This window comes from Helianthus annuus, chromosome 12 (genome assembly GCF_002127325.2).
Source record: "Helianthus annuus cultivar XRQ/B chromosome 12, HanXRQr2.0-SUNRISE, whole genome shotgun sequence".
NCBI lineage: Eukaryota > Viridiplantae > Streptophyta > Magnoliopsida > Asterales > Asteraceae > Helianthus > Helianthus annuus.
The window spans coordinates 115,858,149-115,930,237 of NC_035444.2; the positions used below are offsets into that span (position 1 = coordinate 115,858,149).

Genomic DNA, 72,089 nt, shown 5'->3' on the forward strand with positions numbered 1-72,089 from the left:
GGTATTGGATTCGAGAAAAGGATGAATAAACAGGTGGTAAAGCCGAAAGAGAGAATTGATGATGTTTTTGTTTGTGGTCCGAGTACTGAGATCGAAAAGGATTATATTTTTAGTCAAAAGGCCGTGGAAGACTTCAATGCAGCGCAAAAGCTGAAAGCAGAAACTGTGAGTAGCACATTTGTCGAATATGACAAACGTGTTTGCTATCGCTGCAATGAAGTCGGCCACATGGCAAAACAGTGTAAAAAGGTGTTTGAGAAACCTGATGTGATAAAACCTGTTGTTAAAAAGATTGTTGAGAAACCAAAAGTTGAAAAACCTAAGTTTGAAAACAACAAGTTCACAAAACAAAATTTTCAAAAACCTCGATCAAAATCACCGGTCGTTGCAAAAGACAAGCAAGTTTTTGTGTCACCAATCAGAATTCTCAAACGTGGTGAAAGATTGAAGTCGGAGGACATGCCAAAATCGACTTTCGAAATTGGCGAATCCTCTAAGTCTCCTAAGACTTCGACATTTTACTTTAGAGAGAAAACTGGTGATAAACAAACATGGATCGCAAAAACTAAATCATCAAATGAGATTAAAAAGATGGAAAAAGAATTGGAATTTGAGACAAAAGGTGTGAAAGATGATGTGAGTAAATGTGAATTTGAACTCGGTAAACGCCTGTCAGAATTTCCGAAGCTCCAAAACAACACGAAACATGATAAAAAGGAGTTTGAATCAAAAGTCACATTTAGTTTTCCGATAACAACCAAACAGTGTGATGTGATTTTTGGTACTGTGTCTGAGGTTAAAAGATCATGGGCTTCTTTGTTTATCTGATGTGTTTGTGAATTGATTGCAGGAGTTGCCCAAGTCCGTGCTTTCTCGATGGATTATGGATAGTGGAGCTTCGCGGCATATGACAGGATCATTGGCTTTGCTATATGATGTGAAAGCAATCAATGGAAGCTATGTGGGCTTTGCAGGCAATCAAGGTGGTAGAATAGTTGGTCAAGGAATGCTCACCAATGGCATTATTTCGTTTGATAAAGTCAATTATATAGTTGAGCTGACCAACAACTTGTTGAGTATATCGCAAATCTGTGATAAAGATTTTAGTGTTCACTTTACTAAAACTGAATGTTTGGTCTTAAAACCGGGGTTTAAAGTCCCTGACGAGTTGGTTTTGTTGCGCGCACCTAGGGTCAATGATCTTTATATCTTAGACATGAGCGCTGCAACACCAACAACTCCTCAAAAACAGTGTTTTGTGACAAAAGCTAAAGCTACAGAAAAAGAGTCAGTTATGTGGCACAGAAAGATGGGTCATATACATATTCGTAAAATGAACTTTCTTGTGCATAACGATTTGGTTGAAGGAGTTAATGTTAAAAACTTTCATTTACCTGATGATTGTGTTGCCTGTAAGAAAGGAAAACAGGTACGAAAATCTCATCCAATAAAGATGCTCAACTCCATCCGATTACCTCTCGAGAGATTGCATATGGATCTCTTTGGGCCGGTCAACGTAAAAAGCATCAGTGGAGATTCTTACTGTCTGGTGGTCACGGATGATTACACAAGGTTTTCATGGGTAATTTGCTTGGAGAAGAAGGATGAGACGTTCGAGGCGTTAATGGTTTTGTTCAAGAAGATGGAGAAAGTGTACAAGTTGCCGATCAGAAGAATTAGAAGTGATAACGGAACTGAGTTCAAAAACAACAAAATGTACGAGTTCTGCAATGAAAAAGGGATTCTTCACGAGTTTAGTGCGCCATATACTCCACAACAGAACGGCGTGGCTGAAAGAAAGAATAGAACCCTGATCGAGACTGCACGTACGATGTTGGCTGACTCAAAGCTTCCAATCTTTTTCTGGAGTGAAGCAGTATCCGCAGCTTGCTATACGTTGAATAGAGTTTTGACAGTGAAGAAGTACAAAAAGACATGTTTCGAGTTGTTGCATCGCTACAAGCCAAATCTTGAGTTCTTGGAACCTTTTGGCTCTCCGTGTACGTTCATCGATGTTGATGGAAAATTCGGAGCGAAAGCGAACGAAGGATTTTTCGTAGGATACGCCAGCCCGTTAAAGAGGGTATTTGTACCATGTCTGGGGAAGGTAATTCAGGTTCTTCATGTGGATTGTCAAAAGCATACACCGTCACAACAACTTCCCGGACAAAGATTCCTTTTTGACTATGATAAACTCTGGGAATCGTTTCATCTACCGTCCGAGCCGAGTGAGGAGGAAATTGCTCTCATGTACCTGTATCAACAGAGTCAGTCACAAGAGCCAGAGTCTAGCCCGCTAGAAGTTCTTACGCCCACTGTGGGTACTCACGATGATGAAGCAGGACCGAGTGGAACCGTTCACATCCCGCCAGAGGAACCAGAGGAACCAGCTCCGTCATTTGAGGTTTCTGACGACTCAGAGGAGGAACCCGCTCCTACCTATGACGAGGAACCAAATGAGACTGCAGAGGAGACTGTTGATCAAATCGTTGATCCTGATATTTCAAATCTGGAATCGGAAGTTGTGGTGCCAGATACTGTGATGCCGAGGACACTGTCTTACCATCCATCAGAACAGATTATTGGCGACTTACAAAGCGGTGTTAAGACGAGACACCAGATTGATCGTGCATTTACTTGTTTTTACTCTGATATAGCTAATATGCAAAAAGAAGTTTCTTATAAATGTTTTATTTCGCAGATCGAGCCCAGGACTTACAAAGAAGCATTGACCGAAGACAGCTGGGTGAATGCTATGCAGGAAGAACTGCTACAATTTGAAAAATTGGGCGTCTGGAGATTAGTAGATCTGCCGAAGAACCAAAAGCTGATAAAAACAAAGTGGGTATTCAAGTGTAAACGTGATGATCGTGGCGTAGTGGTGAGAAACAAAGCACGGTTAGTGGTTCAGGGTTTCAGCCAACAGGAAGGGATAGACTATGAAGAGGTTTATGCACCAGTTGCGAGAATCGAAGCAATCCGCATCTTCCTAGCCTTTGCTTCATGGAAAGGTTTCAAAGTTTATCAACTCGACGTCAAATCGGCATTTCTGTATGGAAAGATTCGTGAAGAAGTTTATGTGGGGCAACCACCGGGGTTTGCAGATCCACAAAACAAAGACAAGGTGTATCTGCTGGATAAAGCACTATATGGTCTTCACCAGGCCCCGAGAGCCTGGTATGAGACACTATCCACCTACTTGCTGGACAACGGGTTCACAAGAGGAACAGTAGATAGCACCTTGTTCACAAAAGAAGTAGCTGGCCACTTGCTGATTGTGCAGATCTATGTCGACGACATCATTTTTGGTTCAACAAATGACAAGCTGTGCAAAGAGTTTGAAGTTGTGATGAAGAAGAAATTTGAGATGAGTTCGATGGGGGAGATGAAATTCTTCCTTGGGTTACAAGTTGAACAACTACCCGACGGAATTTTCATTCATCAATCGAAATATGTCAAGGACGTGCTGGAAAAGTTTGACATGACAGATTGCAGTCCTGCGTCAACCCCCTTGGCACAGAATCACGGTATATGTCCAGATGAGCAAGGTGTAAAGCTGGATGAAACATTATACAGATCAATCATCGGCTCGTTGATGTATCTTACAGCTTCCAGGCCCGACATCATGTACCCGACATGTTTGTGTGCACGATACCAGTCGAACCCGAAACAATCACACTTGACAATCGTCAAGAGAATTCTACGGTATTTGAAGGGTTGCCCAAGCATCGGCTTGTGGTACCCTCGCTCGGGTGATTTTACATTGTCTGGTTTTGCTGATTCCGATTTTGGTAGTTGTAAACAGAACGCCAAGTCCACCACTGCTGGGTGCCAGTTCTTCGGAACTCGGCTTGTTACCTGGCAGTGCAAGAAGCAAACCGCAGTCGCGCTTTCTACTTGCGAGGCAGAGTATGTCTCAGCCTCAAGCTGTTGTTCTCAGATTCTCTGGATTCAACAGCAAATGCGCGATTTCGGTCTGCAATTCTTGGATACTCCAATATTTGTGGACAATGAAGCGGCCATCAATGTCACGAAAAATCCGGTTCACCACTCAAAAACGAAACACATAGAAATCCAACACCATTTTATTAGAGACTGTTATGAAAAGAAACTAATTCGGATTGAACATGTGAGCACCGATGATCAGAAGGCTGATTTTTACACAAAACCTTTTGATAAAAAGAGATTTTATTATCTTTTAAAGATTAATGGGTTAAAAAATCTGCAATCTGGGAGGGTTATAGAGTGTGAAGCCGAGCTGGGCGGCGATCTGACTTGAACTGTATCATGTTGTCAATTTTTTTTTGTACAGTTGTAGTTTCTGCTTTTCTTTGTAAAACAAAAACACAAAAATATGTTTTAGTTTTAGGGGGAGATATTCGCAGAAAAATACAAAAACATGATAAAATCATAAAAATCCAAAAACATTAAAAAATGAAAAAGAGCTGTGTTGTATAGGGAAATGATAGTACATCAGCTAGACAGGCACAGTACACTAAAGATATGTAATGAAAAATGCAATTAAGCAATCTCGCTAAAGATGTGCCGGTAGGTTCTTACAAAATTAGTAGATCAGTTTGGGATATAAACTAAATTTAACTTGCGTTTTCGTGGGGAACACCTCCAGGATATATAGGTAACCCCTGAAATCCTGTTTGAAAGGTCCCATATTCTGAGATACTAGGTCTTTATATTCGGTGATATCTGGGGTATTATCCCGGGACTTCTGCTGTATGGAAATACTGACCTAGTCCCCGGATAATACTTTATGCAAAAAGCTTTGAAACATAAGCTTCACCCTCAGCATGCTGATGAAACAATAAAATTGATAGTCGCTGCTGTTGAAATGCAAAAGATCCTCTAAAGGGGACCCACTGAAAAGTCGAGCCGTCATCTCTCTGCTGAACGGAAGTTCTGACCTGAGCTCTCACGGTTTCGCATTTACCCCTAACAGATATCAGTTGTGGTATATTCACCTGTAAGACTGAATACTGGGATCCGGATACGGGAGTATATACTGAGGTGGGAACACTCGTTGACATTTAAGTCTCTAAAACACTATTAACGTATCCCGAACAGTTTGAAAATTCTGTGAGAATTTAAAATGGATCAATATACCGACAATTAACGCGAATTGTTTAAATGTTTAAAATGAAATAAGCTTAACGGTGCTTGTGTTCTGTCAGAAGCTGATATGATCCCTTAACACGCTCGAAAAAATAGTGTGTGTATATATTTTTGTTTGTACAGCTTTAAACCCAAAAAGATTTTCTTTTCTAGTTTAGTTTCGACAACTGATACTGGGGATTGGAAGATGAAAGCCTGTGTGCTGAACATGTCGGTATTTGATGAGGTTTGGGTAAGCTGTGATTGCAACAAGATCTGGTATGATGTTTGTGAGAAAGTTTGTGAAAAAGTGTTTGAAAAGTTAAAAGTTCATTAATTTGAACTACTTGTTGAAACAAACCGAAAAAGTACTTCATAAATCTGATCATCCAAGGTCATTAATTTGGACTTGGACGATCAATCAGTTGTTCCAAGGTCATTAACTTGGACTTGGTCAACTGGGTGCCAGCATGTGAAAACGAACAAGTTGAAAAATGATTAAAAATTGAATTTTTTTAAAAATGAAGAGTGGGTCGCTTTTATGACAACTGTTGACCGCTCTTATGGAAAGCTAAACGTGAACGTGAACGAGAAAATCGCAGGATGGAAAAGAAAAGAGGAAAGTTTTTGATGAAACAACAGGAAGAAGAGAAGGCTGAGAAGCAAAAGCGTGAGAAGATCAGAGTTGCTCTGAGCAGGAAGCCTAAAGGGCGTGAAGAAAGTTACAAAGCAGCTACCTGAAGACCAATATTCTAGACAAAGACTGCGGCTTAATCCAAGGGGGAGTTTGTTGGTGCATAATGTCTAAAGCCTGCGTCTTTGTAAAGTTAGATTAACGTATATGGTCTCGATAGGTTGTTTTTGTAATAGAACAGGGGTTTTTATGTAATTATGTGATGTTTATAGGTTTGGACCGCTTATGTGACATCTGTCCACATAAGCGACCCAGGCTGGATCGCTTATGTGGTCATGTCACATAAGCGGTTCCAGTTCACCTATAAATACCCTGTTTGTCTAGTCATTTGGAACGGTTCTTGAATTGTATGTCGAAGTGCTGACTCTCTGTCAATCGTTTCTGAATGAAGTAAAAGTATTAAAAGTGAAGACCTGTCTGTTTTCTACTCATTTCTGTACCGTACATCTTAGTATCATGCTTGAATGTGTTTCCGCCACATTTTTAGCAGGCTCTAGCTTAGATTGACTCCTCAGTGAGATCATACTCGATCCTACAAATCTGAAGAGAAGTCCAACTCAAGTTAACGTTGCCATTCCTACCGACGAAATTCATGTTGATGACACGCTCCACTTCGTTGAAGAACCTGTCGAGGTCACAGATTGGAAAGTGAACAAGACCCGCCGGAGATGTCAAGCTCGTCAAAGTTCGTTGGAATGCTAGACATGGTCCTGAATTCACCTGGGAGCGTGAGGACCGAATGAAAGAGAAATACCCCCACTTATTTCCTGAGAACCCTGCTTCTACAAGCAGAATTTAAAATTTCGGGACGAAATTTATTTAACGGGGGGAGAATGTGACAACCCTCACAAAACCAGGTATCCGTACGACTTATTTAACTATTAATTGATGCATAATTACTGTGCTTAACTGAGATTTCTGATAAACTGCTACTTGATTGTTGATACTTGTACATATCTGCATCATACTTTGATTTCTGTCACTACATTATCTACTTACTGAACTTTAGTGACAAACATGATGCACAAAAGCACAGTAGCATTTGAACGGATAACCTATTGAACATGCTGATATAGCCAGCATCAGGCAAACACTGCCTCTAAAGGCCTGAATGAGCCAGAAATATTTTACTACACCCATAGTGTGTGTAGGGATACAAGGGTTGTTAAACTGCGTCTCTAGGAATAAGATACAGAGATTGGATGTGCCTAAAACGTACTCTAAGCACAAAACACAGCACTTTTATCAACATACTAGCTTCTAGCTAACTAATAAAGTGCCAAAACATAAGGAAATATTCCTGACACTTTGCAGAATAAATTGTGTCACTAAAAATATTATTTACGACGCTTAAAGGATTACTTAAGCACTTTAACGGATTACTATCCAACCAAACAACCGGACTATACCCGGAACATAAAAATATTGCTAAAAATATTATTAGCCTTTTTCTGAGCCAGTTAGGGTCCCTGATTACCCTAACACCCGCTTTATAACGCGTCACGCAGCTAACGGGGTTAATCCCTAAAGTTAACCAACTTAACGTAACTGAACACTAACTGAACATTTGAAAACCAACCGGATACCCCCCCCATCCTAGAATCGACCAAACCAAGGGGACACAAGGGTACACCTTTTTGATTATTTAATTGCATATGTTTAATATCTAGAGGACATGGTGACCGTTGGACGAAGATTATACTTTTGCCTATATAAACCCTCCACCTCTCATTAGAAACTTCACACACTCAACTCACCAACACACACTCTCTCCCTCTCTCTTTGGTTCTCGGCCGAGAGCACCTCACATCCATCCATCCGTTTCGGTTTCCATCTTGCAAGTTCCAAGTATATACAAGTGTCGAGGATCACGTATAAGGAGCCTTGAAGCAAGCGGAAGTTGAAGGACCTCGTTTCTTTGCTTTTATCCACGCCATTTTCGACTAGATTCTTCCCTAACCCCGAGCTAGAGGTATAATGTTTAAAACTCACTCTCGATCGTATCTAAAGTGGTTAATATGATTTTTAACGGTTAAAAGTCGGAATCATGCGTTTTGAATCTATAAAGTCTACTAAAACTCGAATATTGTTGGTTAAAAGCTCATAACATGTGTAAATGTTGTAGTATTCGAATATGTTGATTTTTGAGGCCCGATCTACGATGTGGTGGCTCTTATCATCGTTTAACCCGACTTTGTTAAGATCATAGATCTTGACATAAGCTTGTTTCTATCGGTACGAGGGTTAAAAGGTGAAACTCCACCACACGAGAAACATGAACTTGTGTAAAAGTATTTTGACTTGTAAAATAGTATTTAAAACGAGCCGATCTACGTATGTACAAGTGGTATATTCGTAGAACCAAGTGTCGAGAAAATCATGTTTTATAAAAGTTGGGTGATATGTTAACAAATATGATTTTTACAAACTACAAGTGTATAAACACTTGTGAAACGAAAGATCCGACAAAGTAACAATTTTTATAAAAGATGTCGGGAAGTTGTAAAGGATGATTTGTTCTAAAAACGGGGTTTTTACAAGGCTAAACTATTTTATACATAGATCCACCAAATATAAGGTGATCTACACTATGATTTTCGGGAAAACTACAAGTTCATGTAATAATGCGATTTTACATTCTAGTCTACAAGCTTGATGTGTTGAAACTAGTTTGAAGTATCGGAAATTGATTGGTTGATTTAAAGAAGTGTTGGAATGATTTTGTAAAAGAAAATGATACGCTTGAAAGCGTGGCCACCTCCAGTTACAGGGGAAACTCTGGCGAAATTTTTCTAAAATCTAACACTTAGAATTATTTACAAGTGTTAGACTATTTTTGATATATTTTCAAATATATTTTGTCATGACTTTATTAAATAATCGGAGGTGGGATTTTTCACAAAACTAAACGTGGTAAATATTTGTTCGATAAATATATTTTTCACCACACTGTTTATGATTATTTTGTGAAAATATATAAATATTATTTTTAGAGTAAAAATAATATTTACAAACTTTGTCGAACCCAAAATAATACCAACGCCTACACGACAAACATATAAGTTACAACGGTAATTACTATTACCACTAAATCGCCAAAAGGTAACTTACGCTTTATACGGAAATATTCATAAATGCGTATTTTGTCAACATATTATTTTTGGAAAGTATTATGCGAAGAGAAAATATATTATTTTTGAGAAAAATAATTATATTTTGGAATGAGAAGTAAAATATATTAAGTGAGACTTAATATTATAAACGCGCATGTATTAATTCCCCCATCCTTGGGAAGGAGATTTACTACCAAATATATACAAGGAACGGTTGTCTAACTGTTTCCCGAAAATTAAACTATAAAGCTAAAGCACGACCATCCGTCTAATAGAATTAGCACATGTAGGTCGTTGCACAGCTTTCGGACATTTGGAGTGCTTGATTTAGCGACGCACTGACTGTGAGTTCATGTCCCCCTTTTCTCTTAACTGTTTTCAGTTTTCTAACTGCGGGGGTGAAATACATGTTACAATGATTATGATTACTTATTACATGGTATGGTTAGCGTAAGGAGGGTTACTTTTAGATCATGTGAATGGGTAGGCGGAAACTTGAGGTCATTAATCCTCAGGGTAGGACCGAGGGGCAGGAGCGGTAGATCTATTTGGGTGTAGCGAGCCCAGTCCCAGGTCCAGCATAACGGACCTTGGGATGACTTTGTTCTTGACGCATAAATTTGCTAGGTTTGAGCCTTCCTACTTGCATTTCACACATATCAATGGCCTTGCAAACCATTGGTGATCTCTTTTTCCTTATTTGCTACATACCAGGTTTTTGATAAAGATAAAGGTTTATTTACTCACTATCGCATGAACTCGCTCAACATTATTGTTGATTTTTCAACTTACATGTATTTCAGGGAATTAAAGATCTGGCACGGTATGGCATGTTTTCCGCTGCATAAGTCACCAGGGTCATCCAGGGTTCGGGGAATGTGACTCTTTCCTGGACAAGTCACAGTCCTTGAACCATGTTTATGTTGTGTTTGGGTTTGTAATGCTTAGACAAGTTTATGGTTGTTGGGTGTTAACCCGCTAAGACAATGTTTCGATATTTTATTTTTAATGGATGATCTTGCATATTTTTAATTCATATAGCTTGTTATGATTAAGCTATGGTATTAAGAAGTCACACCAAAATAACCACGCTTCCGCAAAGCCAGGGTGTGACATTTTCCGCACCTGAAACGAAGTAAAACTCCTCTGAATGACTCATTTGGGTCAGTCGCATGATCCTACAATTGGTATCAGAGCCAGTTGGAGGAGTTCTGCAGTTTACAGCCGAATTTCATTGATATTTCTAGCTTCTACACCTTCTTTCATCATTTTAGGAAGTTTTATCGGTCAAAACCAGTTCAAAATTTCACAGACTGTTTAAAATTGGACATAGACTGTCACACCCCGACCACGTAGAACATACAAAACGTGGCGGAAATGTCGGGGAGTGTTGTAACAGAATCAATTGTTTCAAATCCATGGCAATTGAAGTTTCGTGTTATTAATCAATCATAAATGTTTACTTTGTTTAAACAAGAACCAAAGAGTACATAACATAAATTAACTAGTTCTTGTCTCTTTTTAAGGCACTAAGGCACAAGTCCACCTAAGTATGTCTTGATAAGTCCTATGCATCATCTCCTGAAAACACATGTGAAAATATGTACGTCAGCATAAAAATGCCTGTGAGATACATTGGTTTTGTGAAAACGGAATTCATGAATTATGTTTTGAGAAAATGTTTAGTCATGAACCTTGTATTTTTCTTTGTCTTGTAAATCATTTGAAAAACGATAAGATCAGATGATATGTATAAATAAGAGAACACTGTATGGTTAAACGGATAACCATGTAAAATGTGTTTGTATAAGATAAGTCGTTTGTAAAACAATGTCTCGTGAAAAGTGTGTTATTTGTATAAAATGTCATATGTCTCAAATTTAAATGATTCAAATAACGCTACAATATGTAATACCATACAAACACTTATATATAGGATGTACCAGTGGCGTATCCACCATGCTTGTATCATATTACAGACGCCTCGTTACTTAATCACTTACTCAAACCAAACCATCAAGCTGAAATGTTTAACAATTGTGGAAATGTTTATGTATAGTCAAATGTCTATTGTCAAATGTAAATCATGTCAACGGATACAACTGGTTTACACGGTTCAATGGTTACAAACGGTTCATATAATCGAAGGGTTAAGACGGTTCACATAGTCAAATGGTTACAACGGTTCAAAATGTAGCATAATGTGTTCATATGCTGGATGAGCATATGCAACAGAAATGCAATGTAAAACCATGTACTAAGTACGCACACAATGGGCATACAATAGCATGTAATGTAAAGCAATGTACTAAGTACGCACACAATGGGCATATATAGCATGTAATGTAAAGCAATGCACTAAGTACGCACACAATGGGCATACATAGCATGTAATGTATTGTAAAGTGATGTGCTAAGTATGCATACAATGGGCATACATAGCATAAACACAATGAAATCATGTACTATATATGTACTATCGAACATAGCAAGTATATGATGTGAAAACCGGAAAGCATGAAAGTAACAAGTAGGCACATGCGTTTCACCCCAAAACAGTTTGGAAAACAGTAAAAGAGGGGTTCAATGTACTCACCTGAGATTGCTTTGAATTCCTTGTATAATAATCAAATAATGCTAGAGATCACGGGATATCAAACGGCACCTAATAGGTAGCTATATTAATATACCGGACCAAAATCGGAAGGATCGGATAGTATGCGGGTTCGTAAACCAAACGAGTATGGAGACTCGTGAAATATGGTTTAACAAAGCCTACATACTAAAATGAAACCTAACCTAAGTGCTTACGATCCATTACGACCCGTTTAGGTAGCTTATGCTACCTTAACGCGTCGTTCGCGTAGAACGCGTTTGGAACGCCTAACATCGTGACCACAAGGTATAACCTCGGAAGGTTATAGCTATGGCCACCTAATGTGTTTGGTCGGATCCTAATGATCGACCAAATGGGTCGGGTTCGAAAGTATAAGCGATTGTTTAGATCGCTTACCTTACGACCCTATATAAGCACTATACTAAAAGTGACGAGCTAAGCATGTTAGAACATGCTTAACTATGTTTAGAAAACAGGTTTGGCATCAAAACAAACGGCTTTGATGCCCACGAGTAGTTTGGTTACAAAATATGCAAGAATGCACATTTTGGCCGAAACTACGACTTGTCACTGAGCCTAGATAACGTGGTAATCAGTAGGTATAGTCGCCATGGACTATAACCATCGTGATCACGCTCACGTTATGAAGTTCCATGAACTTCGTGTTGACCATAGGCTGGTCAATGCAGAAAGTCAACAAAACGTTGACTTTCGGACTCGAAAAGTGAATAAAAGAACGAAAGAATACTTACGGAGGGTACCCGAATGCTAATCTAGATCAAAATGGCACGATCTTAAGCGTACACTTGTCACAAATTTGTTAGGATCGTTTCTTGAATATCGTGCCACGATCTTAAGCGTACACTTGTCACAAAGTTGTGGTGGCTCAAAATGACCCTTAGCTCCTGATATGGTGAAAGGGCATTGCCCTTTGGTGTGTTTGAAAGGCCAATTTGCAAGAAAGACAAAAATTTTTGTTACTGAAGGGGCCATGCGGCCCGCATCAGGATATGCACAAACTCAGGCGGGCCGCCTGGGCCTGTCTGATCTGCACATACTTTCAGAAATGGCAGTTTTGGTCCCTGTTGCGTATTTAAGCCATTTCCGACACTTCTAAGGCCCGTAAAGCCAACTTTAAGGCCCTAAAATGATGCCTAAACATTGTGGACATGAAATATGCTCAAAAATATGTCGGATGTTGGTTCGTTTGGCCGTACGATCGCGATGTTCGGTTAATTACGACGGAATGCGCATAAGTGCGAAAGACGATCCAAATGACGTGACGAACGGATTTTTCTCATGCCAAACACTAAGGCATAATATAAGGATGCTTACATAAATTTTTGGATGTCCGGATGTATTCAGAACGTAAGTTATGCGCGAAAGTGCAAACTTATGCACTTTTTGACACTTTTAGTCCCTGAATGATCCAAAAGTTTGTTTTAGCATACCAAACCCTTCAAAGCCTATTTCTAAGCTATGTAAAGGATATTTATGGTATGTTTAACTTATGGACATGTTCCGGAATGTTCGTTATAGTTCAAATTGGCATACTTTCGAAGTTTGTCAAGTTTAGTCCCTGTAAGCGAATTAACTTGTTTTTGCCATACCAAAGCCTTCAAAACTTATTTCTAAGTTATGTAAAGGTTATTTAAGGTAGTTAAGTATATGTTGATGTCCCGGAGTATTTGTCGCATTAAACTGAGTACGTTTACACACCAGTTTGCGTATAATTCTCCAGAAAGCGATGTAAAGTTTGAAATTGAACCAGAATTGATATGTGCAATAGATACACATATTTATACAAGATCCCAAGTATGAAATACGATATTTCATCGGCTTGGTATTTGGTTGATGGTCGCGGTGACATAGGTGTCACATAGACAAACCCTGGAAAGTTTCATTGCTAAAATCGGACTAAAAATGGACCAAAATGGACCCCGAGTTGATTTCGCTCGAACTGACCATTCCTGATTTTGCTCAAGTTATAGGTCTGATTTCGCTTCTAGCTGTAGATACCTGTCTGATTTCGCTCCAAATTATCTCCTGATTTCGCTCCAAGGCCATCTAAAATCTAATTTCGCTCCTAAACATAGTGATGATTTCGCTCCTGTGTTACAAAGTTCTGATGTCGCTCCAACTCTACTGGTGATTTCTCTCCAGAAGACAAAACAAGTGATGCCGCTCCAAACTTGTTTGTTATTTCGCTCCAAATTCAGTATTGGGTGATTTCGCTCAAAGTTGTGAATTTTGCTATTCCGCTCCAAAGTAACTGTTTTGTAAAACGTGATACGTCATCATGAGTGAAGAGTTCTACAACGCATTCGCTACATCTCCGACTACTCCGGCTTCCATTTCTCAAGTCATGAATTTGGAAAATGAGACAGGAACTACACAAAAGCCCCTGAAACTGACGAGTATTGAAGAATACTATGGGTGGAAAGACAGATTCGAAAACTGGGTTCAGGCAAACCATCTTAGATCTTGGGAATGTATTCTAAAGAAATATGTGTTGCCTCGAACAGATTTGCAAGTTATCAAAGAGCTATCAGAGTTTACAGATCAAGAACGGAATATGTACAAAGCCGAGAAGATGTTGATCAGTCTGCTTCAACAAGCCATTAAAGAAGACATTTTCATATTGCTTCAGCACGACAAAACTTCAAAATCGATTTGGGATGCACTTAAAGTCAACTTTGAAGGTAGTGAGAATATGATTAAGAGCAAGAAGGCGTTGCTCAAGAAAGAGTTTGATTTGTTTAGTAGTTTACCGGGTGAAGACACATAGAAGCTGACTGAACGATACTGCCACTTAGTGCGATCCATGTCAATGCTGAGTATTACAAAAGAACGTGAAGAGTGGGTAGACAAGTTAGCCGATGCGTTACCGCAGAAAGAGTGGGGAACCTACTTGATGATTCTGAAAAATACTGGGGTGTATGATGGATTAACAATTTCTCAGTTTATCGAGAAGATCGAGGGTCAGGATTTGGAACAGCAGAAGATCGCTAGGATGAACAGCCCAAGTGGTCAACAAGATGTAAAACTGTATTACAAAGGTAGTGTCCTGGTTCCAGAAGCTGAGAGAAGTCCAAAAATACAAACTTCATTTAGTGCTGGAGATTCAACGGAAAAAGTTGATCAGACTTCAAACAAAAGCAGTGGATTCTCTTCATTTCCTAGTGTCAATCCGAAAGAGTCAACTACAAGTTTCCATTCTCAAAGCACAAAGACAGGAAATGGTTATGTGATCCAGTGCAACATCACTTTGAATCTTCCAGAGGGTCAAAGTTTTTCTGAAGATACTGCTAAAGACCACATGGCTTTACTTGGTTCTGTGCTTCTCTTGTATGAAGGTCTAGTTGCAGGTCGGATCGGGAATCCTATGCTCACAAAGGAGGATTACGATCAGATAGACGCCGAAGAGATGGAATTAATGGATATCAAATGGTGTCTAGCTAGTGTTCTCAGAAGAGCTGAAAAATTCAAGCTTATTACTGGGAGAAATGACTTTCTTGATGCACATGTTTCTACATTAGGTTTTGATAAATCTAAAGTTACTTGTTTTCGATGCAGGGAGAAAGGTCATTTCAAGAGGGAGTGCAAGAACAGGGAAGCTAGTGAAGCTTAGAATCCGTTCGGAAAAGGCGACTACTACCGGAAAGCCATTTATCAGCAAGTGGGTCAGCAACAACAACAAGAACCACAAGTGGCTCATGGTAGAAGAATCGAGGATTCAAAGAGAGCATGTTTGGTAGATTTTAACTGGAACGACTACATATCACCAGAAAGCAAAGTCTGTTTAGTCAATCAGGATGATGAAAGACTACCTGAAGGCTTTAGCTGGGATATGTTTGTTGATGAAAAAGGAGAATTCAAAGCGTTCATTGCTAAGATTGTTAGAGAACCAGTTATGTTTGCCACATGGATGAAGTCTATTGGTGAGACTGTGAAGAATGTGGAGAAAGAGTCTGTTGCATCTGATGAAAGCTCAGAAAGTGCTGATGAAAGCTCACAGAGTTCAGATGAGAGTGTACAAAGTGATGCTAATTCAGAAAAAGAAGTTGTCTTTGATAAAACTCCGTCTGATTCTGGTTTATCGGATGATAATTCTGAAAAATCTGTAGAATTTGAACAGTCACCAACCGAAGACAGTAGTGATGATGAGGAAGAAAAACATATTAACATTGCCAAATCTCATCTTTCTCCTGAAAGTTTTCATTTCTATTTTGCAGATCGATTGGAGAAACTGAAGGAGAAACGAGCTGCAAAAGAGCAACTAGAAATGAAGACTGAAAATGTTGTTCAAAATGAGAAAGTTGAAAGTGTTGCTGAGGAGATTGAAAAGTCAGAGCAGGTTAATGAAGCAGAAAAGGTGACTGAAACAGAGAAAGTGATCGAAGCTGAAAAGATTATAGAAGTGGAAAAGATCATTGAAGTTGAAAAGATTGTTGAAGTCGTCAAGCCTTGCACAAAGTGTTTGGAATCTTGCAAGGAATGTGCAGCAAAAGACGAGATGATAGCTGAATATGAGAAGAAGAAATAGCAGTTGTTGTTCAATCTCAACTATGTAAAAGAATCTTATGATGTCTTGAACAAAACAGTAACTGGTCTTCAAAAGACAAATTCTGAGAGAGAACAAGCACTAACGATGATGAATGCTGTGATGATGACTAAGCAAAAAAGCTATCAATTTCTACATCGAAGAAAGTGCAAAATGGAAGCAAGAGTTGGAAACTGAAAAGATTGAAAATGAGAGAATCAGAAGATTATTGCAGAGTTATTCTAGTTCTGATTACCTTATTGATCGAATTTATCCAACTGTTGCAGGTATGGAAGCTTTTCAAGACGAGAAGTCAAAGAAGAAGGATACTGGTAAGAAACCGACTGTTAGCTATAACAAGTGTCCGCCTCCGATCTGGGAAGGGTATTCTCCTAGAAAACCAAACGAGGAGCAACTTGAAAAAGCAACCAATATAAAGCTAAAAACCGATACAACTGATGAATTACCAGAAAACATTGACGTCACGTTCACCTCGTCTGACACTGACATGAGTCTGAGTTAATCAAAAAGGTGGTTGATCAGGTGTTAGATACTGATGAGGAGTCTGAGTCAAAGTCTGAATCTGGAGGGTCAAATTCATCAGTCAATGGTCCAAAGTCGTCGGTCAAAAAGGCTTATAGTAAAGAATTTTTGATATCCAAATCAAATTTGAATGATGAAACATTCTAAGTAGTTTATACTTTGAATGATTCTGACAAATTATATTACAACAAAGAGTTTCCTATAATGAGTGTTAAAACGGAATTGATTAACAAGACTTTCAAACTAATAGAAATTAATATTCCAGAATTGAAAGTTTTGAAAAATATTGAAAAACATAAAAAATACACTTCAAGAGTGCAACAACGTTTAAACAAGAAAAAGGGTTACAATTCTGGTTCTGGTTTTCAAAAGAAACCAAACCAAAATCGTAGCTACAAAAAGAAAGTTCTTGGTTTTATTCCACCAGAAAATTCAAAAAATGACAAAATTTCTAAAACAAAAACAGAATTTGTTTCAGGTGGAAGTGCTGAGGATGAACAGAAGAAATCATTCTGGAAACAATCAAACCAGGAGTTTCTTGCTGAGAAGAAAACAAATGGAACTGGAGTGTTTCATCCAAGAGAGACTCGCACCTGTTCCAAATGCAATGAAGCTGGTCACATTGCATGGAACTGCCCGAAAAATGCCAAGACAAAAGAGGGAGTTTCTGAAAAATTGAAAGAAAAAGTTGTTGATGTTAAACCACCAACCGAAAACTTTAAAATTTTTGAAAACTCAACTCATAAAGTTGGTGAGTGTTCAAAGAAAAATGTTTACAAAAAGAAAGCAAAAGACAACCAAGTGTGGATTGCGAAGAAAGTTGATGAGAAAGTTGGTGATGAATCTGGTTCCACAAAGCCAGAGGAGCCACAAGGTGAGGTAAAAGATTCAGTGAATGATGATAAATTTCCATCACTGAAATTGGAAGAAATTAAAGAGAAAGTTGGTAAGATTGAGATCTCGGATCATTTTTACTCCGAGAAAAATGAGTTTGATGTCGAGAAAACATTCAATGGGAATTCTTTTACGCAACTAAAAGGGCAACATTTAACCCAACTGAACAAGAGCTGAAAGAGCTAAAAACACCCAAGGTTGGTCAGACTTGGGTGGAAATTCTTTTCCTTTAAACATCTGACTATGCCGGAGATCCCAAGTTTGTAATCATGGATCAGGAATCGGCATCATTAGTGTAAAATGTTTTTGTGAAAGATTTGAATGAGTTTAAACTTTTATAGGTTGAATGACTACGCCGGAGTTGGTAAGTGTGAAGCAGGAATCGGCATGTTGTTCTTACAATTGGTAAATGATCTAGTGTAGATGTTCTATTCCTACACTGGACAATGGTGATGGTATTTATACAATTGGTACAGAGGGTGCATACTTGCATATGGTAAATTAGGGACATTAATTTGTACTTGATCTACTACAAGTGATTGATGAACAAACTTATTTTCCGGAAAAATCATTTTTGATTAAAACAAACTTAAGTGTTTTGAAATCTTAATCAGAAAATAGGTTGTTGAAAGGGGGAGTTCTGATTGTTTATGCCTAAGTGGATGGCGAATTGATGTGATTCGATATCGGTTGTCAACTTATTGTAAAGTTTTATTTTACAATTGCGTCAAGACTCTAGTTGTGTTTTCAATTTTTCTTTAATGTGTTTGCATTTTAGGGGGAGTAGAAAATTTCAGAAAATCCAAAAACATTAGAAAATTTGAAAAAGCCAAAAACATTATAAAATGTAAAATGAGTTTTGTTGAGAAAAGAGGAAATGTTAGTACATCAGTAGACTGTCACAACATGCTAAAGAAATGGAAAGTTAAAATGTGATAAACAATCTCACTGTGGATATGCCAGTAGGTTTTTGCACATTTAGTAGATTGTGACGAGATATAAACCTAAAAATTCAAACTTGCTTATTTTGTGGGTAACAACTTCTTGGATATATAGGTAACCCCTGAAATCTTGTTTGAAAGGTCCCTTATTCTGAGATACTAGGTCTTTATGCTCAGTGATATCTGGGGTATTATCCCGGGACTTCTGCTGTATGGAAATACTGACCTAGTCCCCGGATAATACTTTCTGCAAATGCTTTGAAATATAAGCTCGCCCTCAGCAAATTGATGAAACAATAAAATTGATAGTCATTGCTGTTGTAACAAAAGATCCTCTAAAGGGGACACACCAAAAGTCGAAGCCGTCATCTCTTTGCGTATACGGAAGTATCGACCTGAGCTCTCACGGCCCTCGCATCTAACCCCTTACAGATATCATCTGTGGTATACTCACCTGTAAGACTGAATATTGGGATCTGGATACGTGAGTATATTCAAGTAGTGGGACACGCAAATAAGTTTAAGTTATTAAGACATTAATATCGTATCTCGAAACAGTTGCACTTTGTGTGAAAATTTAAGTGGACAAATATACTGACAATCTAGGTGAATTGTTTAGAACTTAAAATGTAATCAAGATTAACGGTGTTAGTGACTCGTCTCATAAACTGATATGATCCTCTTACACAAGCTCACAAAAATATTGTTTGTAAATATTTCATTTCTGCATTATTTTTATTTTTATTTTTACAATTGGTATTTTTATTTTCTTTGCATTTCAAAAATCCAAAAAGATTTTGGGCGTGTTTTAGTATAAACTTTTGAAAAATTCAAAAGGATTTTCGACAACTGATATTGAAAAGCTAATTTTCAAAATTCTGAGTGCTAAACATGATGAGCAAAATTTGAGGGGCAGTGTGTACTATGAAATTAAATATTTTTCAAAATATAATCTTTCAATTGGTTCATCAAAAATCTTTGTTTGATCTGAGGAAGAGTCAGTGATGGTGCATGTCTCTATACTTAAAATGTTTAGATATGGAAATTTACTTTGAGGTAGAGTTTATGCGGGTTAATATGAGCTGGGTTATTAATCCTGAGCAGAACTAGAGCCAAGTTTCGTTCTTGGAACAACCTTCTGAAGAGCCAGGTTATTCAATTCTGAGAAGCTTTTGAGAGCAAGATTCAGATACCTGAGGACTCTGTGGATAGAGGATGTACCAGGTTTCGATTCTGTGGACAAAGCTTAAGTCAGGATAACATTCAAGTACCTGTGAAAGCCAGACAACGATCCTAAAGCAGATGATGCTGAAGAACTAAAGAAATGCTAGCATATTGCAAAGGGGAGTTTGTAGAAGATATAAAAGAGAAGAGAGAGTGAAGCCCAGAGGCTGATCAAGACTGAAGTTTGAGAGGACTCGACACAGTCAGACTCGTCAACATCTCGAGGGGGAGTCTGTTGGTGCATACATCTGTCGACTTCGTCTTGTATCGAGTCTTAGATTTCATTGTATAGATTAGGGCACGTTTTACGAGAAAATAGGAAGTCTTAGTGTTCTAGAAGTCTGATTTCGCACATAGAAGTAATTTCGCTCCTAATGCCTTTTGGTTGATTTCGAGCGAAATCACATGTGGCTGATTTCGCTCCAAATGGTTTGATAGGTTTCGGGCGAAATCACGACACTATATATAGGACACTTTAGAGCGAAATCAGGATCGAGAGTCTTGTAATCCATACCGAAGTGCTGCCGGTGTGAGAATTGATTGTAATCAACATCAGATCAATACAATCAGTGATTTAAGTGAAGATTTAGCTGTTTCTACCTTTGTTTCTTGTTTCCCGCACCTGAAACGAAGTAAAACTCCTCTGAACGACTCATTTGGGTCAGTCGCACTCGAGTCTTAGATTTCATTGTATAGATTAGGGCACGTTTTACGAGAAAATAGGAAGTCTTAGAGTTCTAGAAGTCTGATTTCGCTCATAGAAGTAATTTCGCTCCTAATGCCTTTTGTTTGATTTCGAGCGAAATCACATGTGGCTGATTTCGCTCCAAATGGTTTGATAGGTTTCAGGCGAAATCGCGACACTATATATAGGACACTTTAGAGTGAAATCAGGATTGAGAGTCTTGTAATCCATACCGAAGTGCTGCCGGTGTGAGAATTGATTGTAATCAATGTCAGATCAATACAATCAGTGACTTAAGTGAAGATTTAGCTGTTTCTACCTTTGTTTCTTGTTTTCCGCACCTGAAACGAAGTAAAACTCCTCTGAACGACTCATTTGGGTCAGTCGCACAATCCTACAGAAATCATGGCTTATATCATCCTAAAGATGATCATATTATAAACATCCATTAGTGATGAAGTGCCTACGGGCTAAACTGGTTGTCCGATAAGACAACAACAGTGGTGGTCTTTGACCCCCTGTCTAAAGATATTGGACTACGTCCAAGCATAATAGTCTGTATGATCAATGCGATCTTGACTAATATCATCTGATATGATGATCATATTATTATTTAACATCCTTAAGTGGTGTTTCGCCTACGGGCTATATACTATATTGTCCATTGGTGACATTGACAAATGTGACCGTTATGGTTCATCGTTAAAGGGGGTAGGCAATGCCCAAGCCTTAGAGTCTATAAGATCGATAAGATCGTGACTAATATCCTCAAATACGATAAATATATATACATATAAATATAAGCATCCATTAGTGATGTCCATTGATAAGCCTATGTGGCAAAATAAGTCGCCTTTCAAAGCAACGAAAATTGTAGTCTTTGACTCTCTGTCAAGAAAGGTAACAAACTATGTTCAAATCTTAATGCCTCGATCCTATAAGATCATGACTTATAGATTCAAAATTGTCCTCGTGACAAGGCCTTTTTATGCCATTTCAATATCCTTAATAGCTTATAGCTGGATTAATTATAATGAAAAGTATAGAATATACCTGATTATTAAAATAACCAAATATGGTCTATTAATGCCATGGTTAATGAATCATCGAAGATGATGATTCCAAAATAGACTCCTAAGCAAAATTATTGGTGATTGTTTTATAGAAAACAAGCTTCAGCATGTCTAAATTAGATGAAGTCAACAGTCATCCCAATATGAGGAATGACAATACAAGGATGAATGTAACGGCTGTAGAATTACAAAAGATGATAGATAAGGCTGTCAATCAAGCCATTAACAGGCAACTCAAGGATTCAAGTGGTGCTCATAGTGGGACCCAATATGTGCCTCACTCAAGCCATTGACAGGTAACTCAAGGATTCAAGAATGCGACTTGTTACAACTGTAATGTCACACCCTGGCTTTTGCGGAAGCATGGGTTTATTTGGTGTGACTTCTTAATACCATAGCACAATCATATCAATGCTATATGAAATTTAAAACACATGACAGTCATCCATTCATAAAGTTTTAAAAGTTACCACAACATCATTGTTTTTAAAAGTCCACACATAAAACAAAATACAACCACGACATAATTAAAACATGTTCATACGACTCGACAAAAGACTTAAATAAAAACATGGTTTAAGGCTTGTAACCCGTCCAGGCAAGGGTCACACCTCCTAAACCTGGATGACATCACTATTTCCTACGCAGCTTGACACGATTGCATACTTCGCCAGATCCACTAATTTCCTGAAATACATGTAGTTTGAAAAATCAACAAAAGTTGAGCGACTTCATGTAAAAGTGAGTATGAATAAACCTTTCATGTATGATTAAAAGTCCCTGGTATGCAGCAATAAGGAAAAAGAGATCATCAATGGGTTGCAAAGCCACTGATATGTGTGAGAAAGTGCAGGAAAACTCAAACCTAGCAAATTTGTTACCGGGCTTCGGCGGTAAGACACAATCACCTCTATGGGCCGCCCCGGCCTCACGAGTGTGGGCTCGCTACACCCAAATAGATCTATCACTCTTGTGTCCCTCGGTCCTAACAACGAGGATTAATGGCCTTAAGTGTTGTACCCACCCCTCACATGATCTAGTAGTAAACCCTCCCTACGCTAATCATACCATGTAAGTAAACGTTTGTAATAATCATCGCATGTATTTCACCCCCGAAGTATAAAACTGAAAAACAGTAAAGAGAAGAGGGGGACATGAACTCACAAAAGTGCGTATCTTGTAACGTCAATCTCAAACTCGATCTGCTGCGTGACGACCTACATGTACTAATGTCTATTAGACGAACGGGCCGTGCCTTGGCTTAAGGTTTAGTGTTTTGAGTTGTGTTACTTTGATATTATACTTGTTAAAATAATAATAATTATTTTAACTTAACTTTTGTATTTAGGAAAAATAGTTAGGCAACTACTTCGTATCCACACTTCTTAGGTATTTTATATGTGTATTTCCTTCCCAAGGATGGGGGTATTTATACATGTACACTTTATAATTTCGAAAAATATATTTTAAGTCTCACTTAGAAAAATATATTTAAATCACTTGTCTAAAACATCTTAATTCTAAAATATATATATTTTTCCCAAAAATATTATATCCTTCTTCATAAATTTTCCAAAATAATACTTTATTAAAAATTTACGTATGAGAGTATTTTTCTGAAATATACATAAGTGACGTTTTAGCGCTTCGTAATATAACAATACTTGCGTAACTTAAATATTTATTTTGTGAGAGTTTTAGTATTATTTTGGAGTCGTAATTTTATGGCATATTATAGTTATATTATTTTATCCTAAAAATAATATAACTAGTTCACAAAATAATCAAATAATCACACAAGCGTTTTAGTATAAAATATATATTCTAAATATATATTTATCAAAATTTTATTTACGAAAATCAACCTCCGGCACTTGGTATTTTGTAATAAAAATCATGGCGAAGTTTATTTTGAAATCAAGGTTAAAAATATATTTGTAAACACTTGTTAGAAAAATATTTCTAAGTGTTGAAATTTTAGAAAAATTTCGCCAGAGTTTCCTTTGTAAATGGAGGCGTCCATGCTTACTAGCATATCATTTTCTTTTGTAAAATCATTCAAACAATCATCATACAATTTCTAATTACCAATCTTGACAAAAATAAGCATAAACCATAAACTTATGAACTTGAAAAATTTGTAAAAACATGTAGTAACTTACTAGCATACTTAGTAAGTCTTGTTACCTTTAAAAGTGTGATTAGTTCCTTTAAAACTTTATTTTTAAAGAGTTTGAACATTTACAACTTCTAGTCATAATTTCTAAAAATATTTCTTTGTGAAATTTTCTTATTACACAAGTGTTTCTACACTTGTTTATTCACTAAAAATGTGTTAAGCTTGTGTAAGATCCAAGTTTTTACAAAACTCATACTTCTCACTTGGTTCTTTCGAAAAACCACTCATGGATCTTTAGATCGACAAGGTTATAACTCGTTTTGATCTTTATTTTTCAAGAAAACATTTATCCATTCAAGTTCATAGTTTATGTGTGGATGATTCCATCATCCACATCTCTCTAACTTTCACATCTTGCTAGTTCATGTTCTTAAACATGATCTAGCAAGTCCATGTGATGAACCATATCATTTCAACTATCATACAACAAACAACAAGCATAACAACACAAGAATAACATGATTTCTTCTTCATTTTAACACTACTTCATCACTTTGTTAGTTTATGTTTCAAGACTTGATTATGTTCTTAGTGTTTCTTGATATTTCACCATTCTTTTCACTATTATCCATCAAAAATATGAAGAAGATGAAGATCTAAGACACTTACTACTAGCACAAGGCTAGGGGAGTTCAAGAGTGTAAATGTGGTGAATAAAAGAGAATGAGAGCGGTCCTTGAGCTTCCGAACACACCAAGGTTGTTTGTATGATCTCTAGCACCTTTGGATGTATGTAGAATGCATGAAAGGAAACTTGAAGGTGGTGGTATGGTGGTGGTTGTTGGCGGCCGAACACAAGGAAGAGGAGAAGAGAGAGAGCTTGTTTGTGTTGTGTGTTTGTGAATGTATGCATAACCCTTGTGCACTTATATAAACCAAGTTCATTATTTAACCACTGAGTATTATGTCTCTAAGTGTCCAACATGATCTATTATAAAAATCAAAGAAATCAAAGGGTGGGTCACCCCTTTGTGACCGTCGCCCAGGGGGGGGGGGTATGGGGTTAGTTTTCAAATGTATAGTTACTAACTAGTTAGAGAAACAAGTGTTTAGTTAATGGTTATGGTGTGTTTTATAATATATAGTGTGTTAGGGTGTTTGGGGACCCTAACTAGCTCAGAAAAATAAAAACAATGTGTTTGGCAATATTTTTATGCTCCGGGTAGAGTCCGGTTGTTCGGTTGGGTGTTGTTCCGTTAAAGTGCTAAATTAATCCGTAAGGTGTCTTTTATGTTACTTTTAGTGACACATTTAATTCCCAACACTTTGGAAAGTATCTAGGACTAGTTTGCCAAGTTTTTGCACTTTACTAGCATTATTAAATGCTGAATTTTGGTTATTTAGTGCAGAATTCTGCATTTAAAGTATGTTTTAGGCACTTCCCGGCACTATAACTATCCCCTAGTGACGCAGTTTTATGGTCCTCACCTCCCTACACTCCCTACTAGTGTAGTATTCTATCTCAGGCTCACACTGGCCTCAAAAACATTGTCTGTCTAGGTGCTGGCATTGTCAGCATGCCTCTGGGTTATCCGCTCACTGTGCTAACTATGCTTTATGCATCAAGTTTGTCACTAATGTTTGTGTGTGACAGTATAAAATGTGATGCATGTGTATGTATATAACAGAAAACGGGAAGCAGTTTAATCACAGTTGTAATCAAGCACAGTCATTAAGCACAAATTAAATATTAATTAATTGTACGGATACATGGAATTATGAGGGTTGTCACATGTAACGAGGAAGGGCACATCAAAACCAACTGCCCAAAACTTATAAAGAAGCCTGGAGAGGCCAAGAAATCAAACGCGTGAGTCTTCCAGATGAACGCCCAGGAGGCAGTACAGAATGATAACATCATAACAGGTACCTTTCCTCATCAAAGATGTTATGCGGGAATTTGTTTGATTATGGCACAGATAAGTCTATTGTGGAAAATAAATGTTGTAAACTATTGTATCCACCTGTTAGGGCTCTAAACATATAACGCAAGGTAGAATTGGCCGATGATACTTTAGAGACCGCTTCAACAATCTTAGATGGATGCTTTATATCCATTAGGAATCACTCTTCTCAATTATCCTTATGGCGAGCTTTAAAGCCGTCCAAAATCATCAATATAATAAAGACAGATGTGACCTTTGATCCCCTGTCAAAAAGGTGATGGACTAGGTCCAAACCTTAAATGCCATTGATGGTCTTTTTATGGCCTAGGCTAAGTATAATCGATATATATGTAAATAACATTCATTAAGATTGTCCGTACTATATTAGCCTGTATGGTTTATTGATAACATGATTAGTATATGTTAGATCATCAGGATGATGAATAGCGGTTGCAGGATTGCAGCTAAGTAATTGTTTCATTTAGTGTTAGGAACCAAGTTTCGAGTATGACAAACTCGGATAAGACAACCGTCAATCGCACCATTGATGATGCGACGCATGCTAATGATGCTACAATTGTGAACCTCAAAATTAACAAAGGTGTTCTCCAAGCTATGATAGACGCAGCTGTTGGAAAAGCTGTGAGAAAGGCCGTGAAAAAGTTCAAGAAGCCCAATGCTACTTGCTCCACATCCCATTTAAGACTACACTCCTTTACTCACGAGAAGGATCTTGTTCATACCTCGGATACAAAGGATGAACTAAAAAGGAAAAGGGAGAAAGATAACTCCCATGCTTCTAAGAAAAAGAGCAAGCCTGAGCTTAAGAAGAACAAACAAAAGTCTGACAAGAAACCTGTATGTAAGACCTGCAAGAAGCGCCATTACGGGAGATGCAGATTTGAATCTAAACCTCTACCTTGTGGGATTTGCAAATCAAGTGAACATAAAACATTGGATTGCAAGGACATAAAGGATGCAGTCTGCTACGACTGTAACGAGAAAGGCCACATCAAGACTACGTGCCCTAGATATGCCAAAGGAGGTGTGGTTAAGGATAGAAAGCCTGAGAATGAAAGCGCTTAAAATGCCTGAAGTAGTTCACATCAATAATGACACCAGGTACATTCCTTATCATTTATCATTGATATAAATGCTAAGAGTTTTATTTTGGTTCGGGTACCAATAAATCCTTCATAAATTATAAGTATAGCAAACTTTTAAAATCTTCCATAAAAACCCTAGATATTAAGCGTAAGGTAAAACTTACAGATGAAAATCATAGGAACCGTTTCTTCTGTTCCTCTCAGAAATCTTCAGTCGTGAAATTCTAGAGAACCCTCCCTCAGGGTGAAGTACGTCAGCATATGTAGTTGATATCTCTTTGATCTCTATCGATTGCGAATACTAGACAGTATGACAAAAGCGCCATATGAGGATTGGTGTATCTTAATATGTTCCATAGATTGCTTCCATGCCTGATCAGTATGGAGGTTTAATGCATGGAACCACAAAGATATTCCAATGGTCATATTGTACTAAAGTCAGCTAATGGTATTCAAGGAAGATATCCAGAATGGAATTGTCCAAGTAAATATCTCTGATTAAGGAATCCGTGGACTCGTAACATAAATGTGTCACTTGTCTGACACAGGCAATGATAGATGCACTAGAGCCTGAGATTTAAAAAGTCTCTGTAACCTCCTTATGTCTTGATTATCTTCTCCAAAGACTACCATGTTTACCTCCTGAGAGGCAAGTAGAGTTAAGATTTATAACCCGCTTAGGGCTGCATTATTGTGAAATCTCCAGGACGGCTAGTACCATAATTGGAAGAATCGAAACCCTGATTAAGTGAGTTTTAAGATAGAGGTTCATAAAGCCTAATTCAGTATTCCGGGAGTTCGATATTGTTAATTAAGAAAGACGGTTCATTTTGCTTATGCATTGAATATCGCAACCCTATTTAGGCAACAATTAAGAACCGCTGTAAGCTGCCCAGGATCGTCGATTTGTTCGACTAACTGTAAGGAATAGCTATTCCTTAAGATTGGTTTTAAGCTGTAGCTGGAAAAACCATCTCACCTTAAATAAGCTTCACTGTAATAGTTAATATGTAAGTATCAAGGCTGCTCCTTTGGAGACCTTGTTTAGATGGAATGTCAAATGTTCGTCTGATGGACGGGACTTTGGTAAGTCCAATTATCAGGATCTGAAATTTCCTTGGAACACACGATTAAGATCATTTGAATTCATAATCATCTGTAAGTTGCCAGTAATCGGCGGAAAAAGAAAATCAAGGATTGATGAAAGTCGCAACCCTCTTAAGTCCTTAATAAGAAATAAGGTTCAATTGAAGGTATCGCCCTAAGAAGGGTGTGCCGAATTTTAATTTTATCAGGGTAAGTTAAGCTCTGGATACATAGAATCATTCGAGCAAATCTAATATATCAAGATCAAGTAGCTTAATAGCTAAAATTTACTTAAGGACCTTGTTGGAACTCGCAATGTGTCCCACACTTGCGATTTAAAGATATGGCTAGACAATATGTCTATAGCAAAGTCACATGGTGATGTGAGGATTAATAAAAACTTATGTTCATTAAGAAACCAGTATCGATTGAGGATTGATAAGATTAGAAATTCAAAAAGAAGACGTGTACCTATTATAAGGGTCAACTTGGTTGCCTTGGAAGCCCAAATATGTTGTGGAAGATTAAGTCCATTATAAGACAAAAAGTACTTCCATCTTTTATCAAATCCCGAGGTCGAGATTTCTTTTAAGGGGGTGAGGATGTAACACCTCGTAAAAACACGTCCAATGATGTATTGACACGTGTAACAAACCCTGATAAAGTCAAACGTTGAATTTAAGGGACTATTTTTTTCGAAAAATCGAAAAGCTTGATTATAGAAGGACTGGAAGTGTTAGCATACTCAAAATAAGTTTCTAAATAACCTCTTACAGTTCATATTCACAATTGAGCCGCTCATTGATTAAGAGTAGCCGTTTGCGTAATTAATTGAAGGTTTGCACAATGAAGGGTTAAAAGCACCAACATGTTAATTCTTACATCTGAGTGACCTTTTAACAAAACAGGAGCTTCATGATAATTGATTATACTCTCGGCAATGCCTAATATTGGCCATTAAGGGCTTCTATGCCTATAAGTGAAGTTACGCGCAACTTTGCAAGTTAGAGGGACTAAAAGTGTCAGTATGTTTAATTATACCTCTGAATGACCTTTTAACGAACCCGAAGCATTATGATGTTTTATAATACTCTCAAGAATGCCTAATATGGTTTAGATAAGGCTTCAATGCTATTTAACGATGATATACTCAAGTTTCCGCATTAGAGGGACTATTTGCGTCAAACTGCAAAAGTATACCAATTCGTATGATATCGAATCTTCCGGAATATGATCATAAGTAAATCATGCCCTAAATATCCTTTATATGGCTTAGAAATAGGCTTCGAGGTGTTTGGTGCACAAAAATAAACTTATTTGATCAACAGGGACTAAAAGCGTCAAAAAAATGCATAAGTTTGCATTTTCGCACATATCTTACGTTCTGAATATATCCGGACATCCAAAAATTTATGTAATCATTAAAATATTTTATTTTAGTGATTGACTTGATAAAATTCCATTCATCACATAATTTGGTTCGTTTTTCGCGTCCGTTAGTGTTTCGTCATAATTAGCCAAACAACGCAACCGTACGGCCAAACGAATCGACATCCGGCATGTTTTTGAGCATGTTTCATGTTCCCTATGTTTAGGCATCATTGTAGAGCCTTAAAAATGGTTTAACGGGCCTTAAATATGTCAGAAATGACATTTAGATAGTGCGGGGGTCAAATATGTCAACAATTGAAAGTTCCTGTGAGCTGGACTAGTCCTTACAGACCGTATACAATGGACCTTACGGTCTGTATGCTCTTGCCAGTTCCAGAAAACTAAAAACCAGCTTTGGTATTGCTTCCTTGTCTCACATAATTGATTCTAGGGGCTTTGATGGTTTGGAAAAATGGTTTTACACCTGTAATGATCTTGTTAAACCATTCCAACACTTGTTGATCATCCATGGATCCCTCAAACACTATAAATAGGGGTGGAATTTCATTTGAAATTCACACCATTTCCTAGAGAACTTGCTCTCAATCTCAAATCTGAGGATCCTGGTCATTGGGAACCTCCTTTTGAGTTATCTTCTGCCCGTGGACATTTTGTAAGTGTCCTTCCTTGCTTAGTTATTTTTGTTTGGCTCTTAAAGCCGAAAAGTCAAACGTTTCATTAAACGTTTTGACTATTAGTTAGACCTTGTATGGTCAAGCCATGGTTCGCAACGAACATGGCCACGTGATCGTAATTAGGTAGGTGTTAAACCCTCATAAGGGCACCTCCTAATTACCATGTTTGCTTAGTTAATTGTCGGGTCAAAGTAATTAAAATAAAAAGTCAACGAGTCGGTTTTTAAATAAAATTCATAACTAATGATGTAAAGGCAATAAAATCAGTTTTGTCACTTTAATAACTTGGTAAATATTAATTGAACATGTCTAGGCATGTTCAACCCGACAATTCTAAGTTTAGGCTCGGTTCGGAACCGAAAGTCGCAAAAGTTGACTTTTACTTTGACTTTCAGTTCTGACCCGAATTAGCTTAGTATAGTTATGCCTTAGGGTTCCTTTGTGACCACATTATATGTTAGTATAACCCCCTAAAGTTATACTACATGATCCCTTGGAATTTAAGTTCATATGCATGTTTCCGTTATATGCCTAAAAGTTGACCATTATGCCCATTTGATATTAAAACGAGATTTTTGAAAATGTAAGAGGACAAAAACATTTATTACTAAATTATAAACATGTCCATAAAATTTCACATCAGTTTGTGGTCTAAAATGGGAGTTATGCGCAATAGCGTAAATTGAAAGCTTTTTATTAATAAAACGACATTTTTGGCATAAAGCCTATTTAAACCCAAATTTTGTCATCGAACCTTTTACCTACTGATGTAATATAATATTTAGAGATTTTTAGAATTTTTTATAAAATTTTAAACTGATCATAACATAGAGTTATCGCATAGACTCGGTAATTGACGATAATGTCATTTTCGCTAATAAAATGAGTTTTACACATCCTTTACATACCAAACCTTTTTCTACTGATTTTATATATTAAATAAGATATTTTAAACAGTAAAGGCTGATCAAAATCTCAGATTTCATTAATTAACCCGAATATCGTCAAATACCGACTTTTATGCGATTTAGGCGCATAGTATCGTTTAAAACCATATTAGGCACCTAAAGCTTGATACCTACTGATGTTATGTGTGATATCTTACTGATATAACTTATTAAAATAAATATTTTTACTGATCATCTTAGACCAGAACCTCAGATTTTCATTTAACCTCTTTTATAATCTTTAAAATGACCAAAATGCCCTTTCGGGGCTTAATTTGATTTTAAATTCGTTTTGGGTATAATAGAAGATATCTTACTGATATCACAACATACTTAAGGCATATTAACTTGTGAAACATGTTCATGACTCATTTGGTTACCCGTGATGCATTTTTCGCGTTCGGTACGGTTTATGTAACTAGTTTGCATAAATTAACAGAAACGGGTTAAACCTTATCATTTTCACTTCAAAATCTAGAATGTGTTTAGTTTACCTCTATTATACAAGTCTTGGTACTTGTCGGGTCTAAATCACATTCTAATCCGGTTTGCGCTTAATCTTGCGTTTTTAACCGTAAACCTTTCCATAGAACTAACCGGTCTAAGTTACAACTTAAACAAGACCCGTTAGGAATCTAATAGGTTAATAAAACTTTCGTTCCAGATGGAGAGCTCCAGTAGAGGTACTTGTGCTTGCCGATTAGAATATACGGCTGAGTATAAATTGTATTTTAAGCTCAGGTAAATACTTTTGACATATTTTCTGTTATACGGGCTTCTTATACGGTATTATAAAAATACCTCTTTGTCCGGTGTAGAAACCTTTTAATCGGAGATGATTAAATTGCATAATCCCATTTTAATCAGTATTGCTTGATAACAAATAACATTGGGGGTTAATGACCTGTAGGATCGATATTCGACCTAAATGAGTCGGTCTGAGTCAAATCTAGGTCACTAGAGAGGCGAAAACAATCTAGTAACTGTGAATCGGTGTTAGAATGTGAGTAAAAGCAGAGAAATACATTTTAAACTGGTTTTCCATTGATTTTAGACGTTAATACATGCAGAGAATTTGACAGCACTTCGTGAGAGATTTCACCGAATCGTATCAAATAGAAAATACAACATCCCTATTTAGAGGGAATCCATTTCGCATGAGATGATAAGTCCATTTCGCATGAAATGGCAAAGTCCATTTCGTGCGACTTGGCCTCACAAACTCCATTTCGTACGAAATGGTTTACAACACTAATAAACTTAACTTTTTACACTTTAACCCCTATTACAAGCTACTGACACGGCCTAGACTGATGACGTAGGCGATAGACATTGTGTACCAACAAACTCCCCCCTTGGATATTGTCGTAGTCTTCAGTCAGCCTGTCTTCAGCACATTCTTCACAGAGACATGAACTTTTCTTCTCTTTGCTTTGGTTTCTTCAATAACAACTTCCTGAGCTTTTCATTCTCTTTAACAACTTTTTTTTTCTCTTCAGCCATCCTTTGCACAACTGTATATCTTGCAATCTTGTCTTTTTCTTCACGTGCCTTTCTTTCTTTTTCAGCTTTCAGAGCCTCTTCTTTCTCAATCTTTTTCCACTTAGACGACCATGCATTTTCAGAATTGATTCCTTTCTGAAAACATATTGTTGCCACCTTCTGAAACTGTAAAGCCTAATCTTTGTCTTCAGCTTTGTAACCAATCTTGTTTACGAACAAACACTCGATATCTTTTGCTGAGCAATTGACTATCCACATAGGATCATACAAGTGAATGTATCTGATTTCATTCTCTACTTTGTATGTGATCACAGCTTCCGTTGACATGCACCTGTATACCCAACATAAGAACCCTTTGTGAAAATCCTGCTCCATCTTCGGCAACGGGATATTTTTTTTATCACTCTGGGCTTCTTAATTTGCAAGATTGTTTCTTCAATGCTTGTGATTGGATCCACCCTTTTGACTTTCTTAGGTTGATGTGGCTTCCAGTGTTTAAAGTCTTTAAACGCTTCGTAAATTCCAGAATATCTTTGAATACATCCATCTTTGGTAACTTTTCATCGTATACACAACAAGTGTTGTGTGACGGATTAAACTGCACATTCAAAACTTGAAACATAAACACAATCAACAATTTAACCACTTTTGAACAATTTTCAAAACAAACATGCTTTACACGAAATGGCTTTCAAGCGAATTGGCCATTTCAAGCGATCTGGAGTTCAAACGAAATGACCTTTACCAAACGAGATGAGTTTCATACGAATTGGTCAATTTCAAACGATTTGACTCTCAAACGAAATGGCTATTTTAAGCGAAATGACCATTTCGCATGATTTGGTAACATTCAAAAGTGTGTCATTTCGGACGAAATGAATTGTCATTTCGTTTGAAATCAAATTCATGAACAGTAATTTTTACAGATTTCAAAACTTGATTTTACGATGAAATTGAAACCCTAGACTTTTTCTTTATCAGATTCTGAGTTCATGGATGTGATTTTCATTCAATATGATCCACAAAATCATCCTAGATCTAAGTTCGGAGATCTGTTCATTGGAGTTCAAGCGATTCAAGAATTCAGGTTCAAATTGAAACCCTAAATATGATCTACAACACATTCTGAACACACTGAAGTAATTTTGATTCGATTTAGTTCATTATACAACCCTAAATCTAGATTCAAAGGCCCTGTTCTTCCAAAAACATGCGATTTCAACAGATCTAGTTTTAAATTAACATGAATCTATACCTTTCCCATGTTCTAAGTTGTGTAAACCAACTTAAACAATGATTATGAACAACAAAATCAACAGACTTTGGCTTGAACTCGATCATATCAGTGAATCGTCTCAGATCGTTTCAAAGTGTATGTGTTTGGTGCGGAATGAAGAAATTGGGGTTTTCAAGCGATATGGAACTCTTTATATAGACATGTCCATTTCGTAAGAAATGGACAAAGAGGCAGTGTGTCCATTCCACACGAATTGGGCATTTGAAACGATTTGGCCATTTCATGCGAAATGGTCATTAAAATTTTTCAAATTTTTATCTTTTTGATTATTTTTCACTTTTTACCATCACACCCAGTTAACCAAGTCCAAGTTAATGACCCTGGTCAACTGTTTAGCCTGCCAAGTCCAAGTTAATGACCTTGGCTGACCAATTTATGAACTTGCTGATTTTTTTAAACAGATTTAAGTTCAAATTAATGAACTTTTAAACTTTTCAAGCAATTACCAACACCTTTTCACAAACTTTTGCTTATCCAACCCACATGATCCAACTTGTTTAGCACTTTGAGACTTTGATCATCAGATCCCCAACGTCCGTTGTCGAAAATAAGATGAAAAATCAAATCTTTTTGGATTTTATATCATTTTGCTAAACAAACAGTAAATCTTTTTGCATTTTGATAAACAATAAACTGTACACACATATTTTTGATGAGCGTGTTAGGGGATCATATCAGCTGCTGACAAGATACAAGTACCGTTAAGCTTTGATTTCATACTAAGCATTAAACAATTCACAATGATTGCCGATATACTGATCCCTTTTTTTTTAATTCTCACACAAATTTCAATTTGTTTAGGATACAATTTAGTGTCTTAAAGGCTTAACTTATACACGTGTACCACCTCAGAATATACTCATGTATCCAGACCAATATATTCAGTCTTACAGGTGAGTGCACACTAATGATATCTGTATTGGGTGAATGCGAGGCCATGAGAGCTCAGACTAGAACTTCCGTTCAATCAGAGAGATAATGGCTCGACTTTTGGTGGGTCCCCTTTGGGGATCTTCTTTTCAACAGCACATGATTAGCATTTTTCAATGTTTCATCATTTTTTATGCTGAGGGGAGGCTTTATGAATAAAGCAGTGCAGAGTATTATACGAGGACTAGGCTATTGCTTCCGCAAAATCAGAAGTCCTGGTATAATACCCCAGATATCATCACGTACAAAGACCTAGTATGTCAGAAATAGAGTCTTTCAAACAGGATTTCAGGGGTTACCTATATATCCGAGAGATGTTCCCCATGTAATAAGCAAGAAATGATTTAGATTTATATCCCAAACAAACTTACTAAATGTGTAAAAACCTATCGGCATATCATCAGCGAGACTGCTTAAAACACTTAAACTATACATTTCTTTAGCGTACTGTACCTGTCTAGCTGATGTACTATCATTTCCCCTTTTTACACAAACTCTTTTTCAGTTTTTCAATGTTTTTGAATTTTGAAATTTTATCATGTTTTTGTATTTTCTGTAAACTTTCTCCCCCTAAAATCAAAAACATATTTTTGTGTTTTGGTTTTATCAAAAGTAGAAAATAAACTGTACAGAAACTTGACAACAAGACGCAGATCACTTCTGATCGCCGTCCTCCTTGGCTTCACACTCTATAACCCTCCCAGAAAACAAAATTTTCAACCCGTTCAATTTTAAAAGATAGTTAAATCTTGTTCTATCAAAGGGTTTTGTATAAAAATCAGCTCTCTGATCATCGGTGTGTATATGTTCAATTTGAATCAATTTTTTCTCAAAACAATCGCGAATAAAATGATGTTGAATTTCAATATGTTCCGTTTTAGAGTGATGCACCAGATTTTTAGTTATGTTTATAGCTGCCTCATTGTCCACATAGATTGGCGTGTCCAAGAACATCAAACCAAAGTCCCTCATCTGCTGCAGGATCCAGAGGATCTGAGAGCAACAACTGGAAGCCGAAACATATTCAGCTTCACAGGTTGAGAGAGCGACTGTGGTTTGTTTCTTGCACTTCCAGGTGACTAGTCGAATTCCAAAGAACTGACAGCCAGCAGTTGTGGACTTTGCATTTTTCTTACAGCTCCCGAAATCAGAATCAACATAACTAGTAAGAGAAAAGTCACCAGATTTAGGATACCACAAGCCGGTGCTTGGGCAGCCTTTAAGATACCGTAAAATTCTCTTCACAATCGTTAGGTGTGACTGTCTCGGGCTTGACTGATATCGGGTGCATAGGCAAGTTGGATACATGATGTCCGGTCTTGAAGCAGTCAGATACATTAATGATCCAATGATCGACCGATAGTGCGTCTCATCCACCTTTTCACCGCTTTCATCCGGACTTATCCCATGATTTTGAGCGAGGGGGTTGATGTTGGAGTTGATTCAAACATGTTGAACTTTTCCAGCACATCATTCACGTATTTCGTCTGGTGTATGAAGATTCCTTCGGGCATTTGCTCAACATGAAGCCCTAGGATGAACTTTATCTCCCCCATTGAACTCATTTCAAAATTTTTCTTCATAACCTTCTCGAACTCTTTTCATAATTCGTCATTTGTCGATCCAAAGATTATGTCATCAACGTAAATCTGCACGATGAGTAGATGTCCTGCAACCTCTTTTGAAAACAAATTGCTATCGACAGTCCCTCTGATGAGCCCGTTGGCCAGCAGATGTTGGAAAGCGTTTCGTACCAGGCTCTCAGGGCCTGGTGTAGTCCGTAAAGCGCTTTGTCGAGTAGATAGACCTTGATTTTGTGCACTGAATCGGTAAACCCCGGTGGTTGTCCGACGTACACTTCTTCTTTGATCTTTCCATTAAGGAATGCAGATTTAACATCCAATTGGTAGACCTTGAATCCTTTCCAAGACGCGAATGCTAGGAAGATTCTAATTGCCTCGAGTCGAGCAACGGGCGCATACACTTCTGTAAAGTCGATGCCTTCTTGCTGACTAAAACCTTGGACTACCATACGTGCTTTGTTTCTCACAACAACCCCTCTATCATCCCGCTTACACTTGAAGACCCACTTGGTCTTGATCAGCTTTTGATTTTCCGGTAGATCAACCAATCTCCAAACTCCAAGCTTCTCAAACTGTAGTAGCTCCTCCTGCATTGCATTTACCCAACTTTCCTCGATCAATGCTTCTTTGTATGTTCTCGGCTCAACCTGCGAGATAAAACATTTCAATGAGAAGTCTACTTGTAAAGGAGCGATAGATGAATAAAAACATGTAAGAGCTTTGTTGATTTGATCACGCGTTTTCACGCCACTGTGAAGGTCACCAATGATTTGTTCTGAAGGATGATAAGACAAAGTTCTCGGCATGACTGTGTCTGGCACGCTCACTTCCAATTGCAAATTGGTTATATCATGATCACCCGTGTGATCAACGGCTTCTGAAGTCTCAATATTTGGTTCCTCGTCAAAAATCGGATCGGCTTCCAATTCTGAGTCGTCAGGATGATCAAATATTGGAGCTGGTTCTTCTTGGGTTTCCTGTGCAGTTCCACTTGGACCTGCCTCGTGATCATTTGCACCCGCGGTGGGCTGAGAAACTACCAACAGTCTTAGCACTTGTTCTTGTGACATAGATTGCTGATGTTGGTATAATAATACTAGTTCCTCCTCACTAGGTTCAGTCGGCAATTGGAATGACTCCCAGAGTTTTTCGTAATTAAAAAGCAATTTGTTTCCGGAAAGTTGACTCGGAGTTGTATGCCGTTGACAATCAACATGTTGAACTTGTATAATCTTCCTCAAGAATGGAACAAATATTCTCTTCAGTGGACTCGCATAACCTATAAAAAAAACCTTCGTTAACTTTTGCACCAAATTTACCATCTGGATCAATAAATGTGCACGGTGATCCAAAAGGTTCTAAGAATTTCGGATTTGGTTTATAGCGATGAAGTAATTCGAAGCAGGTTTTCTTGTACTTCTTTACTGTAAGAACACGATTTAGCGTATAGCATGCTGCAGCAACTGCTTCACTCCAAAAGAATATCGGCAATTTGGAATCGGCTAGCATGGTTCGAGCTGTTTCGATCAGTTTGCGATTCTTTCGTTCTGCGACACCATTTTGTTGTGGAGTATACGTGTGACAACTCGTAATTCGAACCTACTTTGTATAACGTTACGTGCTTATGTGAACCTTGTTGATTAAATGAATGTTATGTTTGATTTGCGTTTGTATGTATGTATGCAATCGGCACAAATACACCACTCACACCCGACCGCACAAGCCTAATGGGGCTACACTCTTATAACCAAAACCGAATGGGCAACCCAGGTTGGGTTCGGCCCATCCCCCTTTGATCAATTAACAATTAGAGTGTTTATAACCATCACACATTGTTACCAATACACTTCACACACACAAGTTTACAAACCCTAGTGCTCTCTTTCCCTCTCTTGAAGCCGACGGCGAACATCCCCTTTCGGATCAAAAATCGTTGTTGATCGGATCATTCCCTTCACACTCTTTTAATCGGTTAGTGTTTAGATTATTCGGTTACCTGTTTGATGATGTTTTGATGTGTGTTTACAATTTTCTATGTTGATCTAGAATTAATGTAAACATGATTTGTTTGTGTTGATTGTTCGTGTTATAATCGGCTCATATATGTATATTAGATTATGTGCATATAAATCAGAATTGTATGATAAGGATCTAGGACCGAATGCATGGTTGATATGGTGAATCGGTTAGGGTTACATGCTAGTCTTTGAGTTCAATATTCGAACGATTAGATTGTATGTTCATATGATACTGATTCATTGTTCTGGAATTGATATGAACGTGTTTGAATGATTGAATAATGGTGATTTGATCTGATTATGAAACTGCCAAATCTGTTTGCTAATGTTACGGAGATAATGAGCATCAAACAAGGAAATCTGTTACGACACGGGTTGCGAGTCGAGAACCCACTGTCTCGACTCGAGACCGCAACACCCGCACACAAACAGCACAACTCGAGACCATCATTGTGAGTCCTGTTGCGACTCGAGACCTGACTCGAGACCACCTAGTCTCGAGTAACATATGCACAAGTCGAGACCTTCCTGATTTCGACTCGAGAACACCAAGACCTATACTCGAGACCACCTAGTCCCGACTCGAGATCTCTAGTCTCGGCTCGAGACCATGAACACGTGCACACTGTTTTGGACCTTGCACACTGTTACGAGCCTAACCATTTGGGCCGCATACTTGGACCTTATTTACGTGACTGTTATTAATCTGCCATGATTATACGTGTATGCTATGGTCACTACTTGTGTACAATACGTGTAGAATATACGTGCACTACTTGAATATGAACCTGACTTGTATGGTAACCATGGTAGGACGTGGTTGACCACCCTATAGCTTGATTGACTTTTCTGTGTATCTGCCGAGCAAAACCAAGGTGAGTTCACACAGCCAAGGCATGGGGTTCCCAGGGTGGGAATGGGTTTGGATTATTTACTTGCACTTACCTAGCTTATGAAACCTAGTTATATGGTCCTCGTGTGAGGAAGGGTTATTGATAAGATACGACTAGACTAGTGATACTTATAGAACTGATCTTCGCACACACGCCGGGGTTGGCTGCGATAATATGACTAATCTTCGCACACATGCCTAGGAAGGCTGCGAACTATACACTAAACTTCGCACACATGTCGGGTGGCTGCGATACAAATATACCTAGTCTAGAATACTTGGGGAATTTTCCCTAATCTTCGCATACATGCCTAGAGGGCCGCGATACGAACAATTACGATACATGACTTAATGAAACGAACACAAGGCTTACTATATTATTACGATTACTGAACTATTAACTGTAAACTCGCTCAACTAGTTGTTGACTCTCTGCTGCATGCCTTGCAGGACCTTAGGTACATACGGAGCTTGCACAGGGAGGAGCAGGTCGTTGTGGGACATGGATTGTGGATGCCATGTTAAACGTTTTATAACACTTGAACTTATTACATACATTGGGTTTTCATATTATGCTTCCGCTACTTAAACTACGTTTGGTTTGAACATCAATTGTATTGAGTTGGATTTTTATGAACTACTTTAATTATTATATGCTATGTTCAATATGATTGGTGGCTTGATCCTGGTCATGTCACGCCTCCAAGCGGTGGTACTCCGCGGGTGGATTTTGGGGGTGTGACAGATTGGTATCAGAGCCATTGGTTATAGAGAACTTAGTTTTAATATGGGAAAAACGTTTTTATTAAAACCAGACTATAACCAGAACAGTGCTCTCAACGATCCACAACGACGCTTCGCTCCACGTGCAAGACTCAACATCTTAGGTAATATGGTTTATGTTATATTGCCTACTTGCTAGATTACATAGAACTTTGCTCGTAGTATGCTTAGATACACATGACACTATTGCTTGAGAACACTTGTGTGCTTACTCTTTTCTGTCATCGCACTTTTCGCGAACCTCTCTCACTAAGTTACCTTTACTATGAAGATCATGTCTGGACGCGTTAACATGACTGAAGCCCAGTTGACGGCTCTCATTAACGAACAAGTTACTGCGGCACTTGCAGCCGCCCAAGCAGGAGGTATACCCTGCAGTTGTAACTCACACTAGGATCTTTAGATCCTACACTTTTAGACAAACTCTTATGTTTAACTTTGTCCTATTCGCACACAATAGGTCAACACGCACTGCAACCAGTTTGCACTTTCAAGAACTTCATGGACTGTCGTCCAAGTACGTTTAGTGGCACGGAAGGAGCAGTGGGACTACTCCACTGGTTTGAGAAGCTCGAGTCGGTGTTCGAAATGTGTGAATGCCCTGAGGCTCGCAGGGTCAAGTACGCCACTGGCACGTTGGAAGGGATTGCGCTAACCTGGTGAAATGCGCAAGTTCAGATTCTAGGGCTGGCAGCTGCTAACGCCACCCCTTGGAACGATTTCAAGGAACTCATCAAACGAGAATACTGCACGCGCGATGACATCCACAAGTTGGAAGTAGAGCTGTATCATTAGAAAATGACGGGGTCAGAGATCGAAGCTTATACGAAACGGTCGAACGAACTGGCCATCTTGTGTCCAACCATGGTGGACCCTCCAATCAAGCGTATCGAATTGTACCTCAAGGGTCTAGCATCCGAGATCCAGAGCCATGTGACATCGGCTAACCTCGACAATATCCAAGACATTCAGCGTCTTGCTCATCGCCTCACGGACCAGGCGGTGGAACAAAACAAGCTGCCAAAGCGCATCAGTGCTACCACTTCTGCTACCTCCGCTACTCCCAATGACAACAAGCGGAAATGGGATGAGGATTCCAGTAAGGGTTCCGCCACCGTTCAGTCACAAGCACAGCAGCAACGCAAGAATAATGAATACCAGAGCCCGGGTCAGCAAACTTCTGGTGGTCAGGGACAGGGTGGATATCAGGGAGTTCACCCACTGTGTAATAGGTGCAACGGACACCACAGTGGACGGTGTCGCAAGGAACGATGTCAGAGATGTCTCAAGTTAGGGCACGAAGCTAAAGACTGCAGGAGTTCACGACCTGCTAATCAGAATCAGCAACTTCCACCACCAGCTCCTCAAAACCAACAGCAGCAGCCACAGCGAGGCAACAGGGGATGTTTCCAGTGTGGGGCTGAAGGCCATTTCAAACGTGATTGCCCCCAGCTGAACCAGAATCGCAACAACAATAATCAAGAAAATGGTAACAACAACGGTGGGAACAATAATGGCAACGAAGCTCGGGGTCGTGCTTTCGTGCTGGGTCAGGGTGACGCAAGGAACGATCCTAACGTGGTCATGGGTAAGTTTCTTCTCGACGACTTTTACGTTACTGTTTTGTTTGATTCGGGTGCGGATACAAGTTATATGTCGTTAAAAGTTAGTCACATGTTAAAACGTACACCAACACCCCTAAACACCAAACATGTCGTAGAATTAGCTAATGGTAAGAATGTAGAAGCCGCACGTGTAGTCAAGGGTTGTAACATCGTCTTAGCTGGTCAGACCTTCTCGATCGATCTCATACCCATAGTTTTGGGTAGTTTCGATATCGTCATTGGTATGGATTGGTTATCCCAACATCACGCAGAGATCTTGTGTAAAGAGAAGATTGTTCGTATCCCTCGTTCTGGCGAGGAACCTCTCGAAGTTCAAGGCGACAAGAGTGGTGCCGTGGTTGGCATCATCTCCTTTCTAAAGGCTCAGAAGTGTTTGCGTAAGGGCCACACTGCCATTCTGGCACTTGTTACCGATGCATCAGCAAAGGAAAAGAAATTGGAGAATATTCCAGTTGTTCGTGACTTTCCTCAGGTGTTCCCAGAGGAATTACCTGGTCTGCCGCCTCATCGCCAAGTCGAATTCCAGATCGAGCTCGCTCCAGGAGTAGCACCCGTAGCTCGAGCACCATATCGATTAGCTCCATCAGAGTTGGAACAACTCTCTACGCAACTACAAGAGCTCTTGGATAAGGGCTTTATTCGACCTAGCTTGTCGCCTTGGGGAGCTCCAGTGTTATTCGTGAAAAAGAAAGACGGTACTTTTCGCATGTGCATTGATTACCGGGAACTTAACAAGGTGACGATGAAGAACCGTTATCCTCTTCTGCATATAGACGATTTATTCGACCAGTTGCAAGGGTCGAGCTACTACTCCAAGATAGACTTGAGGTCAGGATACCATCAGCTGAGAGTCTGGGATGAGGACGTCTCCAAAACAGCATTCAGAACTCATTACGGCCACTACGAGTTCCTAGTCATGCCTTTCGGGCTAACAAACGCACCGGCAGTTTTTATGGATCTTATGAACAGGGTGTGCAAACCCTATCTAAACAAATTTGTGATAGTTTTTATCGACGACATTCTGATCTACTCCAAGAGTCAGGAGGAACACGAGCAGCACTTACGGCTTATCTTGGAACTTCTTCGAAAGGAACAACTGTACGCCAAGTTTACAAAATGCGACTTCTGGCTTCGTGAAGTCCACTTTTTAGGCCATGTGGTGAACAAGGATGGGATCCATGTTGATCCATCCAAGGTAGATTCGATCAGGAACTGGCCTGCACCGCGTACACCAACGGAAATACGCCAATTCTTGGGTTTGGCGGGTTACTACAGACGATTCATTAAAGATTTCTCAAAGATTGCACAGCCGCTTACACTACTGACACAGAAAGGTGTCACCTACCGTTTGGGTAATACTCAGGAAACCGCTTTTCAGCACTTAAAGGATAGACTTTGCAGTGCACCTATCCTCTCATTGCCAGAGAGCACGGACGATTTCGTGGTTTATTGTGATGCATCCATTCAGGGTCTTGGATGTGTGTTAATGCAGCGCGACAAGGTCATTGCTTACGCTTCGCGCCAACTTAAAGTTCATGAACGGAACTACACGACGCACGATTTAGAGCTGGGAGCTGTTGTTTTTGCGCTCAAGATATGGCGACACTACCTATACGGTACCAAGTGCACTATCTACACCGATCACAGGAGTCTCGAGCATATCTTCAAGCAGAAGGAATTGAACATGCGTCAACGACGATGGGTTGAACTACTGAACGACTACGAAGGTGCCATCAAGTATCATCCAGGCAAAGCCAATGTTGTGGCTGAAGCTCTCAGTCGAAAAGACACTCTACCTAGACGCGTACGAGCACTACAGCTTACTATTCAGTCTAGTCTCCCTGCACAGATACGAGATGCTCAGATAGAAGCATTGAAACCGGAAAACGTTAGGGCTGAAGCCTTACGCGGCTCAAGGCAGCGATTAGAACAAAGGGAAGACGGTGCCTACTATGTAACAGGGCGTATCTGGGTTCCGCTATATGGCGGTTTACGAGAACTTGTGATGGATGAAGCACACAAGTCTCGCTACTGGTACATCCAGGTTCGGATAAAATGTACCACGACATCAGAACTACTTATTGGTGGCCTAGCATGAAGGCCCACATCGCTACCTATGTCAGCAAGTGATTGACTTGTGCAAGAGTCAAGGCAGAGTATCAGAAACCCGCGGGCCTACTCCAGCAACCAAGGATACCATAGTGGAAATGGGAGGAAATTTCCATGGGTTTTGTTACAAGCCTACCTAGATCCTAGCGTGGGAACGATACTATTTGGGTGATCGTGGATCGACTCACCAAGTCTGCTCATTTTCTAGCAATCAAAGAAACAGACAAGTTCTCCACACTAGCAGACATATACTTGAAGGAAGTAGTCTCGAGGCACGGGGTGCCCACCTCTATCATCTCGGATCGCGATGCACGATTCACTTCAGAACTATGGCAAGCAATGCACAAAGCTTTTGGCTCGCAACTAGATATGAGCACAGCATATCACCCTCAGACGGATGGGCAGTCTGAGCGCACGATTCAAATCCTAGAAGACATGCTTCGAGCATGTGTTATTGATTTCGGCAACAGCTGGGAAAAGCACCTCCCTTTGGTGGAGTTCTCGTACAATAACAGTTATCACACCAGCATACAAGCCACTCCATTTGAGGCATTGTACGGGCGTAAATGCCGGTCACCTCTCTGTTGGGAAGAGGTGGGGGATAGTCAGATCACGGGTCCAGAACTTATAGTGGACACCACGGAAAAGATTGCATAAATACGACAACGTATGGCGGCAGCTCGCGACCGTCAGAAAAGCTACGCGGATAAGCGTAGGAAGCCATTGGAATTTCAGGTCGGGGACCGGGTTTTACTCAAAGTATCACCCTGGAAGGGTGTGGTTCATTTTGGCAAACGGGGCAAACTCAATCCGCGGTATGTTGGACCGTTCAAAATTGCAGAAAGGATAGGCAAAGTGGCCTACAGACTAAACTTGCCAGCTGAACTCGGTGCAGTTCACAATGTTTTTCACGTGTCGAATCTGAAGAAGTGCCTTTCAGATGAGACCCTCATAGTTCCCTTGAAGGAGCTCACTATCGACGAGCAGTTGCGATTCGTCGAGGAACCTGTAGAAATCACGGACTGGGATGTTAAGGTCCTCAAGAACACGAGAATCCCTCTTGCTCGAGTTCGTTGGAACTCCCGTCGTGGCCCAGAGTTCACCTGGGAACGAGAAGATAAGATGAAAGATAAGTACCCCCAATTATTCGCGAACAGTACAACCACTACTGAGGCTGAAGCTACCACGGAATTTCGGGACGAAATTCCAGATCAACGGGGGGAGGATGTGACACCCCAGGATATGATCAAACACCTATAATATTTATTTATGATATGATCAAACAAATAAATATTAACACTTAAAATATTTAGAAATTGGTTTTCTAAATAATTGCACTTGAGAAACTAATAAATTATATGGATAATTTATTTTGAAAAAAAAATATTTTATCGTGTTATTTAATGGGTTAAAAAACAATATAAAATGTTATAATTTGTTAAATAAAGTCTTGTAAAAATATGATGTTATTTATAAAATCTATAAATATAATACAACACTTAATATGTGAAAAGGAAGGAAATTTTGATTGGTCAAAATGGGAGGCCTTATGGCCGTCCACCTTGTCTTCCCAAGGTGGGTTTCCCCACTAATTTTTCATGCAAAAGTTCTCATATCAAGAAACTTGTTTTTTAAATTAGAGATTACTTCTCTTATTTTTTACAACAACTAATTTCTCAAGTGCCAAAAAACACCAAATTTCTCTCTAGAAATTTCGGCCAAGAGGGTGGTCAAGAAGGTGTTTTTTATCAAGTGTTGAAATCCTAGCAAAATCATAGTGTTTGTTGGAAGCTTGGGGTATACTAGCTTGAGGCTTTCTTGTTTGGAAGCTACCATTCAAGAATCATCATCATCTTCCATCTCGTTGCTCATTCTAAGGTTGTTTCTTAAAACACCCTATGGTTGTATTTTGATAGTATGCATGTCATATATGGATCCGGTTATTGGGTTTTTGCATTTAAAATAGTTTTAAATCTTGTAAAGTAACATGTTTTAAATCCTTATTCCGCTGCGTTTTAATTTTATTCGGATAAAATTACTTTGATAAACATGTGAAAAACCCAACAATGGCATCTAGAGCCGCTTATATGAGTGCTTGCTTCATCGGATTTAAGATTTTCGGGTTTTCGGGTTTGAAGAAACCCAATAGCCGAAATTTTATCCATGGATTTCCTTTTGTTTTTTCAAGATTTACTTCCTACATGCATAAAGGTATCTTGGAAAAATTATGTCATATGGATGATTTGTTTTGTTTGGACAAAAACCCACATTTTTCGGCTTTTCATACTTGGCCGAAAAATATAGGTTGTAAAAGGAAACCATTTTGCTCTTGAAATTAATATATATTTGGATATATATTTTGGTGTTCATAACCTAGCCATGACCTTGTGTGAATATATTTGTGTTTGTGATTTTATTATTCAATGGGTTGTAATAATTATTATTTTGTCTTCCATTTGTAAAAATATGTAATTTATTTATTTTCATTTGGTATGTAAGTAAATAGATTAGATGCATTTTATTTTACTAGAAAAATGTATTAGGATACTTTTATGTAAAAGAAGATGCACACAAAAATGCAGTTTTGGGTTTTGCCATTTTCGGGCATAAAGGACTTCATAGTTCTTAACGGGATTTTAGCCCGATAACCAAAACACATTTTGAAGTCCAAAGGAGTTTGGAGCTGAATATTAAAGACATTTGGAAGTTCAAAGAATGTGAAGAAATCACAACACAAGATGAAGACTTGAAGCATTTGGATGCGGGATCAAGTGGGAGTTCAACGACACATTATTTGTGTCTATATTCACCCTTAATAAGGACCTTTTGACAACACTTGTTTCGGCTAACAAGTGTGGTCAAAATAGTTGGCTATGGTTATGCACCTATTATCATATGTGTTGTGTGCTTGTATGGTTATGTTTTATTTATGGTTGTTTGGATGATATTTGGATATGCATACTTAACAACTAATAACCCGTAACAAGCTTAAAATTGGTTCTTACAAAATCATTAAAACAATTAATAAAAGGTTTTATTAAAAATTAATGATTTTATAATAAAATGGGTTTTATTAAAAGAACCTTGAAAAATTGGTTTTCACCAAAAGTACCGTTGATTTGAATGCATGCAAATATATGGTACATAAAATTTTTCTAAACTAGAATTTTGAAAAAATCCCTTTTATAAAACAAGTCAAACACCATCCTTTTATACAACACTCGAATTACTTGGGAACTCTTTGTGGGATAAAGGTCACCTAACCACATTTGAGGAAACTTGTATATTTGAGGTGGGTTCACCATGTTTGTGGGATAAAGGTCACCTAACCACTTATGTGTGTAAACTCACATGTGTGTATAAGTTAGACGACTTGATTTGGAAACCATGAACTTAGGGTCACCGAAGCATGGGGAACAAAGGTGTTGATGGGATTAAACATGCCAACTAAACATAAAGATGTTTAACCGATCCCATATAGCTAGAAGTTGCAAAGGGTTGCAATCGTCAAACGTTGACTACCTTGTTAATTTAAATAATGGGATAAAGGTCACCTAACCAATATTTAAATGTAGCGTTGGATTCTAGATTTTAATTATTAATTGTCTATGAGACATTAAAAGGGTATTAATGATTAAAATTTTAATAATATCGAAAATACTAAAACTGAACTTTGTTAAATTTTGTAGATGGCCGCTAACAATGCAAACCCGATTACCCAAACCGTCCGTAACCTATCACTAAGAACCATCCTTGAAAAGGATCGTCTCAACCATAACAACTTCATGGATTGGTTTCGAAACTTGAGAATTGTTCTCAAGCAAGAGAAGATATCCTATGTGTTGGACGATCCTATTCCCGACCAACCTGACGAGGAAGATATAGAAGCCTACAATGATTGGGTTAAGTATACCGAAGACTCCATGCAAGCCTCATGCCTCATGTTGGGAACTATGATTCCCGAGATTCAAAAGGACTTTGAACATCATGGGGCATACGACATGATTACCCAATTGAAGGAAATGTTCCTACAACAAGCAAGGGTAGAACGCTTCGAAACGGTTCGAGCGCTTCATGCATGTCGAATGGAGGAAACCCAATCGGTGTCATCTTACGTCCTTAAAATGAAAAGCCACATTGATCGCCTCGAGAGGCTCAATTGTCCCGTCTCTAAAGAGTTGGCTACGGATTTGATCCTCAACTCCTTAACAAAGAAATTTGAGAGCTTTGTTATGAACTATAACATGAACGGATGGGACAAGAGCATTGGTGAACTTCATGCAATGCTCAAAACGGCCGAAGCGGGAATGGGTAAAAAGGCTTTACCCGTTCTAACGATCAATGAGGGAGGCAAGAAAGGGCATCACCCCGACTCCAAGGCAAATGTTGCCAAGGGTAAGGGACACGTCAAAGGGAAAGGAAAAAGAAAGGCAAAAGCAGAACCACCAAAACCAAAAGAGAAGAAGGCAAAAGTTGCCACAACCGATCCATGCTTTGAGTGTGGAGAGATAGGACATTGGAAAAGGAATTGTCTAACCTATCTCAAAGAGTTGAAAAACAAGAGGGATGCAGGGCAAACCTCAGGTACAATCTTTATGATACATATTGATCTAAATGTTATTTCTTCTAACACATGGGTATTAGATACCGGATGTGGAACTCATATTTGCAATTCGTTGCAGGGGTTCAAAAGAAATAAGCATTACAAGAAGGGAGACACTAGTCTCTTCATGGGCAATGGAGCGAAGGTTCAAGTTGAAGCCCAAGGAGACTATGTTTTAAAACTTCCAAGTGGTTTGGAAATATGTTTGAAAAATGTTTTGTATGCTCCTAGTTTGACTAGGAACATTATTTTTGTTTCCCTTTTAAGACAATATGGATTTGATTTGAAGTTTGTGAACAATGAAATTTATGCTTTGATGAATGACATGTTCTACTTTAAAGCTACGCCTTCAAATGGTATTTATGAATTGGTTCATGATAATACATCATTTGATAATTCGATGTACCAAGCAAACACCAAGAAACTCAAAATGGATTTGAGTGAGACCTATCTTTGGCATTGTCGTCTTGGTCATATAAACAGAAAACGCATGCAAACACTTCAAAAGAATGGTCTTTTGGAAACAAATGAAATTGGTTCATTTACAAGGAAAAATGAGCAAGAAACCCTTTAGTGGCACAAACCAAAGGGCAAAAGATTTATTAGGCATCATACATTCAGATGTATGTGGTCCTTTTAAGCCAATGACTAGGAATGGTGAAAAATACTTCGTAACTTTTACCGACGACTTTAGTCGTTATGGTTATGTGTACTTGCTAAGACACAAAGATGAAGTGTTTGAAACGTTCAAAGTCTCCCAAAACGAAGTAGAGAATCAACTCACCAAGACAATCAAAGTTCTTCGTTCCGATAGAGGAGGTGAATACCTTAGCGATGCTTTTCAAGATCATCTTAGGAGTTGTGGGATCATCTCACAACTTACCCCACCTGGAACACCACAACATAATGGTGTGTCTGAGAGGAGGAATCGAACTTTATTGGATATGGTTCGATCTATGATGGCTAGAAGCACATTGCCTCTATCATTTTGGGGTTACGCTTTGCTCTCCGCGGCTCGTATATTAAATATGGCCCCAACCAAGAAAGTGGATAAGACACCTTTTGAAATATGGCATGGAACGGTTCCATCATTATAATATTTGAAGGTATGGGGTTGTGATGCTTATGTGAAGCAATACACCCCAAACAAATTAGAAGTACGATCCATTAAGTGTATCTTCGTAGGATATCCTAAAGATGATATAGGATATTATTTCTACGATCCAACAGAGCAAAAGGTATTTGTTGCTCGAAAGGGTAAGTTCTTGGAGGATAAGTTCCTAATGGAAGGAACTAATAGAACAGTGGAACTTGATGAGGATCAAGAACTACAACCCGATACACGTTTGGTTGATACTAGCACTCAACAAGAGGTTGTTGAAAATGATCAAATGGTTGATCAACGTACACAAAACGTTCGCAGATCTGGTAGAATTAGTAATCCACCTGAAAGATATGGATTTTTCATGGATGGATGCTATGTGGTAGATTTAGATGAACCAACCACATACCATGATGCAGTGTCAAAATCTGATTGCGACAAATGGCTTGAAGCCATGAACGTAGAGATGCAATCCATGTATGACAACCAAGTTTGGGAATTGGTTGTGCCACCTCTTAACTCCAAAGTAGTTGGAAGTAAGTGGGTTTTCAAGAAGAAAACAGATATGCATGGCAACTTGGATACTTATAAAGCGAGACTTGTAGCAAAAGGTTTCACTCAAACTCAAGGGGTTGATTATGATGAGACCTTTTCGCCAGTGGCAATGCTAAAGTCGATTAGGATATTATTTGCCATAACTGCATATTATGACTATGAGATTTGGCAAATGGATGTCAAAACGGCTTTCCTCAATGGATATCTTGATGAAGATGTCTATATGGTTCAGCCTGAAGGTTTTGTCGATCCAAAACATCCTAACAAAGTGTGCAAGTTAAAGAAATCAATCTATGGATTGAAACAAGCATCGAGAAGTTGGAATCACCGTTTTGATGAAGAGATTAGGAATTTTGGGTTCATCAAGAACGGGGATGAAGCTTGTGTGTATAAGAAAGCTAGTGGGAGCACCGTCACTTTCTTAGTATTGTATGTCGATGACATTCTACTATTTGGAAATGACATTCCAACCATGGAAGGTGTAAAAGCCTGGCTTGGAAGATGTTTTTCCATTAAAGATCTTGGAGAAGCTGCCTATATTTTGGGAATAAAGATCTATAGGGATAGATCAAGGCGCTTGATAGGTTTAAACCAAAGTGCATACATTGACAAGGTCTTGAAAAGGTTCAAGATGGAGAACTCTAAGAAAGGTTTGGTACCTATTCAAAAGGGGACGATATTGAATGTAACTCAATGTCCAAGCTCAAAGGATGAGCAAGAAAGAATGAAAGGAATCCCATATGCGTCTGCTATAGGATCCATAATGTATGCAATGATATGTACTAGACCGGACGTGTCATGCGCTTTAAGCATGACAAGCAGATACCAGCAAAATCCAGGTAACAGTCATTGGATGGCTGTTAAGAGCATATTGAAATACCTTAGGAGGACTAAGGATATGTTTCTAATATATGGATCTGGTGAAGAGGAACTCGTTGTAAAGGGTTACACAGATGCGAGTTTCCAAACTGATCGAGATGGTTCTCGATCACAATCTGGGTACGTCTTCATTTTGAATGGAGCTGCAGTCTCTTGGAAGAGCTCGAAGCAGGATGTTGTAGCATTGTCCACTACAGAATCAGAATACATCGCCGCCTCATTGGCAGCACAAGAAGCTGCGTGGTTAAAGAAATTCATTGCCGACCTTGGGGTAGTCCCTACCATTCAAGACCCCCTAGAGATCTTTTGTGATAACGAGGGAGCGATTGCTCAAATTAAGGAACCTCGTGCGCATCAAAAGACTAGGCACAATGAGCGGAGATTCAACTACATAAGGGATGAAGTTGAAAAGGGAAAGATATGTATTCGCAAAGTTCACACCGATCAAAACATTGCGGATCCACTCACGAAGCTCCTTGAACGGCCAAAACATGAGGATCATACTTGTGCCTTAGGACTTCGATATTCTAGTGATTGGATTTGATCTATTTTGTATTTGGATATTGGAACAATTGTTATTTTAACTCTTTATGGTATTTTGAGTTATGTTCCATTTTAGCATGTTTAAATCCGTGAATAAATTAATTATTCTAAATGTCCGTAGTCGATCATACTTGTGGGAACAATATGAATGTAAGACTATTATGAACTTGGATTGGTGGATATTCATTAGGTATGAATATAGAGCAAAGTGTTGCTGCCAAAGCTCATAGATATTTGTGGGATACAAATATTGGACTGACCCGCTCTCAAATCTTACTGCATGGAATCTTTTATGATTGATCATAAGTAAATTTGAGCAAAGGCGAACATCATAGTATCCTCTGACCTGAGATACATATTGGGTCTTGATATTCACCAAATATTATACCTTGACTTAGTTCTTCGCTGTCTGTAATAAGACAGTACATAAGACTAAGCTCAGGTATAGTACGAGATGATTGTGAGAGACGTATGTAGTCAAGAAGGGATTTGTTCCTCTTATTCGTTGAGAGTAAGATGTCTAAGGCCTGCTAAAGTTAAATCAACAGAGAATGATCACACTGTGTCTCTGGATTTGACATGACATCTGTAACGAAAGGATAAATGATAGATTCACCTAAATCATGTTCAAGTAAGGGACTTGAAGGGGATGATGTTATTGAATGGCACTTCGTCATACGTATTAGGGGTAGTAAACCGTTGTTAGGCGTTATTTACTACTTACATCAATCTTCTATGTATCTTGTGCAAGTGGGAGATTGTTGGACTCTATATGCCCAAGACACATATTAAATTGATGTGGCTAGTACGTTATGATCCAAGTCGGGTCATACCCAATAACAAGCTAGACAAACACCTATAATATTTATTTATGATATGATCAAACAAATAAATATTAACACTTAAAATATTTAGAAATTGGTTTTCTAAATAATTGCACTTGAGAAACTAATAAATTATATGGATAATTTATTTTGAAAAAAAAATATTTTATCGTGTTATTTAATGGGTTAAATAACAATATAAAATGTTATAATTTGTTAAATAAAGTCTTGTAAAAATATGATGTTATTTATAAAATCTATAAATATAATACAACACTTAATATGTGAAAAGGAAGGAAATTTTGATTAGTCAAAATGGGAGGCCTTATGGCCGTCCACCTTGTCTTCCCAAGGTGGGTTTCCCCACTAATTTTTCATGCAAAAGTTCTCATATCAAGAAACTTGTTTTTTAAATTAGAGATTACTTCTCTTATTTTTTACAACAACTAATTTCTCAAGTGCCAAAAAACACCAAATTTCTCTCTAGAAATTTCGGCCAAGAGGGTGGTCAAGAAGGTGTTTTTTATCAAGTGTTGAAATCCTAGCAAAATCATAGTGTTTGTTGGAAGCTTGGGGTATACTAGCTTGAGGCTTTCTTGTTTGGAAGCTACCATTCAAGAATCATCATCATCTTCCATCTCGTTGCTCTTTCTAAGGTTGTTTCTTAAAACACCCTATGGTTGTATTTTGATTGTATGCATGTCATATATGGATCCGGTTATTGGGTTTTTGCATTTAAAATAGTTTTAAATCTTGTAAAGTAACATGTTTTAAATCCTTATTCCGCTGCGTTTTAATTTTATTCGGATAAAATTACTTTGATAAACATGTGAAAAACCCAACAGAATTTTCCCTAATCTTCGCATACATGCCTAGAGGGCCGCGATACGAACAATTACGATACATGACTTAATGAAACGAACACAAGGCTTACTATATTATTACGATTACTGAACTATTAACTGTGAACTCGCTCAACTAGTTGTTGACTCTCTGCTGCATGCCTTGCAGGACCTTAGGTACATATGGAGCTTGCACAGGGAGGAGCAGGTCGTTGTGTGTAACATTTGTGCTTGTAATCATTATGAACAATTCTATTATCAATAAAACAATGTTATTTGATCCCAATGTTTGTTTGGTTGTGTTTTATATTTTTCATGTTTTGACTTTTGTTCAATTTCAAACTCTACATCGCTTTCTAAAGAGTTATACGCAAACTGGTGCTTAAACGTGCTCAGTTTAATGCAAAAAATACTCGGAACATCAACATATACTCAACATACCATAAATAACCTTTACATAACTTAGAAATAAGTTTTGAAGGCTTTGGTATGGCAAAAACAAGTTAATTCGCTTACAGGGACTAAACTTGACAAACTGCGAAAGTATGCCAATTTTAACTGTAACGAACATTTCGGAACATGTCCATAAGTTAAACATACCCTAAATATCCTTTACATAGCTTAGAAATAGGCTTTGAGGGGTTTGGTATGCTAAAATAAACTTTTGGATCATCCAGGGACTAAAAGTGTCAAAAAGTACACAAGTTTGCACTTTCGCGCATAATTTACGTTCTGAATACATCCGGACATCCAAAAATTTATCTAAGCATCCTTATATTATACCTTAGTGCTTGGCATGAGAAAAATCCATTCGTCGCGTCATTTGGATCATTTTTCGCACTTATGCGCATTTCGTCGTAATTAACCGAACATCGCGATCGTACGGCTAAACGAACCAACATCCGGAACATTTTTGAGCATGTTTCATGTCCACAATGTTTAGGCATCATTTTAGGGCCTTAAAGTTGGCTTTACGGGCCTTAGAAGTGTCGGAAATGGCTTAAACACGCAACAGGGACCAAAACTACCAATTCTGAAACTTTGTGCATATCAGACATAGCCAGGCGGCCCGCCTGAGTTTTGTCAGATCCTGATGCGGGCCGCATGGCCCCTTCAGTAACAAAATTTTTGTCTTTCTTGCAAATCTGGCCTTTCAAACACACCAAAGGACAATGCCCTTTCACCATTTCAGGAGCTAAGGGTCATTTTGAGCCACCACAACATTGTGACAAGTGTACGCTTAAGATCGTGGCACGATATTCAAGAAACGATCCTAACGGCTCTACTTTTCCTATAAATACCCCCCCTTTGGTGTAAAACCCACAAAAATCTGATCAAAATGCTCTAAGTTGATGCCATTGCTTCGTACCTGAGCTCTTTGATCTAGATTAGCATTCGGGGACCCTCTGTAAGTATTCTTTCGTTCTTTTATTCGCTTTTCGAGTCCGAAAGTCAACGTTTTGTTCACTTTCTGCATTGACCAGCCTATGGTCAACCCGAAGTTCATTAGAACTTCATAACGTGAGCGTGATCACGATGGTTATAGTCCGTAGTGACTATACCTACTGATTACCACGTTATCTAGGCTCAGTGACGAGTCGTAGTTTCGGCCAAAATGCACATTCTTGCGTATTTTGTAACCAAACTACTCGTGAGCATTAAAGCCGTTTGTTTTGATGCCAAACCTGTTTTCTAAACTTAGTTAAGCATGTTCTAACATGCTTAGCTCGTCACTTTTAGTATAGTGCTTATATAGGGTCGTAAGGTAAGCGATCTAAACCATCGCTTATACTTTCGAACCTGACCCATTTGGTCGATCATTAGGATCCGACCAAACACATTAGGTGACCATAGCTATGACCTTCCGAGGTTATGCCTTGTGGTCACGATGTTAGGCGTTCCAGACGCGTTCTACGCGAACGACGCGTAAGGTAGCATAAGCTACCTAAACGGGTCGTAATGGGTCGTAAGCACTTAGGTTAGGTTTCATTTTAGTATGTAGGCTTTGTTAAACAATATTACACGAGTCTCCATACTCGTTTGGTTTACGAACCCGCATACTATCCGATCCTTCCGATTTTGGTCCGGTATATTAATATAGCTACCTATTAGGTGCCGTTTGATATCCGTGATCTCTAGCATTGTGTGATTATTACACAAGGAATTCAAAGCAATCTCAGGTGAGTACATTGAACCCCTCTTTTACTGTTTTCCAAACTGTTTTGGGGTGAAACACATGTGCCTACCTATTACTTTCATGCTTTCCATGTTTTCACATCGTATACCTGCTATGTTCGTTAGTACATATTAGTACATGATTTCATTACATTTCATGCTATGTATGCCCATTGTGTGCGTACTTAGTACATTGCTTTACATTACATTTCATGCTATGTATGCCCATTGTGTGCGTACTTAGTACATTGCTTTACATTACATTTAATGCTATGTATGCCCATTGTGTGCGTACTTAGTACATTGCTTTACAGTACATTTCATGCTATGTATGCCCATTGTGTGCGTACTTAGTACATTGTTTCACATTGCATTTCATGCTATTTATGCCCATTGTGTGCGTACTTAGTACAATTGTTTACATCACATGCCTTCATTTTGGTACAACATTTGGTTTGCTTAACATGGAACAATACATTCATTAACATTAGCTACGCCGTTCGTTAGTAGGTAGTGGTACCATAGGAATTGACAACTCCCGTTCCTGAAATCCTGGGTTTGTTTGGATTGGAAGGAATGACCGAATTCGATATACAAAACTTAGATAAACCTTTAATTTGTTTAAGGGTTTATCGCCACAGTCTCAAGGCTTGGATGTATGCATTTTCACAATACCGCAAAATGCTTATATCAGTAGAGCATGCATTGTTCCACAAAACATAACGTTGATTTAAACCATGTTTTACTTCAACACCTTGTTTTGTGCATTTTACATATGGTTTAGTTGATACATCTCACTTACCATACAAGATATATTTTGGGTATACATTACATGATCTACATTAAACATAAGCATTTTGACATTGATATACATACTTGGTGGTTTACATTGAACATAGACATTTCGATATGGTTTACACAATAACACTTGACAATTGATTTATACATGAACAATTTACATGGCGGTTGGTTTGGGTAAATGGTTGGAGTAACGTGGCGTATGTAATATGATACAAACATGGTGGATACGCCGCTGGTAGTTCCTATATATAAATGCTTGTATAATATTACATATCATAGCGTTATCTAAGTCATTTCAGTTTAGACACATTACATTTTACACAAATAACATACTCTTCACAAGACATTATTTTTACAAACAACTTATCTTATTCAACTCATTTTACTTGGTTACTCGTTAACCTTACACTTATCTATACATATCATCTGATATTATCGTTTTTCAAATGGTTTACAAAGCAAGACAAATTACAAGGTTCATGACTGACTATTATTAAACATTTCTTTAAACTCAAGTCATGAATCCCATTTTCACAAAACCTATGTATCTCATAGGCATTTTTATGCTGACGTACCTACTTTCACATGTGTTTTCAGGAGCTATTCCATAGGATGATGATCATGACACTAGGGCGGACCTGTGCCTTAGAGACTAAAACTAAAGATAGACTTAGTTAATTATGTTATAAACTCTTTGTTTTCCTGTTTAAGACAATGTACTACTCTTGTTTAATAAATAAAATGTAATTTTAATTTCCATGGTTATGAAACAATTAATTCTGTCCCAACACTCCCCGGCGTTTCCGCCGCGGTTGCATGTTATACGCGGCCGGGGTGTGACAGAAGAGTTGGTATCAGAGCCAATGGTTATAGGGAATTAGGTTATTAGTAATGCTTTGACCTAGACTATAACTTTCTAGGACCCTAACACAAGTTATCTTGTGTTTAGATTATAAAACATGCACATCACCTATCCTTAGGTGATAACCACAACGGGAACTTCGGTTCCGAATCCGCTTTGAAAATTAATCATCCGTTCTAGGATGATTGATTACTAGGTTTTGAACCCTCTGTTATATGGTTTTGAACCCCTTTAATTTTCAAAATCTCGTCAAGGTTTTCGGGTTTTAATAGTGTGAACACGTGTGAACTGGAAGAGTGAATGCCTGTACCCTGAGTTTTCTGTCTAAGGCTAGAGTGTTCGTACAAATCCACATAATCGGACCAGTCACTCTTACCTGGGAAATCTTGGGGTAAGTGTTCACTTATAGGCGAACATGTCTTCGCGATACATTATTTTTGACCCATTTACTTTGACTAGACATTTCGTGTCGCTTGTTTGCTTTGCGATGCATAACCACCATCTTTGCTTTTGTTGATTCTGTTTCATCTCATTCTCCTCATCCAATTATCTCACTCGTTTCCTTTCATGTTTTTCCTCTTTTAGAATGCCTCCTCGACGCGAACACCAGATAGCAACTGCCGAGCTGGCAGAAATTATTGCGCAGCAGATGGCTGCTCAATTCCCAAATCTCTTTGCTCAATGGAACCAAGCCAACAACAACAACAATGGTACATGCAATTTCAGGAACTTTAACTCGGCTAAACCACTCAAGTTTAGTGGTTCTGACGGAGCAACTGGGCTTCTTCAATGGTTCGAGAGCATCGAGAATACTTTGTCACACCCCCAAAATCCACCTGCGGAATATCACCGCTTGGGAGCGTGACTGACCAGGATCAAGCCACCAATCATATTGAACATGTAATTAATATCAAGTAAAATAAATGCAAACCAATCATTCAATACGATAGGTGTTCAAAACATAATTATAGTATCAAGTGTAGCGGAAGCATAAGTATGAAAACCCAATGTATATCATAGTTCAAGTGTTTAAATGTTTTAACAAAACATCCACGATCCATGCTCCACAACGACCTGCTCCTCCCTGTGCAAGCTCCATGTATCTAACGACATGCAAGGCATGTAACAGAGGATCAACAACTAGTTGAGCGAGTTCACAGTTTATAGTTCAGTAATTGTAATAGTATAGTAAGCCTTGTGTTCGTTCATTAAGTCATGTATCGTATTAGTTCGTATCGCAGCCCTCTAGGCATGTATGCGAAGATTAGGGAAAGTTCTCAAGTATTCTAGACTAGGTATATTTGTATCGCGGCCACCCGGCACCTGTGCGAAGTTTAGCGTATAGTTCGCAGCCTTCCTAGGCATGTGTGCGAAGATTAGTCATAATATCGCAGCCAACCCTGGCGTGTGTGTGAAGATCAGTCATATTATCGCAGCCAACCCCGGCGTGTGTGCGAAGATCAGTTCTATAAGTATCACTAGTCTAGTCGTATCTTATCAATAACCTTCCTCCCCGAGGATCATATCACTAATTTCCATTATCTAGGTAAGTACAAGTAAATAATCAAATCCCATTCCCACCCTGGGAACCCCATGCCTTGGCTGTGTGAACTCACCTTGGTTTGCTCGGTATGCTAGGTTATGCACTCACAAGTAATCAATCAAAGCCTAGAGTATGCATGTGTTCATAGTCAGTTCATGTTTGTAAGGTTTCGCAAGCAAAGTTCATCACATAGTGTGTGTAACAGTTAACATCAGGCATTACAACCAGTTAGTCATCTTCATACAATTCATGCTTGATAGGAAGAACAGGCAGTTAACATGCTTCACTAAGTTAACACACTTAACAGGATTCGCATACTAGCAATGTTACATGTCTAGCTGAATTAACATCTTTACAGTCATAACGGAGTTAACGTGTTTAACTGGATTACACTCTAACATAGTTTACTAACTAATAGAGTTAATAAGGTTAATAACTTAACCAATAATCAGATCATGTGTATAACAAACAATCGGGCTATTTCATTATACCATCAAACATTCAGGCAAAGCTTCCTAGTTAACACTCGGACAATCAACCATGTTATAAAGTTCGGACAAGATGTTTTAACACAACAAAAGTCGGACTAAGGGGCTCCCCCCCCTTTAAATTCGGACAGGGGAGGCTCCCCCTCAAAAACTCAGACAAGCTTGTCCTATGCCAAAAGTCGGACCATGGGGGTGGGGGTTAAAGCTCGGACAGGGGTGTGGGGGGTTAAAACTCGGACAAAGGTTGGGGGCTTGAAACTCGGACCAAGTGATCTAAGGGCCACAAGGTCGGACCACTCTCCCCCTTTGACAAAACTCGGACTATAACATGTTGCCTTCAAAAATTCGGACCCCCAAAGCTTCCTAAAGTTCGGACACTAGGTTAACATGTAAAAGGTCGGACCCTTATCACCTAATAATGGTCGGACATCATTCCTTCATAAAAATTCGGACAAGCTTAACAATAACAAAACTCTGACAAACATTAATATAAACTTCGGACCTGTATAACATTCTAAAACTCAGACAACAATCCGTCACACATATGAATGTTCCAGTTCATTGAGATTGTATCAGTTACATTTTAGTTTTTCATACGATCAGGAACCCTATTCAGTCTTACACATTGCAGAATTCATAAGCAATCAATCGATGATTAACAACAATCATTACGTGAACAATCTTATCGGCATACAACTAATCATATTCATTACTCAATCATCAGAGTCAATAAACACAGAAACATTACAGAACTAGCATGTGAAGAACTAGGGTTTACAAGAATCACAAGAATCAAGAATTAAGGACAAGCAACAATCAATAAACAATTACCTTGAATTGATTCTAGTTAGAGTATGGAAATCAAGAGTGATGAATAGCTTGTGCCTATGATGAAGATGATGATGATTGCCAGAGGATCAGAGGATGAAAGTACGTGTTTTGTTTTGTGTAATGATTAGTGAAAAGGGATTAGGGTTAAGAATAGTTTAAGTTTCACTAATTACTCTATACACCCTTTATTATTATGTTTTTCAATAGTACACCATCTCAAACAATTTCACAGTTCCACCACCAAGTTCATACATTAGACAAATCTTTCATAAGTAACAAACAATCATGCACAATCACCCAATACGATTCATTGTGTCAAAACGTATAAAATTCCATAGCAACTAATTGTGCAAATAAATAACTAAACAATCAATGAACGTGCAATAAATGCGAAATAGGAATCTTGGAAACTCGAGTTGTCACATTATCCCCAACTTGAAAGAAATTTCGTCCCGAAATTTAGCATGCGGTTACTGAGGAAGCTATGTAAGTTGTATCGTTTATTGGTTCTCCTGGGGTGTCACATCATCCCCCCGTTGATTTGGAATTTCGTCCTGAAATTCTGTATTAGTAGCTTCAGCCTCAGTAGTGGTTGCACTGTTTCCGAATAACTGGGGATACTTGAGTTTCATTTGATCTTCACGTTCCCAGGTATACTCTGGGCCACGACGGGAGTTCCAACGAACTCGTACAAGGGGTATTCTAGTGTTCTTAAGGACCTTGACATCCCGGTCCGTGATTTCAACTGGTTCCTCGACGAACTGCAACCGCTCATCGATAGTGAGTTCCTTAAAAGGAACTATGAGGATCTCATCTGACAGACACTTCTTGAGATTCGACATATGGAATACGTTGTGAACTGCACCGAGTTCAGCTGGTAGGTTTAGTCTGTAGGCTACTTTGCCTATTCTTTCAGTGATTTCGAACGGTCCAACATACCGTGGATTGAGCTTGCCCCGTTTACCAAATCGAACCACACCCTTCCAGAGTGAGACTTTGAGTAGCACTCGATCCCCAACTTGGAATTCGAGCGGTTTTCTGCGTTTTTCAGCGTAGCTTTTCTGGCGATCACGAGCTGCCGCCATGCGTTGTCATATTTGTGCAATTCGTTCAGTAGCATCAACTACCATTTCTGGACCTGTAATCTGACTATCTCCCACCTCTGCCCAACTGAGAGGTGACCGGCATTTACGTCCGTACAATGCCTCGAATGGAGCGGCTTGTATGCTGGTGTGGTAACTGTTATTGTACGAAAACTCCACTAACGGGAGGAGCTTTTCCCAGCTGTTGCCGAAATCGATAACACACGCCCGAAGCATGTCTTCTAGAGTTTGGATCGTGCGCTCAGACTGCCCATCCGTCTGAGGGTGATAAGCTGTACTCATGTCTAATCGAGATCCAAAAGCTTTGTGCATTGCTTGCCATAGTTCTGAAGTGAATCGTGCATCCCGATCCGAAAATAATAGAGGTTGGCACTCCGTGCCTCGAAACAACTTCTTTCAAGTAGATGTCTGCTAATGTAGAGAACTTATTCGTTTCTTTGATAGCCAAGAAATGAGCAGACTTTGTGAGTCGATCTACGATCACCCAAATAGTATCATTCCCACGCTGGGATCTAGGTACTCTGTCTTGACTCTCGCACAAGTCAAACATTTGCCGACGTAAGTTGCTATGTGGGCCTTCATGCTAGGCCACCAATATGTAGTTTTGATGTCGTGATACATCTTATCCGAACCTGGATGTACCAAGTAGCGAGACTTATGAGCTTCATCCATCACAAGTTCTCGTAAACCGCCATATAGTGGTACCCAAATACGCCCTGTTACATAGTAGGCACCGTCTTCCCTTTGTTCTAATCGTTGCCTTGAGCCGCGTAAGGCTTCAGCCCTGACGTTTTCTGGTTTCAATGCTTCCACCTGAGCATTTCGTATTTGTGCAGGAAGATCAGACTGAATGGTGAGCTGCAAAGCTCGTACACGCCTAGGTAAAGTATCCTTTCGACTGAGGGCGTCAGCCACAACATTGGTTTTGCCTGGATGGTACTTGATGGCGCATTCATAATCATTAAGTAGCTCGACCCATCGTCGTTGACGCATGTTCAATTCCTTTTGCTTGAAGATATGCTCGAGACTCCTGTGATCGGTGTAAATAGTGCACTTGGTACCGTACAGGTAGTGTCGCCATATCTTGAGCGCGAAAACAACAACTCCCAGCTCCAAATCGTGCGTCGTGTAGTTCCGTTCATGAACTTTGAGTTGCCGCAAAGCGTAGGCAATAACTTTATCCCGCTGCATCAATACACAACCAAGCCCCTGTATCGATGCGTCACAATATACTACAAAATCATCCGTGCCCTCTGGCAATGAGAGAATAGGTGCGCTGCATAGTCTATCCTTCAAGTACTGGAAAGCGGTTTCTTGGGAATCTCCCCAACGGTATGTGACACCTTTCTGTGTCAGCATAGTAAGCGGCTGTGCAATCTTCGAAAAGTCTTTAATGAATCGTCTGTAGTAACCCGCCAAACCCAAGAATTGGCGTATTTCAGTTGGTGTACGCGGTGCAGGCCAGTTCCTGATCGAATCTACCTTGGATGGATCAACATGAATCCCATCCCTGTTCACCACATGGCCTAAGAAGTGGACTTCACAAAGCCAGAAGTCGCATTTTGAAAACTTGGCGTACAGTTGTTCCTTCCGAAGAAGTTCCAAGATGAGACGTAAGTGTTGCTCGTGTTCCTCCTGACTCTTGGAGTAGATCAGAATGTCGTCGATGAATACTATGACGAACTTGTCAAGATAGGGTTTGTACACCCTGTTCATAAGATCCATGAAAACCGCAGGCGCGTTCGTAAGCCCAAATGGCATGACTAGAAACTCGTAGTGACCGTAGCGAGTTCTGAATGCTGTCTTGGAGACGTCCTCATCCCGGACTTTCAGCTGATGATACCCTGACCTTAGATCAATCTTGGAATAGTAACTCGACCCTTGCAACTGGTCGAATAAATCGTCAATGCGTGGAAGAGGATAACGGTTCTTCACTGTGACCTTGTTCAGTTCGCGGTAGTCTATACACATCCTGAAAGTGCCATCCTTCTTTTTCACGAATAATACTGGAGCTCCCCAAGGCGAAGAGCTTGGACGAATGAAGCCTTTATCCAAGAGCTCTTGTAGTTGCTTAGACAGTTCTTCCAATTCCGTTGGAGCTAAACGATACGGTGCGCGAGCTATAGGCGCTGCTCCTGGAGCTAGCTCGACTTGAAACTCGACCTGACGATGAGGCGGTGGACCAGGTAAATCTTCAGGAAACACTTGAGGAAATTCGTGTACAACTGGAATATCCTCTATTCTTTTCTCTTTCGTCGATGCATCAGTAACAAGTGCCAAGATAGTAGTATGACCCTTTCGTAAACATTTCTGAGCCTTCAAGAAAGAGATGATGCCAACCACATCACCACTCTTGTCGCCTTGAACTTCGAGAGGTTCCTTACCCGAACGAGGAATACGAATGATCTTCTCTTTACATATGATCTCTGCTTGCTGCTTGGACAACCAATCCATGCCGATGACAATGTCGAAACTACCCAGAACTATAGGAATGAGGTCGATGGAGAAAGCCTGACCAGCGAGGATAAGAGTACAACCCTGAACTATGTGTGTTGCTTCTAGACTTTTACCATTAGCTAATTCTACAACATGTTTGGTGTTTAGGGGAGTTGGTGCACGTTTTAACATTTGGCTAACTTTCAATGACACGTAACTTGTATCCGCACCCGAATCAAACAGTACAGTAACATAAAAGTCGTCAAGAAGAAACTTACCCATGACTACGTTGGGATCATTTCTCGCTTCTCCCTGCCCCAGCACAAATACTCGTCCCCTAGCTTCGTTGCCGTTGTTGTTCCCACCATTGTTGTTGTTGTTGCCATTTCCCTGATTGTTGTTATTGTTGCGATTCTGGTTCTGGTTCAACTGGGGACAATCACGCTTGAAATGACCTTCAGCCCCACAGTGAAAACATCCCCTGTTGCCCCGCTGATGCTGCTGCTGGTTCTGTGGAGCTGGTGGTGGGTATTGCTGATTCTGATTTGCAGGTCGCGAACTCCTGCAGTCTTTAGCTTCATGCCCCATCTTAAGACATCTCTGACAACGCTCCTTACGACACCGTCCACTGTGGTGCCTGTTGCACCTATTACACAATGGGTGAATTCCCCGATATCCACCCTAACCCTGATTGCCTGAAGAGTGCTGACTGGGACTCTGGTAACTGTCAGTCTTTCGCTGTTGAACCTGTGACTGAACTGAAGCTGAACCTTTACTGGAATCCCCATCCCATTTTCTTTTGTTGTCACTGGGAGTAGCAGAAGTAGTAACAACAGTAGTGGTAGCACTGATACGTTTTGGCAGCTTGTTCTATTCCACTGCCTGATCCGTAATACCATGAGCAATGCGCTGAACAGCCTGAATATTATCAAGATTAGCCGATGTCACATGGCTCTGAATCTCTGGCGCTAATCCCTTGAGGTACAACTCAATACGCTTAATTGGAGGGTCCACCATAGTTGGACACAGCACGGCCAGCTCGTTCGACCGTTTAGTATAACCTTCGATTTCTGACCCAGTCATTTTCAGATGGTAGAACTCATCTTCCAACTATTGAATATCTTCCCGTGTGCAGTATTCCCTTTTTATCAGTCCCTTGAAATCATTCCAAGGGGTGGCGTTAGCAGCTGCCAACCCTAGGATCTGTACCTGCGTGTTCCACCAAGTTAACGCGATTCCTTCCAAAGTACCAGTGGTGTACTTGACCTTGCGAGCCTCAGGGCATTCACACATTTCGAATACTGACTCTAGGTTCTCAAACCAATGGAGGAGTCCCACTGCCCCCTCGGTGCCACTGAATGTGCTTGGACGACAGTCCATGAAGTTCTTGAAAGTACAAACAGGCTGATGAGCGTGTTGACCTAATGTGTAAGAACAGAATGAGGTTAAACATAAGAGTTGTTTAGGAATGTAGGATCTAAAGATCCTAGGATGAGTTACGACTGCAGGATATACCTCCTGCGTTTGCAGCTGCAAGTGCCGCAGCAACTTGTTCATTGAAAAGAGCCGTCAACTGGGCTTGTGTCAAATTGATACGTCCGGCCATTGATCTTCACGTCAAAGGCAACATAAGTGAGAAAGGTTCGTGAATAGTGCGATGACAGAAGAGTGTAAGCACATAGGTGTTCTCAAGCAATAACAAGTAGTGAGCAATGTAATCTAAGCATACCACGAGCAATGTTCTATGTAATTCTAGCATGTAGGCAATAAACATAAACCTTATTACCTAAGATGTTGAGTCTTGCACGTGGAGCGAAGCATCGTTGTGGATCGTTGAGAGCACTGTTCTGGTTATAGTCTGATTTAATAAAAATGTTTTCCCATATTAAAACCAAGTTCTCTATAACCAATGGCTCTGATACCAATCTATCACACCCCCAAAATCCACCTGCGGAATATCACCGCTTGGGAGCGTGACTGACCAGGATCAAGCCACCAATCATATTGAACATGTAATTAATATCAAGTAAAATAAATGCAAACCAATCATTCGATACGATAGGTGTTCAAAACATAATTATAGTATCAAGTGTAGCGGAAGCATAAGTATGAAAACCCAATGTATATCATAGTTCAAATGTTTAAATGTTTTAACAAAACATCCATGATCCATGCTCCACAACGACCTGCTCCTCCCTGTGCAAGCTCCATGTATCTAACGACATGCAAGGCATGTAACAGAGGATCAACAACTAGTTGAGCGAGTTCACAGTTTATAGTTCAGTAATTGTAATAGTATAGTAAGCCTTGTGTTCGTTCATTAAGTCATGTATCGTATTAGTTCGTATCGCAGCCCTCTAGGCATGTATGCGAAGATTAGGGAAAGTTCTCAAGTATTCTAGACTAGGTATATTTCTATCGCGGCCACCCGGCACCTGTGCGAAGTTTAGCGTATAGTTCGCAGCCTTCCTAGGCATGTGTGCGAAGATTAGTCATAATATCGCAGCCAACCCTGGCGTGTGTGCGAAGATCAGTCATATTATCGCAGCCAACCCCGGCGTGTGTGCGAAGATCAGTTCTATAAGTATCACTAGTCTAGTCGTATCTTATCAATAACCTTCCTCCCCGAGGATCATATCACTAATTTCCATTATCTAGGTAAGTACAAGTAAATAATCAAATCCCATTCCCACCCTGGGAACCCCATGCCTTGGCTGTGTGAACTCACCTTGGTTTGCTCGGTATGCTAGGTTATACACTCACAAGTAATCAATCAAAGCCTAGAGTATGCATGTGTTCACAGTCAGTTCATGTTTGTAAGGTTTCGCAGGCAGAGTTCATCACATAGTGTGTGTAACAGTTAACATCAGGCATTACAACCAGTTAGTCATCTTCATACAATTCATGCTTGATAGGAAGAACAGGCAGTTAACATGCTTCATTATACCATCAAACATTCAGGCAAAGCTTCCTAGTTAACACGCGGACAATCAACCATGTTATAAAGTTCGGACAAGATGTTTTAACACAACAAAAGTCGGACTAAGGGGCTCCCCCCCTTTAAATTCGGACAGGGGAGGCTCCCCCCTCAAAAACTCGGACAAGCTTGTCTTATGCCAAAAGTCGGACCATGGGGGTGGGGGTTAAAGCTCGGACAGGGGTGTGGGGGGTTAAAACTCGGACAAAGGTTGGGGGCTTGAAACTCGGACCAAGTGATCTAAGGGCCACAAGGTCGGACCACTCTCCCCCTTTGACAAAACTCGGACTATAACATGTTGCCTTAAAAAATTCGGACCCCCAAAGCTTCCTAAAGTTCGGACACTAGGTTAACATGTAAAAGGTCGGACCCTTATCACCTAATAAAGGTCGGACATCATTCCTTCATAAAAATTCAGACAAGCTTAACAATAACAAAACTCTGAAAAACATTAATATAAACTTCGGACCTGTATAACATTCTAAAACTCAGACAACAATCCGTCACACATACGAATGTTCCAGTTCATTGAGATTGTATCAGTTACATTTTAGTTTTTCATACGATCAGGAACCCTATTCAGTCTTACACATTGCAGAATTCATAAGCAATCAATCGATGATTAACAACAATCATTACGTGAACAATCTTATCGGCATACAACTAATCATATTCATTACTCAATCATCAGAGTCAATAAACACAGAAACATTACAGAACTAGCATGTGAAGAACTAGGGGTTACAAGAATCACACGAATCAAGAATTAAGGACAATCAACAATCAATAAACAATTACCTTGAATTGATTCTAGTTAGAGTATGGAAATCAAGAGTGATGAATAGCTTGTGCCTATGATGAAGATGATGATGATTGCCAGAGGATCAGAGGATGAAAGTACGTGTTTTGTTTTGTGTAATGATTAGTGAAAAGGGATTAGGGTTAAGAATAGTTTAAGTTTCACTAATTACTCTATACACCCTTTATTATTATGTTTTTCAATAGTACACCATCTCAAACAATTTCACAGTTCCACCACCAAGTTGATACATTAGACAAATCTTTCATAAGTAACAAACAATCATGCACAATCACCCAATACAATTCATTGTGTCAAAACGTATAAAATTCCATAGCAACTAATTGTGCAAATAAACAACTAAACAATCAATGAACGTGCAATAAATGCGAAATAGGAATCTTGGAAACTTGAGTTGTCACATACTTTTCGCCACGTGCAGTGTCCGGATAATCGCAAGGTCGAATTTTCTTCGAGCGTGTTTCAGAAGAGGGCTCTTACATGGTGGAATGGGGTAATGAGAGACCAGGGTGCAGACGTTGCTCTAGCACAGACGTAGGCTGAACTGAGAGCTCTTATGATGAGGGAGTTTTGTCCTCGTCATGAGCAACGAGCGTTGGAGAAGGAGTTTGATGATTTGAAACAAGATAGTGGCGAGCACAGGGCATATACTGATAGGTTCGAGGAGTTGAGTCTACTTTGCCCGACTATGGTCGCCCCACTCGACAAGGCTATCGAAAGGTACATCGACGGCCTTCCTGACTCGGTACAAGAAATTATTACTGGTAGTAACCCTACCACACTCCGTCAGGCAATCGAGTTATCAGCGACACTAACTGAGTCGCAGATTCGAAAGAATAAATTACACAGGAAGGGTGACAAGGGCAAGAAACAGTCGGCTGACAAGGAAGATAGCAAGAAAGGTCAAAACAAGAAGGGAAAGGATTCTGGTTCCTCAAGGGGGTTAAGGAAGCGTAAGGCTTCCCAAAATTTTGCTGTCACTGCCCAAGCTAACCAGGCAGCTCCCAACCAAGCCGCACAGCCTCCAGCAAAGAAGCCCTATTCAGGAAGTGCACCTTTGTGCAATCGATGCAACAGTCACCATCAGCCGCAACATCAGTGCCGTTTCTGTACTAACTGTGGGAAGTCAGGTCATCTTGCCGATGTTTGTCGGTTTGCTCAAAATCACGCAGTTCAGAACCCTGATCAACAATTTGTTCAGCCTCTTGCTCAGCAACAGGGTCAAGCTGCACGACCACAATACCCACCAGGTGCTTGTTATAACTGTGGGGATCTGACCCACTACAGATATCGGTATCCAAGACTAGCCGACCAGAATCAGGCTCAGGCTCGAGGGCGAGTCTTCAACATGAATGCTCAAGAGGCACAAGCAGACAATGAAGTGGTGAACGGTACGTTCTTTATTAATAATCAGCCTGCATCTGTTCTTTTTGATTCGGGTGCCGACAAGAGTTTTGTGTCATTGTCTTTTGAGCCAATGCTTCGCGTGTCTAGAACGAAACTAGATAAACCTTTGACAGTAGAGGTTGCCAGTGGTGAACCCATTGTTCTTAATTCTGTTCTACGCAACTGCCAGTTGAACCTTAACGACCATCTTTTTCCTATTGACCTCACGCCTATGCAACTCGGAAGCTTCGACATTATTGTAGGAATGGATTGGTTATCTAAGCATCGCCTAGAGATAGTTTGTTCTGAGAAGGTTGTTCGTGTGCCGTTGTTGACAGGCGAGATCCTACAGGTTCGTGGTGAGAAGCCTGCCGGTGGTCTCAAACTCATGTCTTGTTTTAAAGCACGGAAGTATCTACGGAAGAACTATGTGGCTTTCTTAGCACATGTTACAGCAGATAAAGGCAAGGGTAAGTCTATTTCAGATATTCCTGTCGTTCGGGATTATTCTGAAGTTTTCCCTGAAGAGTTACATGGTCTACCTCCAGCACGCCAAGTCGAGTTCCGTATTGATCTCGTACCTGGTGCAAATCCCATTGCCAGAGCTCCATATCGTCTTGCACCGTCCGAGATGCAAGAGTTGTCTAAGCAGCTGCAGGAACTCTCCGACAAAGGTTTTATCCGTCCCAGCTTTTCACCTTGGGGTGCTCCCGTTCTTTTTGTCAAGAAAAATGATGGATCTTTTAGGATGTGTATCGATTATCGTGAGCTTAACAAGCTCACCATCAAGAATCGATATCCCCTACCCCGCATTGATGATCTCTTTGATCAATTGCAAGGCGCTTCTTATTTTTCAAAGATTGATCTGCGATCTGGATATCATCAACTCCGTGTGCATGAAGAAGACATTCCCAAGACAGCGTTCCGTACTCGCTATGGGCATTATGAGTTCACAGTCATGCCTTTCGGTTTGACTAATGCTCCTGCTGTTTTCATGGACTTGATGAATAGGGTCTGCAAGCCTTATTTGGATAAGTTCATCATCGTTTTCATTGATGACATTTTAATATATTCTAAGACGCGAGCTGATCATGAACAACACCTTCGTCTTACGTTGGAACTCCTAAAGAAAGAGCAGCTTTTCGCCAAATTCTCCAAGTGTGAATTCTGGCTTAGAGAGGTTCAACTCTTAGGACACATTGTCAATAAGCAAGGTATTCATGTAGATCCCTCCAAGATCAGTGCGATCAGGGATTGGGATACGCCTACTACCCCTACTGAAGTTCGTTCTTTTCTTGGTCTGGCGGGTTATTACCGCCGCTTCATAGAAAACTTCTCAAAGATTGCAGTTCCGCTAACTGCTCTAACTCAGAAGAACAAACCCTTTGATTGGGGATTCAAGCAAGAGGAAGCTTTTCAACACTTGAAGCAAAAAACTTTGCGACGCGCCTGTCCTAACTTTGCCCGAGGGCAATGATGATTTCGTCGTTTATTGCGATGCGTCTAAATTAGGTCTTGGCTGCGTCTTGATGCAAAGAAACAAAGTCATAGCATATGCATCAAGGCAGTTGAAGATACATGAGAAGAACTACACCACTCATGATCTTGAGTTGGGTGCAGTTGTCTTCGCTCTCAAAATCTGGAGACACTATTTGTACGGTACAAAATGTGTGGTTTTCACTGACCACAAAAGTCTCCAGCATATCTTCAATCAGAAAGAACTCAACATGAGGCAGCGACGTTGGGTTGAACTTCTAAACGACTACGAATGCGAAATTCGCTACCATCCTGGTAAGGCGAATGTCGTAGCCGATGCTTTGAGTCGCAAGGAACGTACTAAGCTTCATTGTGTACGTGTCCAATCTGTTATTCAAGCTCAATCCGATATCCAAGCACGTATTTCTCAGGCTCAACAATCTTGTGTTTCGCAAGGTTTGATGGATAAGGAATTTCCTTATCACATAACACCTGCTCTAGAACCGAAGGACAATGGATCGTATTACTTCATGGACCGTTTGTGGGTCCCAAGCCAAGATAATCTTCGTACCTTGCTTATGGATGAAGCCCATAAGTCTCGTTATTCTATTCATGCTGGCTCAGATAAAATGTATAAGGATCTTCGTATTCAGTATTGGTGGCCTGGTATGAAGAAAGACATTGCCTTATGTCACACCCCCAAAATCCACCTGCGGGGTATCACCGCTTGGGAGCGTGACTGACCAGGATCAAGCCATCAATCATATTGAACATAGCATAATACAAATAAAGTAATACGTAAAACCCCATTCAATACAATTGACGTTTCAAAACAATCATAGTATCAGTAGCGGAAGCATAAGTAAATAACCCAAGTAAACCATAAGTTCAATTATTCGAAATGTTTAAACATAGCGTTCTTAACCCACTGCCCACAACGTCCCGCTCCTCCAGTGCAAGCTCCATAAGTACCTAAGGTCCTGCAAGGCATGCAGCAGATAATCAACAACTAGTTGAGCGAGTTCACAGTTTATAGTTTAGTTTGGGTAATAGTGCGTTTGTTCAATTAAGTTTCGTATCGTATCAGTTCCATCGCGGCCTCACAGGCATGTGTGCGAAGATTATGTTCGTTAGTTCGCGACCATAGTCTTTACCGACCAGGGTGTGTGCGAAGGCAGTTTATCAGTTCGTTCGCGACCATAGTCTTTACCGACCAGGGTGGGTGCGAAGGCAGTTGAGTAGTTCGTAAGCATCAACAGTTTAATCGTTCGTTACAGTATCAAAGTATGCACAAGTAATCATCCAACCCATTCCCACCCTGGGAACCCATGCCTTGGCTGTGTGAACTCACCTTGGTTTGCTCGGTATGCTAGGTTATGCACTCACAAGTAATTTATTCACGTCCTATCGTATGCACGTATAACAAATCAGTTCATGTTCACAACGATACGCATGCAATTTAATGTTCACATAGCAGTCAGTTTGCATATCAGCACGGCACGTAGTATTGCACGTTCATCACTAAGCATGGCATGTCAATTAGATCAACATATAATCAATCAGTCAAAGTATGTTCATAATCCCTAACATCCTTCGAATCCAGTCACTATCTTTCGACAACAGTAATCACAATTATCTTTCGGAAGCAATTATCACAATTATCCTTCGGACCAATGCTATGTTCCGAATCCTATGTCATCTTTCGGCCAACCTATCTTTCGGTCCAACTATCTTTCGGTCCAACTATCTGTCGGTCCAACTATCTTTCGATCCAATAATGGTTCGGTCAAACTAGTATCTTTCGGTCAAACTATGTTTCGAGCCATTGATATCTTTCGATACATATCAGTTACGGAATAGCAGTTACGTTTATCACGCAGCCAGTTACAGAGACAGAACCCTAATCATCTACAGCCGTCATCATCAATCATGCATGCCCAAACAAATGACAACAAGTACCAAATCTTAACAGTACATCTACATAACGAGTATCATACGAGCACGATTCCATAATCAACATCATCACAATATATATCCGATTAACATATACCTCCGATTAGCACCTATATCCGATTAACATTCATATTCAATTAACATACGTGCCTGGTTAGCATACAACATATAGCAATACTATCATACATATCCGGTTATCATAGCCGATCACAAATCATTATCATTGAACATCACGAAAACAGAAACGATTAACATACTAACAATATATTGCCAAACAATTTGTTAATCATGAAATCAAGGCATCGTAAACAACATCACACACTAACCGGAAATCTGAATTACGGACTGAAATCCTTCGAACAGAGAGTAGGTTTGCTATATGCCGTCACACACACAAGGAAACCGAAAGCTCTAGGGTTTTGCCGATCAAAAATGTTATTACGTAAA

At 39.3% G+C, this 72,089-nt stretch overlaps 1 protein-coding gene across 1 annotated transcript; it reads left to right on the forward strand.

The window, feature by feature from the left end:
• The first annotated feature begins 26,005 nt into the window (after nt 1-26,005).
• LOC110875722 (zinc finger CCHC domain-containing protein 9-like) lies at nt 26,006-26,584 on the forward strand. The gene has a single exon (XM_022123926.1). It carries the CDS (start codon nt 26,006-26,008, stop codon nt 26,582-26,584), a length of 579 nt encoding a protein of 192 aa, XP_021979618.1.
• The last annotated feature ends 45,505 nt before the right edge of the window (nt 26,585-72,089 follow it).

What these genes read in the sequence shown, in the direction of transcription:
- LOC110875722 (XM_022123926.1), top strand. Translation starts at nt 26,006, where the DNA reads ATGACAAACTCGGATAAGACAACCGTCAATCGCACCATTGATGATGCG.